At 46.8% G+C, this 72,089-nt stretch overlaps 1 protein-coding gene across 3 annotated transcripts; it reads left to right on the forward strand.

Moving 5' to 3' along the window:
• Positions 1–3,681: 3,681 nt before the first annotated feature.
• Positions 3,682–52,724, forward strand: LOC121836099. 3 transcript variants are annotated; one of them, XM_042290817.1, is made up of 7 exons: positions 3,682–3,981; positions 18,667–18,829; positions 30,709–30,808; positions 42,739–42,824; positions 46,786–46,890; positions 47,746–47,799; positions 52,250–52,724. In XM_042290817.1, coding segments are annotated over exons 1-7 (660 nt in total). In that variant the 5' UTR covers positions 3,682–3,979; the 3' UTR covers positions 52,400–52,724. The 3 variants fall into 3 exon arrangements, with proteins under 3 accessions (XP_042146751.1, XP_042146753.1, XP_042146752.1); XM_042290819.1 differs by having other exon boundaries at positions 46,786–46,866; XM_042290818.1 differs by lacking the exon at positions 18,667–18,829.
• Positions 52,725–72,089: the final 19,365 nt, after the last annotated feature.

Here is a 72,089-nt window from a genome sequence, read left to right on the forward strand (position 1 = left end):
CTCTTTCCGGTCCTTATTTTGCAAAACCTTAAAAAAAAAAAAAAAAAAACTTTTTAGGCATTGTGAAAATAAGCTTCATATCGCGGTGAGCCCCGCCAGAATATAACTCCAGCGGCTGGAGCAAGGCACCAAGTTTTCAGAGCATAACGTATACTCTGATTTATTTTAGGCAATGCTCTGAAACTTTCTCTGGTGAAATGGTGGCCAAAAGAGCCCGCGAATACATGAAGATGAATAGAGTCCGTTAAAAGGAATCGAACCGATTTGTTCATTGAACATTTGAAAAAAAATCGTCCACAATCTTTTAGCCAGAGTACTAATATGAAATTTGGCATTTCTTCCAACCACTAGGGTTAAATTTTAGCAGACTTTCAGCGTGCGCAACGCATATTAATTTTTTTTTCTTCGGCCCTAGGAAGTACTATGTTTTCCCCAAAACAAAAGCTAGTCAGATTTCCGAAAGTGCTCACATTACTACCGTTTTAACGAAAACCCGGGGCGCGTGTAGGTATGCGGAATATCTAAAGACGTCCGTCTCAGCATCATGCAGTGTCAGAATCTGGGTCAACGATACATGAAGTTATACGGGTCAAAATGTTATATCGGTTCAAAATGTCCAAAGAGACGAAATGTCAAACCAGGTCAAGATTCCAAACGAGACGAAATGTTCATCGAGACGAAATGTCCAATATTGGACATTTTGACTCGTTGGACATTCCGTCTCGTTGCACATTTTGACGTGGAGTCCTAGCCCCGCAGAGGAGGTCAACATATCTTCCGGCTGTCCCTCCTTTTTTCTAAACCTCAAAACACCAACCCAAACCTAACTCGACACCTGTTTCGGTGAATGTTTCTCCCCATGAATATATACATATTAAAGAAAGGACGGCAAATTTGATATGAGCAAAGCGGGTGGAAAGCCGCGCTGAGCAGGTTTCTACAGCTCGGGAGGGGGTAGAACATTTTTTTTACTTATAAAGATCCCGGGACTTACACCATCTCAGCCACCGCCATTTCGCTGAAAATAGCGCGAGTCTCGCGGTCCCTGTAGGTCGAAAAATTTTCTACCCGAAAATTTCCTACTACATTTGCAGAATCAGAACGCTTACAACTTTTTTGTTATGTTCAACTGTGAGAACCATGCAGGATTGTGAATAAAAGTCAAGGTGATTTAAATCCTGATTTTAATCAGATCGATTTTACTATGGAGTGATCTAAATCAAACTTTTCTCAAAAAATAATTCCGAAAATAGTTATTATTTAGAGTTTGTCTATCATTTGATGCTTTCTATGTGCATTTGTTTTGTGCTGAAGTCAAAGATACATCAAGGAAGAGATATTGCAATCAGGCTGATGAACACGAGAAAAGGGAAGTGCTCTTTTTGAGCAAATCGGAGCGTAGAGTTTGGTTTTTTCCCCTTCGTTCGTCGGCTACGTAACGTTCTGTTGCAACAAAATAAAAACACGAAAGAGAAAGCAAATAAGTATTTTTAGCTAACTAAAGAAAAAAAAACATCAGGCTGCTTTTGCTTTAGTATGGTGGGGGTTACACCAATTCCAATAAAAAGTTGTTAAATATAGCCGTACTTTAAAATTCAGTGTAATTCTTTCATCCGTATTATTATCAGCGATCAAGCAATCTACCCTGTTTAAAAATTCATGTAATGATGAAGAGTCACTATTTTTAGCTAAAAAATCTGATTTGAATAAAAAATGAGACTGATTTGTTTAAAAAGTTTTCTATTTTACATCATTATATTTTCTTTTCTCTTTTTTTTTTTTATTATTATTCCGGAACCAAGGGTCGTAGCCTGCTCGGCCTTTGCTGTAAACAAACGAATAGAAAAAAAAATGTTGTACGACTTCCGACAAAGGGTCATTCGACGTTCTTCGACGATTATCTCCAATGGGAGAATCCCCAGAGAGCCTTTTTGGTTCTTGCCAAAAACAGATGATCGGGTTAGGGTGGGGGACGGCACAGACGCGAACATCGGTTTGCGATGGTGCTGTGCAGAAGAGAACTTCTCAATCCTTATTCGGTTAATGCGGCACCGTGGGGCAGGTACAATATGGTATTCGATTGCCGAGACTTGCTGAAATGTTGTTAGCGGGAAATGCCCAATCAATTCGGCTATCACGTTTGGCCAAATGTTGTCGACAGTTAAGACCTTGGCAGATTGACACCGCTGAGAGATTGGCGGCGTGAAAACTCTGCTTGATATAAAACAAACATTACAGTTGCATTTTTTCCGTCGCACACGAACTCACCAAAAATAGTTTTGATTTGTTTGGTTTTGTTTCCGAAGATGGTAAAATGCATTCTGAAAGGCCTCAAACAATAATATTCACCATAAAAACAACAACAAAAAAAAATTAAACCGTTTACAATTCCCTGTAACGCCGGATTAGAGCGCAGCTCTTGAGGAGGGGGATGGAAGCGTACTGAGGAATAGGTGACTCCTTGAGGTCACGTGACCTCAGGGGGAGGTCGTGTGACGTCAGGGGGGTCGCGTGACCTCAGCGGGGTCACGTGACCTCAAAGGTGGTGGGGTCACGTGACCTCAAGGGGGGTTACGTGGCCTCGAGGGGTCACGCGACCTCAAGGGGATTCACGTGACCTCAGGGGGGTCACGTGACCTCGCTGTTACGCCGACGGCAACGCCGACACCGACGCCGAAGGCGACGCCGCTCAAGCCGGAAACGGGCCCCTACACTCTAAGAAAAGCCCGTGCGTCTGCCTTCCCGCACAACACTCGGAGAGCCAATCAGCGCAACTTATGGAGGCAGATCAGCGAATCGCGATGCCGAAACATGTTTAGACCAAAAAACGCAGTCTGAGTTATGACATTAACCAATGCCAGCGTGACGTTTTGCATTGCTTAATGTCACAACTCAGACTGCGTTTTTTGGTCTAAACATATGTTTCGGCATCGTCATTCGCTGATCTGCCTCCGTAAGTTGCGGTGATTGGCTCTCTGAGTGTTGTGCGGGAAAGCAGACGCACGGGCATTTTTAAGAGTGTAAGAGCTGCGCTCCAAAAAAAAGGAAAAGAGAAAATTGCAGAAATTTAGTCACCACCCTGACACAGCATACTCATGAGAAAAAACACAACGCAGCCAAGTCGCGGAACACTGACGCACACACTGAAAACCAGGGAGGCGCGCTGTCAATCGCCTTGTTCAAAACTGCCGCTGAAAGGTGTAAAAGCTCCGCCTTCTTCACGCGTTCGTTGCCTTCTTTGGTTGCGCTCGCGTACAACGGAGTATGAAAGGCAGGAAACTCGTGCTGGAGGTGCAGCACGTATTGCTTTCTTAACCTGTCACCGGCTACAGCAGAAACGTATTAGATTTACTCTGGAACCTGCTCTCAAAAGGCACGGGGTGTCATCTAGCGGTTCTTGTCAAAAACAATTTCTATGGTTTGGAACAGCGCACATAGGTGACGCCACTTGCCCCAGCGAAGGCCCATTCCCACATAGCCGAGACGCGCGTTTCGAGCCGCTTTTTTTTTTTTTTTTTTTTTTTGTATGTACTGTACCCTTTCCGAGGGATGCATTTTTCGACGACGCGTGAGACCGATTTTCCCCCTCAACGCGCGTCCTTTAAGCCAATCAGCGAGCGACAGGACATGACGTAGGTCGTTTTCCGGAAGGGAGAACCAGGGAAGAACGCTGAAGGGAGCGGTATCCCTGGTATCCCGCTCGAGCAGACGGCACAACAGTACGCGTCAAAAAATGTCGGAGTCGCAGCCCACTTCGAAGCCCGGTCCTTCTTTTAGCTTGGAGCTTTTGCTCGACGTGGTGGATGGAAAGCCGTCGTGTGCTTGATGATAAAGGCACGAAGACCTCATCGTGCGCGCGTAAAATTCGCCAAACGACAAGCCTGGACGTGCGTCGCACGGTCGCCGAGGGATGGCCTGACCCACCAGCGTCTTCTCCGCTGTTGTCTCTGTTTTTGTTGCACTGTGCAGATCATCAGCGATGTGAGTAGCAGCTTCCCATAATCCTCGCCATTGTAACCGAGCGCAAATCTGACGGCAAACGCGCGCCAACGACGAAGTAGTCAAAAAAGTACAAATATACCAACCACGAGAAGTTCCCGTGCTTTCTCGGCGGACGCGAGATAGTATCAGACGACGCCGACGGCGGCGGGGCCTGTGTCGCCACCCATCGTTTTTCGACGACAACGGCGACGCAGGCCAAAACGTGCTGCTCGGCTCTATGAGTGGCGTGGAAAACTAGGAAGAAACTAGGGAGAACGATGTTTCAAATTCGGCAGCGAACGAAATACATAAAAAAATTAGCTAGAGTGAATCTGGGGAGCGAGGTAGCGTTTCGGAATCAGGAATCCATTCGGCATTGAGATCATGCCTGTGGTATAAATAGCTAAAAAAAAAAAAAAAAATCGGCGGAGTTCCCTTTTTAAGTGGACGTAGGGTAAAGCGCGTCATGGTGAAAATGAAGCGGAGGAACCAGTGATAGTAGCAGCCGAAAAAACAAAGAGGAGGCTGGAGAATTGGCAACGAAAAACGCAGTAAAACATAAAAAAAAAGCTTTGTGTCTATTTTTTTTCTTCTTGTTTTGTTTTATGATGCCTATGTACAAATTAACTTCAGAACCGACTGGTTCAAAGACAGCCAGTGTCATCATCATCATGATAATCGTCGTCGCTGAGAGTCCCTGAAATGTGAGTGCAGCGTGTCACAAAATAAAAAGAAAAAAAATTTACAGGGTTTGTTTTACCGCAAAAATGAACTAGGCATCGCTGAACGCTCATTCTCCGCCCAGAGGTCACGCTAGAGGTCAAAACCTGATGCCAATGTTTCAGCCCGATCCGATACCTTATTCAAAAGTTGTAAGTGATTTTCTGAAACTTTCAATGGGAAAATGGCGGCTGACGGAGTTTTTGAATACATGGGGCTCTATGGGCACCAAAAACCAAAAAACGGTCAAAAATGGGCTCCGATTTCCCATTGAAATGTTCAGAAAATCACTTATAACTTTTGAATAAAGCATCGGATCGGGCTGAAACTTTGGCATCAGGTTGTGACCTCTAGCGCTTCCTTTGGGCGGAGAATGAGCGTTCGGCGATGCCTTGTTAATTTTTGCGGTAAAAGAAACCCCTGTAATTTTTTTTGGGTGACACCCTGTACATGCAATCGGGTAATCGCTCTGCTCGGCTTGTCCAACCCGTCTCCCGATCTCACGTGGTTCATGGACGCCATGTTGTGACAGACATATGTCCTAGTTCCTTGTAGCCCATGATCATTCAAAGCACTTTTGGAGATTTTTACGTAGTTAGAAGCACCTGGAAACACTTCCTAAATATATATATATATTACTGCCCATTTCCGCCACGAACAAAATCACCTTTTTTGTATAAAAATTGTTTTTCTCTGCAAACATGTTCAAGTGGAGCGAAGTGAAATGTTACCGTATTTGCTCGGGTAATAGCCGCACTAATTATGAACAGTGCCCCTGCATCTACTTTCCCTCAAAACATATATACAGTCAATCATCGCGTTGCGGATAAATAGCACAGTGAATAACTAGATTGAAAACACGATTCTCGATACAAGTGCAATCTTCACAGATGTTATCTTCACTGTTGTCCTGTAAACCGCTGAAGCATGCTGTCGAAAGCTGTGATTGGCAATCCCCGTGCTCCGCGGAAAAGCGAACCCTCAGGTGTTCTTGATAAACAGTGCAGCTATTACTCGAGGAAATACTTTACGTTTAGGCTGCTTGATGTTTGTACACAGTTCTGCCGGTTGCTATAAATAGGTAATAACAAAAACACTCGGTGTAAATATTCATGCAAATGTATAACGCACGGCCTATTTTTCCCCCTTGAAACTAAATTGCTTGGCACATTTTATGCCAGAAAGAAAAAAAGTAAATTTATTCATAATTTACGATCGCGTTATTACAAGAGGTCATTTTCTTCTTTCTTACTTATATTTTTTTATTGTTCCGAATGATGTTATCTTTTTAAACTCGCATAATCAAAGTTCCCCCTTTTTTGTTCTATTTTTGTACATGCACCCGAGTTGTACGGGCACCCCCATAGTTTTGATTATTGCGGAAAGGGGGCTATAATATATTTTTTTTTCATGCAAATCGAAATACCTTTTCCTACACGCATGTCCCATTTCAAAGGAAACTACCCAATAAGCAATAAAATATAGAGATAAAAGAGATCAGATACTTAAGAGATAATTTTGGTGAGGTTTTTGCCCAGTTGAAAACGTAACACAAGGTAAGCGATCGAGCAAATACTGGTAAATGGCACTAGTATATTACCTGATGTAGAATATGTCCTAGAGCTTTGAGAACTGTAAAGGAGCTAGGGTAGTTGCGATATGATTTCAGATTGAATTTTAAAATGCTGCAGATACTATATTGTCTTGCACCATTTTGCAAGATACCTGAGGGGTAGTTTCATTTCAACTCGACCGAACGTGTTGTCGGCGTCCACAATAAACAAAACCGCCCCTTTAAAAAAAAAGAAGCTCTTTAGTTTTATCAAAGAAAATTTGAAGTGTCTTACGGTGGCAGAATACGTAAAAAATCAATAAGAATTTTGGGCAATTTTTTTAGAAGCTTAATTTAATTGACACTTGATATTCTATTTCGTAATGACCATTACGTGCCACGTGTAGAAGCAAACTACCTATTTTTAACTTTTACGTGTTTTCTTCTTTCTCTTTTTTCAAAATCGTCATTTTTGTATTAACAGAAATTTTGCATCAGATTCAGATTGCTGTAGAAAGTAAACCGTACAGAAAGCCGCCAATTTTTCGTTTTTGTTTTATTGTCTTTGATTTGGGCTGGAAATCGCCAGTCCACATCAATAACCCTTTCTCAACTAATAGCCAAAATATTTCATTACAGGAAAAAAAAAAAAAAACATTCGGTGAAGTTATTGAATTCTCTAATTACTACGGCCGCGAGAATTCCAGGTGGCGACTGTCTACTGGCAACAATGAAAAATCCCTACTTTTCCCTACCCGCGTACGTCACCGCAGGCGGGCAGGCGGACGGGCGGCCCGGGCAGCCGCGAAGTGCCTTTCCAAGCGCCAGCAAACGAGATTTTTTTTTTTTTTTCTGCAGTTTTACGGTTGAAGGTGTTTTTGAAATGGGTAGCAATATGTTATCCGCAGTACATTGCAGGAACAGTACCGGGGAAGTGCTTCTCCTTCACTCTTGTTTTTGTGGGAGAAAAAAATATATGCACGCCACGTTAAGGTGCTCTTGTGCGAGTTATGTGTCGAGAGAAGCATTCTCACTTATGCTCTGAATACTTTATTCGCAACTCCAGCCAGCCGCTGGCCCTCTCGCGGACGAACGAAGAACCAGAGGAGCGGGGACGGCGGCGGAGACAGTGGCAGGGTCCGCCGGCCTTTCTGCTGCTGTTCTATCAGCGTGTCCGTGTATCACGCAGTTGTCACAAAAAAGCGAGTGCGTTAAAATAGGAATCGTTGTGGCCCGCTTTGCAACAGCGTTGCCAGAAGGGACCGGGATGTCTCATTTCATCGGGTTTTCTTAGAAGATCGCATATGCTGCAGATTTTGGGTCCTGAGCTCTCAGTCACAATTTTCGGTCAACGTGACGGCAAAACCTTCCTCTAGTAGCGCGAAATTCTTGCGTGCCATCTACGAAAAGTCTGTCTTTTTTCAGAAAAAATAGGAGAGGACTGCTCGCTCAACGGTGCATCGAGCGATAGGCATCGGGAATGGGTTCGAATTTTATGCTCTGAAAGGCCTTGGCAAGGAACGTGATAGTTTGCTCCACGCACTTCCAAAAGGCAGGCTCGAGAACCTGTTGTCAGTTGTCAGAAACTGTTGTCAGACAAAGGCGAATAAAGAAATGCTTGCAGCGTTTTTAGTGCCGATCATGAGGGCTGGTTAGAATGGACAGTTTTATGTGATAAGGGTCGGGACGATGCGAATAACACGGTACTCAGGTGTAGATGCATACTGTATATTGAAATATTTCTTTTTATAAAGCAATAATAAATCAAAAATTGCTGATGGCGTTATGGTGCATCTCCTCTGTAGCGTTACCGCATGGCTACCTGAGCACGCCACTCACTTCTAGCGCGCGCTGAAAATCCTGCTTCAAAGGTGCAGCGCGTACTTCTGGTCGCAAAGCCTCACCGGCGGTTACGCTACGCTAAAACTGTTCCTTAGTAACCATGGCGCGAGTTGATCACGTGTTGCAGTGCACTAAAACCGCGACGGCGTGTTGTGAGCTGAGAACCTCTGGCATCAATAGTGTGAACGCTGCCCTGCCGGAACTTGACGTTCACACCCGCGTGGCCCACGTTTTAGAGCACTGGTGACTGGGCACGGTGCAGACACCATTATATTTTCACCAGGAACGTAGCCAGGATTTTGTTTCGGGAAGGGGGGGAGGGGGGGCCGCCGATGACAAAATGCGGTATGAGGGGGAGGGGGAGAGAAGGTCCCAGCAAAATAGAAAATTTCAAAAAAGGCCCGGCCCCCCCGCCCCCCCCCCCCCCCCCCCCCCCCCCCCCTGCGTGCCTGATTTTTTTCACCATTAACAAAAATGCTTTGCCACATACGATGACGTGACCTGCCTCAGCTGTTTTGCATTTGTAGCCCAATAAACTAATTTAAGCACACGGACCATTGTCAGTGAGCAGGCGCATGGAAAGTTTGTCCCCGTCTCTTCCGCCATCTTGGAACTACCGCCCCGCCATCTATAAGGCGTTGTAGTTGCGAATTGCCGCGTGCTGCGAGTTGAGTATTCTTCTGCAGCTGGAACAACTTCAAGCGTGACTATCGCAGACTCAATTCAGCTGTGACCCGAGTTGGAGTTGCGACATCCGTCCAAAGAGGAGCGCTCACAATATCGAGGAAAAATAGTGCACATTCTAGCTCCATAGTCGACATTTGGAGCACATTTCTTTGCAATTGCCTCAGTGATTTCTATTTTTCACAAAACACTATATTTGTTTTGGACACCGAACCCAGCTCGTAGTTCCACTCACGTGGCCGATCTGTTGAAGCGAGAAGTGAAATGTCCAAACAAAGTTCAAGTCTGAGTTTAGACATGAGTTTCGACTCATTGCTATTCGTGTCTGGTATTACGGAGGTCTACGGAGGAGGTGTTGAGCTCCTTTCAAGGGACAGTGACAGGTTATTTATGCTCGCCGAAAAATTAATTGGGGTTGTGTGGATATTTATACAGCGTGTAGTTGGTCAGCCACTTCAAAGTTTCGATGAGTCACTCGCTCTAGATGAGCAATTTAGCCAGTGAGGTACAAACGCTAGCCTGGGTTCTTTAACGTGCACCACACAGAAGTGATACCTGAGCGTACGCCGATACGATGCTCATCCAGATCGAAACGGGCAGGGGTGGGGATTGAACCCAGGATCCCTGGGGACTGCAGCGCGAGCTTTCGCTCCACGTGCTCCGAGCTGGTGTGCACTAGTCCAGTCGGCCACCGATCCCCCTATGCTCGCCGAGGTTTTTAGTTGTACATGACATATGAGAGTCCAACTACCCAGAACAGAATTTACTGCTCGAAGTTCAGTTTCTTCCCGCCCGAAAACCGCCGTTCGACAACTGGCAGGTGTGAGTCGCGCTCACACTCTTTTCCGGGGTCACGGGCCGTTTTCTAAGGATTAGTCACAACTCCAAAATTTGTATCAAAGTCCTGGGTCATTGAAGACACACACTCAATATTAAAAAAAAAAAAAAATGAAACCCAATTTTTTTTTGTGGTTTTTAACAAATTACAATACGTTGATTGAAAAAAAAAAAAAAAGGTTACACGAAGAACCGGGAGCATTTCGTGCGTTCACTGCGTAAGTCTCAACATGGCGTCGTATCGCGTATCGTGGGACTCGTGGGCTGGTCGGCGATGGTGGCGGACGACGGGCGTGGGACCTCTACTTCAGAACTGTTGTTCGCGGTACCGGCGAATCTGTCTTCCTTCAAAAGAGAAATGTCGGACCGAACAAGACAATTAGGATTCATTCCGTACGACATTCCCGACCACCAAGCCGATTTGCACTTAGACGTCGCTGAGTTGTGGGGCCCTTCTCGTGGCCGAAGACATCGCTCGTCTTACGAACACGAATTGGCAAGAGCTTGAAAAACGCGCAAACGTCAATACGAAATGCGTACTTCAATTTGAATATGCATGCGCACGATTTCTTTACTAGGTGCGAATGTGACCAATCCGTGGTGCTGTCCGACTTCAAGCCAGGCGTGTGCTTTTGCTGCAGGGAAATTGGCAGCAAGCTTTCCAACCTACAGTCGACCGGCTGTCTTACTACAAACGAGGAGTTCTCTCTCGACTGCCTGAACATTACAATGTCAAAATTATCGTACTTCGAGCTCCACGATAGAATGCTCCCTCCACCCAAGGACATTCACAAGTCTTTGTTGTTAGGAAGTGGATATTCTGCCGGCAGCCGGCACAACCCGGGAAAAAAAATTGCCGGTAGTTGCCCCCTAATGGGGCTCGTATAAAGCGAATTGTCAAAACGACTATTCAAATTCAAAGCTGTAGAGTAGCTCAGTGGACCAGGTTCAATACAAAGTGTAAGCATACTGTTTTTTTAACATTTTTTAACATTTACACATTTCTTTATCACAATTATTAATGGGAAAAAATTGTGGACGAAAAGTGGCTAAACTAAATGGTACGTGACTCCCTTTTTGACACCTGCCAAGTCAACGTAGCCACTTTGCACAAAATGCAAGGAGCATATAAATCGGATAGCGTCCGCTTTCCGAGGTGCCTCTAACTGTTCTGCAGGAATCGCAGCCAGTCATTGGTCCCGATTCCGTTGATCTTTCGGAAACTTGTGGAGAATCTGCCGCACAATGCCACTTTCGGATGCAGAACCTGTCAGGCCGCTCTTCACGCAACACCTTGGGGACATTCTTTTTAGAGCCGATCTCGGGCATTCACCACGGGCACTCACTACTCATTTCGAAATGTTCAATGCACAAAACAACCTACATTCAAGTGCAGAACAGCGAGCGGAACAAACATAACTGCAAATCAATCGCACGGCAAAAGGTACCCGCAACGCTGTCGGCGATTTCGTCTGCTGCGCAAAAAACACACACACACACAAAAAAAAAAAAAAAAAAAACGGAGAAAAAAATGCAAAGCCACGTGACTTCCGGCACACTGTCCTCCTCTATATTTCTCCGACCTCCATCCGCAGGTTTCGGTTTCGGTTTCAGTTTCAAAACGCCTGCTTTCTTCAACGATATATGAAAATTTTGAAATAAAATAAAACAATGACGGCTTGAGAAGAAAAAACCAACAGGAAGGCGCGCGAGTATCGCGAGTTTTAGAACGACCCTAGACACCGGCAAGTATCATGTTCAACGTCTAGCTGGTCTCTACAAAGGGTACATAATCAGGAGAAAGTGATTTAAACAAAGTACATTTTATCCAAATCGAATAAATATTACTTCATTACTTTTTTTTCTCTTCCAAGATACGACTTTTTTTTTACTCCTCTGTACGTGTTTACTAGACAACGGTCTATAAGTGCCATTACCCTTCACTCGGTCATAAAGTAACGAGCCTACGTCACTCGTTCTCGGACTCGACATTAAACAAAGTCGTTATTTCCTGTTAGCAAAATATAACGATGTCCCACTAACGACGCCACTTGTGACGCGTTACGTGCAGGCCGGCGATGACGTGGGCCATCGAAGTTCTTTTCTTGTGCTCATCCAACCCGGCTGCGTTTGCGCGCACCTTCTTCTAGTTGGTTCAGAAATGAGCTCACTATAGATCCGCGCCGGGGACAGTACACTGAACGCTTACATCGAATCCGGTGTACGTGACGTTGTGTGTGCGTGTGGGAGGAGGAGGGGGAGGGTAAATGCCGAGTTCACGCAATGAAGCCCGGCGTGCCGCCTGTCGTCAGCAGGTACAGAAGTCGCTCTTCCTTCTGCTCTAAAAACGAAGAAAAAAACAGAAAACGAACGATCAACAAATCGATGGCGCATGCGTGCTCTCTCTTCGCTGTTGGAGTTGTTTATCTTGGGACGAAATCGTTATGTTGGAAACGACCCGCGTCGGTTGTCCGCGCGGCCATCCCGTTCGATGGCCGGTGAAAATATGTGAGTACAATTTGGCTCCTTCTGACACCCCCATGCTTTCACCTCGTATGACGAGTGTCTACAATCCGCATGAAAGCGCATAGACGCGCGCGTATTTTTGACGGAACAATCAACAGCCCAGTCTATAGAGACACTCTGCGGTTCCTGTGCAGTATTTAATGGGAAACCGATAGATTTTATCCACGTCCGTATACTAGAGCCTCCGGTTCGGTAGGCTCATTCTCTTGGATTATAGGCCTGGACCCGGTGCCACCGCTGGCAAGCCGGCTATTCATTTTCGCAGATTCGATGGCGAAGCGTCGGTCCCGCCCTCTTCCCATTTTCGATAACGATGAGCATTGTACAGGCGTGCGGTGCTGCATTCACCTCTGGATGATGGACATTAAGTACCGATAGGTGAGCAGTCGCACCGCGCTGTTCAAACTGCCCATCAAATCGGAGATACCAGAGGCTATTTTAAGTGAGATAAATTCCCCGCTGTCTAAATATGCGCATAGAAAGAATGTGAGTTCGTGCGACCTGACCAACTTCTATACTACCTTTAAACAAAGGGTATGGTACATTTAAACAAAGGGTATTGTAGATATCTAAGGTTAATGGCCTTACGGCAAAAAGGGGCAAAACGTCAAATTTGAATTTGAGGTAACTTTTGTGATTCGTCAGGGCACGTTTACTCTCGCAAAAATGGTCGTGCGTGTGTTCATATAGGGTGCCATTGGTGGAATGAAAAGGAGCGAACACAAGCTGCAATCGCACCGCTCGTACATCCTACGGAAGACACGGAATTCGCTGCAGACATGACGAGAAAATTATCTGCAGCACGCCTAAAGTATGATCTAAGCATGTTTTCTCTATACACAAGTGTGCTTCTGTCATTTCTGCAGACAGTTTTTATGTAACCAACCGTCTTACCAGAAAGAAACTCATCTGCAGAGCTGTGCTTTGCACGATGTTTTAGAAGTGACCCTAGCCTACACAAGGTTGCTTTCAAGTGCATTTGACTGTGTTGCGGCTGCGACAAACGAGGACATCCCCGCTTCTTATATCGCGTGACAAGATCCTTGAATTTTAGAGTCTACGCTTCATACGAAGCACGTTGATGTGCCCGTCACTCGCTTCCGTTTCTCGAAGCTGCGCACTGAAACGAAAATGTGTGTATCTGCCTTAATAGCGGCTTAAAGGGGTCATGAAACGATATCGGGTTGGAATGTTCATGACGTTACAGAGGCGTCCTAGTCCCAGTCTGGCCCAGGTGTACTCGCACGGACCACCATTAATTCAAAAGCTTCTTGGTCGCGGTGAAATTGCGAATATAAGCAGGGACTCTTTCAGTCTTTCCTTCGCAAAGCTGGATGACGTAATTGTGGGGTCGAAACCACCCGCCTGACGACGATCGAGCTCGGCTCATGGATTGGACACGAGAACTGCATGGGCACTCGACTGAGGCTCGTAACAGTCAATGCCGCGGCGGACAATCGGATAGTGGCGCGTGTCCAATCACTGCGTTGACGAGAATAGCTGAACACAATGCCTTGAGCTCAGGACTCGTTTTCTACTATGTCCACCCTAGCGCGTGGATATGATTAACATTGGCGGCAAAGGATAGACACTAGGCCACGCGACCGCTTGCTCTGGCTCCGAGTTGAGAAGATGAACGATGCTCATATTTCTATATTTTGTTTGGCGACTGCCATTGCCTAGAAAGAAGAACTAAGGTAAGTTTATTCAGTTACTAACGCTAGGATCGAAGTGATTCTGAGTAGTAGTAAGTAACAGTAGAAAAATCATTTTACAGCCCCTTTAACGGTTACACCCTTTGTAGGCGGCATCACTGTAGATCCAGACAGGATTTTTTTGAGAAATCCTGGAAGTGAAAGAACCTAGAGATTACAAGGAACTGCGAATATTCCTTGGAATGATCACACATCTCTCTAACTTCATACCCCGACTTTTTGAGCGAGCAGCAACACGAAGAGAACTACTGAAGAAGGAGTGCGCGTGAGTGTGGGCGGAAGAACAGCAAAGAGGCTTCGAAGTACTGCGGGCTGTATTGACAAAAGCACCAGTGTTCGCACACTACACCCCAGGAAAGCCCATAACGCTCTCAGTCGACGCACTTCAATACGGCGTGGCATACGCTATCACCCAGGGTAGAAAGCCACTAGCGCATTTGTCGAGATCCCTGACGGCAGCAGAAACGAAGTATGTGCAAATCGAGAATGAGATGCTAGCGATTGTTCACTGATGCACCAAGTTTCACCATTACATACTTGGACAAGCGTGTGTAACCGTAAAATCAGATCACGAACCGTTGCAAGCTATTTTCACGAAACCATGCACTGCATCAATGTCCGATGGGACTGCAACGAATGAAGATGGCTCTCCAGAAGTACTCATTACAAGAGAAGCATATACTTGGAAAAGAACTGCTACTATCAGATGCACTTTCATGTTTTCCCGCAAAGTAAACAATCGAAGAAGACAAGTTCTAAGTAAACGCACTAGACCGCTTATCAGTTACTCAAGGCCGCATTCAAGAAATTCGAGAGGCAACCGCAGGTGACGCACAACTGCAACTGCTGCGTCTGTATGCGCTGACTGCATGCCGGAACAAAAAGACCAAGTGCCGCTACTTGAAAGGCCATCATATCTATACAGCTACCATAAAAAAATTCCTCAACCTGCTGCACACAGCACACACAGGCAAGGAGATGAAAAAAAGAGCTCAAGATATTCTGTTTTGGCCCAGAATCAACGTTGACATCGAGGACGAGGACGACAAGTGCAACACATGTCAAATGTAGATACGAAGAAATGTCAACTTGCCACTCTTGAGTCATGCGGTGCCACCAACACTGCCTCGGCAGCATGTTGGTATCGGGTTTTTTTTTACTCATGAAGGGCGGGACTTCATAGAAATGGTGGACTTTACTCATTTTGCTTCGAGGTTGAAGAAATGAAAACCACCACAGCTTCCCCAGTTAAAAAGTTTTGTATGAAAGTCTTCGTTTGGGAGCCATGAGTTCAAACAGTTCCCGAAAAACTTGAAGATCGAGCAAATAACTTCGAGCCCTTACCATGCCCAAATAATTGGCATGACCGAACGAGCCTTGAGGCAGGCCAAACGATTACTAAGAAAAAGTGAGAACAAGAAAAGGTTTTATTATGCACTTCTTGAATGGCGAAACACTCCATGTTACGAGGTTCTCCAATCACCAGTACAAGGACTGATGAGCCGACATACAAGAACACTGTGGCCCACCAGGTCTGGACGTTACCTAACTGTTATCGTGCCCCCCGAAACCGTCACACAATGCCTCACAAAATTAAGGCAACAATAGAAGGCTAGCTCCGATAAGTCCTCACGAGCACTACCGGATATTGAAACAGGTTCTGAAACCACCATCTACAACCCTGCTGTTCACCTGCTCTAGTAGTGGGCTATTCTACCGTAAGGTCTCACAAAATCCGGACCCCAGAAGGCCAAGTGCTTCGAAGAACACGCGAACATTTAAGACCAATGACACACTCCACCCAAGAGACGACCTCTGTGACTACAGAGCAGCGAGCAATGGCCAAGTTGAGTCTTAAACGCACCCGCTGCTTCGAAGGGGGACAAAGGTTAGAAGGCCACCACAACGATATGAAGATGACCACGACATTTAGACTCAAACACACTTCTAGACTTGCCTTTCCCGAGAAAAGAGATGTGGCAGCTAGCCAACGATGTCCCCAACAGAGGAAGAGAAAGTCACAACGGGGACACGCGCAAATAAAAGGATCAATTGCGAATCACAGTGCTGGTTGATGCGTGTCGCTTCGTACAACAATGTACTCGTCTTTTCGGTCCTCGTGTTGGCTTCCACTCTGAGGTTTCTAGAATGTTTCTATAAAAATTTTAAAACGCCCAAGAAAAAGCACAGGAAAACTTTGAAGCAGTGGAAGCCGACATTTGACAAAAAGATTTCGCGCCTTCGGAAGACCCCGAAGAAGCCGCTTCTGTTACGAGACGTCGGCTGCCACCTTAAAGCTTCCAGGAGATTTGTTTTTAAGTCAGTGCACGCATGCCCAAAACTAGCAAAAAAGTTATATTTGCGCGTTTTGGGTCCCCTAAGGAGTTTGGAGTGTCGCACTGCCTTCTGCGCATGCGCTGTGCGACGCCTCATGCTGCTTGGGTGACCCAAAGCATAGGGTCCCCCTATTCTAAAACTCCCTATTGTTAGGGTTCGTAGATTCCCGTCACGACAACGAGTGCCACTGCACGCATGTTCGGCGAAGCATTGATCGTGATGAGCCCGAAACGAGTGGTCACGCAATGCTAGTGTCCACTTCATGAATCGCTTACGGGCATCGTTAGCAAGGGGTAATCTACATGGCAACATTGCGTTTCCCGCGAACGCGTTATGAAAATATACAAAGGAGGAACCGAAATAAATAAACAGCTTTAAATATTGATATTACATAGCGTCCAGGAGGCTTCTGTGTCAGTTGGTCAGTTGTGCAATACCAGTATACACCTGGATGAGCATTTTCTTGTAAAGGGAGAATTATATTAACCTAACATCGTTAAAAGGACCGCTTTAAAACGGGACTTAGGTACTTCAATTGCGTCATCCCGTAGTTTCAGACCTTGACTGCTGCATTTTGCCAATAAGTTAGATTCTGAGACGCTCGTCTATACGACGTCTTCCTTTGCTACAAGGTAGAGAGGCTTAGAGCGATAAACTGGGATCCCGTTCATCAAGCAAAAGTGACCCCCATCTGGCTGCCGCCATTTGTAAAATTATGACCACTAGAAACGTGACTGTACCAAATCCTGAGGTTTTTACGCAAAACTGAGCCGAGATTTGTATCGCGATCGCTGTAAAAAAACATGATGTACTATTTTTTTAATATTGTAAGACCCGGAGATGAGTGTCTAGATCCAATTAAAACCCAAAATACAGCACCACAGCTGACGGCATCTTGCGGAGGCATTGCGAAGCTGCCCGAGTTTTTATCGTAAAAGCACATTTCGGACTTAAAGGAGCGATGCAACAATTTTTGTACTGTGCACAAATACCGCTTAAATCGGATCCCTAACGTTAATGACCTATGAAACACGCGTTCGTTTTTTACCCCACGCAATAGAAGTCCCAGAAAAAAATTTAAGAAAAACGAGCGGCGTTCACCCCCTCAACTCGCAGCCAGAACAAGCGGCCACGTGATCTGGAGCCGATTATATGCCGCCAGTGTTGATCATAGCCACGCGCAAGGGTTGGCAAAGCGCAGGACACGCGCTGAGTTCCAGACATTGTTATGGCTCGGCTGTTGTCGTCGTTGCAGCGATTGGACACGGGTCACAACCCGAATGCTTCTCGAGCTAGCAATTGTCACGAGCCGAAGTCGAGTGCCCAAGCAATTCTCGGGTCCAATCTGTGAACCGCATTCAAATATCGTCACTTGGGTGTACTGCGATCCCCGAGTTACGTCATCAAATTTTGCAAAGGAGAGATTGAATGAAAATGATCGCTTTTGTCCTTGAAATTACACCACAACAAAGGAGTTTCTTGGCCAATGGTGTTGCGTGTGAGTATCCTTGAGTCCGAGGTGTGCCAGTAGGCTAGTGTAGAGAGAAAAACATTCCAATTGAATATCGTTGCACAGCTCCTTTAAAACAAACGAAACATAACTTATCTCGTTGGTACCGTTATTAAAGATCAATAGGCAATTATTTGTGCCCGGTACTTTGTTAAAATATGGACATGAAACTATAAGGTCACGTGTCTAGTTGTCAAAAATATGCATCATGGCGGCGGCCTATTGGGGGACACTTTCAGCTGCCGGTTTATCGCTCTAGGCCTCTCTACCTCGTTGTCTTACTGCAACAGCCTTCCGGTTCTCCCAAGTCCTGACCACCTCCCGGGCCCTGGCGATCGCGGCGGCCCTCTGGGCCTCCACCACATCCGATACCTAATCCCGGAAGAATAATAAAGTTTCCTCCTCCTCCTCCTCGCTTGAGCCCAGATTTAAGTGAGGAAGCACCTCAAACCATGGATATCGCTTGTAATTTAATGGCGGACACCTGCCTCCTAAATTTGCTGCTCATGCGCGTGCGTTCGTTCATGCACGGCAAGGAGGACTGCGGGTGGAAAATTTTGAGCGAAGTGTCGTTCCACGCTTCCGTCACTTTCTCTCACTTTGCGTCGCCAACGCGGCCCATAAACCACGTGACCACGTCGAGCAGTTGGATGCACTCTTACATCTGGGCGCACTACCCGGCGCCGCTGCTTCAGGTGGCGTCATTATGCTGAATAATTGAGGTTGTGGGGATATTCTGACAGCGTGCATTTGGTCAGCCATTTCAAAGATGCGACGAGTCTGTGTTCCAAATCTTAGCCAAATAGATCCGAGTTACTCCGACGGGTCGTGTGACGAGGTCACACAAAGAGAGCGACGCTGGACGCGGTTAGGTTTTCGAACGCGAAGGTGCATAACCCTTACTCTGGAGTAAGAGCGAGTAAATTTTGGAACGCAGCCCTGGCTTCACAACATGTGTGCAGGTGGAGCGGCCGGTGTGCGGATGAAGGCTCGTACAGCGTCTCGAGCGACTCCTTCCGGCGAGGAGTTGGCGACTCTTCGCCTCGGAAGCCCGTCCTGATGTCTTCGTGCTGCTTCTGCTGCAACACCCGTAACGGTTCCCTCGCTACTGGCATCAGTTCGATCGTAAGCCTTTTTCGTCGCCAAAAAAACGTACTGTACTCTTCGGTTTTCCAAGATTATGTTCATCGATGAGGCAGAGAACACCCGATAGGCATTCGATTTGAAAGTAAAATACTGTATTTTAAACTAAAAATTAAACTGGTATAACTATCATAAAATACTAAGGCTAAATTCATGTGTAAAGGAAGGTAAAAATGCAAATATTTTGCAATTATGATATTCGAAAAAAAGAAAACTCAAACCAAAAGTTTAGAAACAGCAGTTCCCAACGTTTCGGGGTCGACTTGACTCCTTCTTCAGGGGTGACTAAAAATGGAATTGGACAGCGCGAGCTTCGACCTCTCCTTCTTCTTCTACCGAGGTGATGTTTTCTGAACGTGACGCAGGCCATGGACGTAAACAGATGGTAAGGCCCCGAGGGACCTGTTAATGTTCCCCGGTGTATTCTGGATGTGCCACGACTCCAAGAACAGGCGTCTTCGAATATGTGGCTCCGTGTCTATCACGTGTGCTTTTCCGAAGTCGATCCGATGGTCAAACACCTCACAATGTTCCGCGACGGCGCTACGCTCGCGATCGAAATTGCGCACATCGTTCTGGTGCTGGCGCATGCGTTCGGGAAAAGATTTAGTTTCACCGATGTAGGCGGCGGGGCACTTCGCACACGGTATCTTGTAGACCACGCCCTGTGCTTTCTCTTTTGGGAGGCGATCTTTTGGCCTTGGCATGAGCCGTCCTAATGTTGACACTGGCTTGTGCGCCACTTGGATACCTTCTTTTCGGAGCACGCGCGCCAGTGTCTCGCTCGTCCCTTTTACATAGGGGACGCTGATGCGCGCGATGGGGCGGGGCTGTGTGTCACCCGACGATCCATGGTTATTGCGCGTGCAGCACTGTCGACGGGCGACGCGTTGGACAAAACTCCTTGAATAGCCGTTTTTTTGGAGGTCAGCAAGTATGGTCTGATTCTCCTTTCTTCTGTCTCTTTCGGACGAGCAGATGGTCGTTGCTCTAGACAGGAGAGTAGAGACCACCGACGTCTTGTGACTCGTTGGGTGGTTCGAGTCATAATCAAGGTAGCGTCCGGTGTGTGTTGGCTTCCTGTAGACCGTGAACCCCAGCTTGTCTCCTTGCCTTTTCACCAGAGCATCGAGGAACGGCAAGACTCCATCTCTCTCGTATTCTACAGTGAACTGGATGGCCGGTTCTATGGAATTCAGGTGTGCGAGGAAGTGGTTCACCTCTGATTTCTTCACGATGCAAAAGCAATCATCTACATAGCGCATGAACTCTTTTGGCCTGTTGGCGAAAGTGCTAAGCGCTTTCTGTTCAACCACTTCCATTGTGAGGTTTGCCGTCGTGACCGAAATAGAGGCGCCCATTGCCGTTCCGCTGACTTGTTTGAAAAGCTCACCCTTGAAGCTGAAGTACGTACTGCCAAGGCAGAACTCGAGAAGGCGGCATAGCTCATCAACACTGAGGCTGGTTCTTGAGCCCAATGTTTCGTCTTTCTCGAGAACCTCTCTGGCTGCAGCAACTGCTAAGGGAACTGGCACGCTGGTAAAGAGCGACACAACGTCGAAAGACACAATCGTGTCATCATCGCTGAGTCTCACTTGCGAGGCACGTTCCACGAAGTGGCCGGTGTTCAGCACATGTGTCGGCGTATTTCCAACAAGGGGAGCTATAGTCCGGTGTAGGTAATTTGACAGCGCTCGGAGCGGTGAGGTCGTAAAGTCCACGATAGGTCTCAAGGGGACGCTAGGTTTGTGGGTCTTGGGTAGTCCGTAGAAGCTTCGCGCAGAGCCATTCCTGCAGATGAGATGCAAGTAAAGGGCTTTCGACTCTGGATATTGCTTGAAAATGTCAGACAACATCTTGTTCATGTTCCGCTGAATTTGGGACGTTGGATCTTTCTTAAGCTTTTCATAGGCCGGACTTTCCAGAAGATCCCGTGCCTTCTGTTCGTACTCCTCCCGGTCCAGGACGACGGTAGATTTCCCTTTATCTGCCGGCAGTAGCACAATCTCTGTATCTTCGCGGAGCTTCCGAAGCGCAGCAGTTTCATCGCGAGATAGATTGTGGCGTTGCCTCGGCGGAGGTTTTGAAAGGATGCCTATCGCCTTAAGTCGTACACCTTCTCGGACGCTAGGGTCTAGACGCGCAATGCCGTCTTCCACAGCGGCAATCATTTTTGGTAGAGGGGGCCGGGTCGTGGTCATGTTGAAGCCGTGACCTTTTGCCAAGACTTTAATCTCGCAGGGGGAGAGTTGTCTTGAAGACAGGTTCGTGACAAAACTGGTGGTGTCAGCGCCTCCCCTTTCCGGGTCTTTTTTCCTTAGCTTAGAAAGCTTCTCTTCTTGAGATGCCTGTCGTTTTTCTCTGGTAGCGGAGGCGATGCTGGAAGCGAACGACTGCAACGACGGAAGCACACCGGGGATGCGATGTTCGAGCTGCCGACGCGTGAAGTACAGGTCCAGTTCTTTTCTCCTTAGGATGGAGTGGCACTCGTGAATCCTGGCGCTTACCAACCGGTGCTCCGCCTGTGCCAAGATCTTGTTTCCCTCCTGGGTGTGTACGAGGCGCTTGAGACGGAGGCTTTTGGGAATCACGTGCAAGTCCTGGCAGGCCCTCGTGAAGTCAATATGCGTCTTGTAGGTAGCGATGCTGCGGGTGATGTTAACAAACCGCTTCGCTAGCTGGGCTGTCTCCGGTCCAAAGTCAATGGATAATGACTTGAAAGTAAACATCTTCGACAGAAATCTGTCTGGTTTGGGGAACAATTCGAAAAAAAGAAAACTCAAACCAAAAGTTTAGAAACAGCAGTTCCCAACGTTTCGGGGTCGACTTGACTCCTTCTTCAGGGGTGACTAAAAATGGAATTGGACAGCGCGAGCTTCGACCTCTCCTTCTTCTTCTACCGAGGTGATGTTTTCTGAACGTGACGCAGGCCATGGACGTAAACAGATGGTAAGGCCCCGAGGGACCTGTTAATGTTCCCCGGTGTATTCTGGATGTGCCACGACTCCAAGAACAGGCGTCTTCGAATATGTGGCTCCGTGTCTATCACGTGTGCTTTTCCGAAGTCGATCCGATGGTCAAACACCTCACAATGTTCCGCGACGGCGCTACGCTCGCGATCGAAATTGCGCACATCGTTCTGGTGCTGGCGCATGCGAACGCATGCGCCAGCACCAGAACGATGTGCGCAATTTCGATCGCGAGCGTAGCGCCGTCGCGGAACATTGTGAGGTGTTTGACCATCGGATCGACTTCGGAAAAGCACACGTGATAGACACGGAGCCACATATTCGAAGACGCCTGTTCTTGGAGTCGTGGCACATCCAGAATACACCGGGGAACATTAACAGGTCCCTCGGGGCCTTACCATCTGTTTACGTCCATGGCCTGCGTCACGTTCAGAAAACATCACCTCGGTAGAAGAAGAAGGAGAGGTCGAAGCTCGCGCTGTCCAATTCCATTTTTAGTCACCCCTGAAGAAGGAGTCAAGTCGACCCCGAAACTTTGGGAACTGCTGTTTCTAAACTTTTGGTTTGAGTTTTCTTTTTTTCGAATTGTTCCCCAAACCAGACAGATTTCTGTCGAAGATGTTTACTTTCAAGTCATTATCCATTGACTTTGGACCGGAGACAGCCCAGCTAGCGAAGCGGTTTGTTAACATCACCCGCAGCATCGCTACCTACAAGACGCATATTGACTTCACGAGGGCCTGCCAGGACTTGCACGTGATTCCCAAAAGCCTCCGTCTCAAGCGCCTCGTACACACCCAGGAGGGAAACAAGATCTTGGCACAGGCGGAGCACCGGTTGGTAAGCGCCAGGATTCACGAGTGCCACTCCATCCTAAGGAGAAAAGAACTGGACCTGTACTTCACGCGTCGGCAGCTCGAACATCGCATCCCCGGTGTGCTTCCGTCGTTGCAGTCGTTCGCTTCCAGCATCGCCTCCGCTACCAGAGAAAAACGACAGGCATCTCAAGAAGAGAAGCTTTCTAAGCTAAGGAAAAAAGACCCGGAAAGGGGAGGCGCTGACACCACCAGTTTTGTCACGAACCTGTCTTCAAGACAACTCTCCCCCTGCGAGATTAAAGTCTTGGCAAAAGGTCACGGCTTCAACATGACCACGACCCGGCCCCCTCTACCAAAAATGATTGCCGCTGTGGAAGACGGCATTGCGCGTCTAGACCCTAGCGTCCGAGAAGGTGTACGACTTAAGGCGATAGGCATCCTTTCAAAACCTCCGCCGAGGCAACGCCACAATCTATCTCGCGATGAAACTGCTGCGCTTCGGAAGCTCCGCGAAGATACAGAGATTGTGCTACTGCCGGCAGATAAAGGGAAATCTACCGTCGTCCTGGACCGGGAGGAGTACGAACAGAAGGCACGGGATCTTCTGGAAAGTCCGGCCTATGAAAAGCTTAAGAAAGATCCAACGTCCCAAATTCAGCGGAACATGAACAAGATGTTGTCTGACATTTTCAAGCAATATCCAGAGTCGAAAGCCCTTTACTTGCATCTCATCTGCAGGAATGGCTCTGCGCCAAGCTTCTACGGACTACCCAAGACCCACAAACCTAGCGTCCCCTTGAGACCTATCGTGGACTTTACGACCTCACCGCTCCGAGCGCTGTCAAATTACCTACACCGGACTATAGCTCCCCTTGTTGGAAATACGCCGACACATGTGCTGAACACCGGCCACTTCGTGGAACGTGCCTCGCAAGTGAGACTCAGCGATGATGACACGATTGTGTCTTTCGACGTTGTGTCGCTCTTTACCAGCGTGCCAGTTCCCTTAGCAGTTGCTGCAGCCAGAGAGGTTCTCGAGAAAGACGAAACATTGGGCTCAAGAACCAGCCTCAGTGTTGATGAGCTATGCCGCCTTCTCGAGTTCTGCCTTGGCAGTACGTACTTCAGCTTCAAGGGTGAGCTTTTCAAACAAGTCAGCGGAACGGCAATGGGCGCCTCTATTTCGGTCACGACGGCAAACCTCACAATGGAAGTGGTTGAACAGAAAGCGCTTAGCACTTTCGCCAACAGGCCAAAAGAGTTCATGCGCTATGTAGATGATTGCTTTTGCATCGTGAAGAAATCAGAGGTGAACCACTTCCTCGCACACCTGAATTCCATAGAACCGGCCATCCAGTTCACTGTAGAATACGAGAGAGATGGAGTCTTGCCGTTCCTCGATGCTCTGGTGAAAAGGCAAGGAGACAAGCTGGGGTTCACGGTCTACAGGAAGCCAACACACACCGGACGCTACCTTGATTATGACTCGAACCACCCAACGAGTCACAAGACGTCGGTGGTCTCTACTCTCCTGTCTAGAGCAACGACCATCTGCTCGTCCGAAAGAGACAGAAGAAAGGAGAATCAGACCATACTTGCTGACCTCCAAAAAAACGGCTATTCAAGGAGTTTTGTCCAACGCGTCGCCCGTCGACAGTGCTGCACGCGCAATAACCATGGATCGTCGGGTGACACACAGCCCCGCCCCATCGCGCGCATCAGCGTCCCCTATGTAAAAGGGACGAGCGAGACACTGGCGCGCGTGCTCCGAAAAGAAGGTATCCAAGTGGCGCACAAGCCAGTGTCAACATTAGGACGGCTCATGCCAAGGCCAAAAGATCGCCTCCCAAAAGAGAAAGCACAGGGCGTGGTCTACAAGATACCGTGTGCGAAGTGCCCCGCCGCCTACATCGGTGAAACTAAATCTTTTCCCGAACGCATGCGCCAGCACCAGAACGATGTGCGCAATTTCGATCGCGAGCGTAGCGCCGTCGCGGAACATTGTGAGGTGTTTGACCATCGGATCGACTTCGGAAAAGCACACGTGATAGACACGGAGCCACATATTCGAAGACGCCTGTTCTTGGAGTCGTGGCACATCCAGAATACACCGGGGAACATTAACAGGTCCCTCGGGGCCTTACCATCTGTTTACGTCCATGGCCTGCGTCACGTTCAGAAAACATCACCTCGGTAGAAGAAGAAGGAGAGGTCGAAGCTCGCGCTGTCCAATTCCATTTTTAGTCACCCCTGAAGAAGGAGTCAAGTCGACCCCGAAACGTTGGGAACTGCTGTTTCTAAACTTTTGGTTTGAGTTTTCTTTTTTTCGAATTGTTCCCCAAACCAGACAGATTTCTGTCGAAGATGTTTACTTTCAAGTAATTATGATATTAAATTCAATTATATTTGGAGCTCCCCAGACAAACAAAAAATGAAACAAAACGACTAGTTTTTTAATTAAAACATTCATCATCCATATAGTTCAGTGCACAGTTAATGTAGCAAAGATTGCAACCTTCGGTATATACCATGCGCGAAGATATTCACTCTGATAGCAGTTCCGACTGCAAACTTCAGGACGCGCGCTTAAAGGGGGAAAATGTGGTCAGCTCCAGGACGAACTACTTTCCCGACCCGCATAAAGTCTGACACCTCTAAACCGAATTTCGCCCCTAACAAGACATTTATGTACTACGTCTTGACTCTCAAACTGCGATCACACTGCTAATACACTTTTAGTACTAGAGACAGTCTGCAGAGACTGCTTTAGGTGGGTTTCTTCCTTGAATTAACACATTGACACATTGGTTAGTCAAAAACTGTCTACAGGCATGTTCGATTGATGCATTTGAATGACGCAAGCGTGATTTGGAACATGCTTAAGGAGTGTCCGGAGATCATTCTGCATCATCACGTCTGCAGAAAACATCGTGTCTTTTGTATGATGCAGTGTGACTATATGGGAATACGTCAAGGACTAGCGCCCAACAATCGTGAAAATACACCTACGACTCAAAATCCGAAGGCTTGTGGATCGTTTAAGAATTTTAACCCTGTAATTTATGACTTTCGGTCGACTATGATCGGTTGATCAAAGACGGCGGCTGCTTATCCGTATAATGTTTTACATTTGGGGTACAATGTATGATATTATGTAGAACGGAAGGAAACCATACATAAACATTAACTTCTATTGAAGGCTTTTTTTTTTTGCATGGAATACGCACATAAAGTGTCAACAATGGATTTCATGCGTTGTAAAACAAGCCGGAAACATAGACAAGTGCACATTGAAAGCTAAAACTTTCACCGAATGTACACCGAGGTGGTGAATTCTACCTGGTGAAATCTTAAGGCGTAATTCCCTTCCCGCGAAAAATCAGATTCACAACTTACCAGGGTCAACGACAGGCGTGTTCACACACGACCGAGACGGCGAGGTTTGTACCCTGCGGCGCCATCTCCCAATAGGCGTCGCGAGCTGGCCATAGAGCGCGTCACCAGCCAAAGCCTCGTCTATACTAACAAAGCCTGGCAGATCGTCACGTGACACGGCCGCCGAAGGTGGAACGGTAGAGCGGCACACAGGAGTCATGTAACGGGCACCCCGCTGCGGCGAGACGCCGAAACATGCTTGTCTCGAGCGATGGAATGTTCGCTCGTGCTTCTCGCGCTCCTCGGGCTACCGCTTCTTTTCTCGTCGGGTTTGAAAACCATGTTTCGGGTCCTCGCCGCTGCAAAAGCTGTGCGTTGAATACAAAACTCCCCGAGAAATGCCCTGTGCTATTAGATCCTTGTGCTCCAAATCAGCGACCGGGCACCCTATGGCTCCGTCATCGAACTGCCAGGCTTTGTGAGTATAAAGGAGGCTATGCACCAGCTCACTGCGCCGATCGGGGAGGAAGCCTAGATTTAAAAGTGGGAGCAACTGAAACCATGGGGAGCGATTGCAGCTTAATGGCGGACGCCTCCCGGGCGTATTAATTGCTAGTGCGCTTGTGTTGCCTCGTCGCGTTGAGAGGATTAAAGCGGGTGAAAAGGTAGAGACGCTTGTAGACAGTCGACGGTTTCGACCCCTCCTCGCGGCTCGCAATGCAAGCACGGCCCATAAACCACGTGACCCCGCTCGAACAGTTAGAAAAACTCTGACATGTAAGCACTTTAGGAGAGACATTCGAGTATGTAGGTATTGACATCTCACACTGCCACCGAGAGAAAATTTTGCTGGGCCTGCACAAACTGTCTCAGAGCCCCACTCATACTCCTCATATATAAACGAACAACGTAACTTGTTACTTTGCAAAAAAAGGAACGCGTTACCGTTACTGATAAAAAGTTTGCGTTACACTTATCTATGAATTAAAACCTTTTACTATTTTGACGTTACAAGTATATGCATAAGCGCAATATTAAAAAGATGTCCATGCAGAAATTTAGCATAATTACCTTATCTTTTGCGGTTCCACCTGAAGACTCTCGAGGGAAAATGAGGACGTATATTATAGGAAGCTCCTTTCCGACATGTTCGCTCGGAGCTTTTCAGTAGGACCTGCCTTCCGCATTTGCACACACGAGACCAACTGAGGTTTAATTCATTTTATTCTCAACATACTGATGTACTATCGGGTTCGAACGAAACGCGGGCAGTGACGGAACTTCCAGCGCACCAGCGGCGTAGCGTCGAAGCTTGAGGTGTGATGGGCGAGGTTCAAAAAGATCGAGGTACACCTAAGCACTTCTTATGAGTTGTGAATGCGAAAGTATGTACAACAATCTTGCTGTACGCGTGTTGGCACGCTTACTGGCGCTGACGAAAGTTCCTGCATAGCTCTTTACGGGAGCCAGAGTTGCGCGTTCATCCCCGTACCGTTGTCTTTCCTGCACCGCGCGTTGATCCCACTCCTCGCGTTACTGAATTCGGCGAATAGCGGCGCCGCGCGTTCGAGGCGAGCGGCGCGCTTCAAAGCGGGGTACCATACGCCGGTGCGCGCTCAACGTCTGCTTTCCCGCACGGCTTTTGATCTGGCTCCTCACGTGATTGGATCTCGGCGAATAGCGGCGCGCGGCACGTGGAAAACACACGCGCAACTCTGGCCAATACCGCCTAGAGGACAAGGCCTACGCATGACGTTTCGTTAGTAGATCCCCGACCCGCTCCAAGCGGCAAACACCCCGAAGCTTGACGAGAATACGGGCCGCGTCGCATTCACTGGCGGCCACAGCTGTGTGCGCCACTACCAAGCGCGAGCTGATAGCGAGCTTCCAGTTCATTTGCAACGTGCATGCGAACACTCCCTCGGCCAGGAGCGCGAGCTAGCACGCGCTCCTGGCTTTGAGACGTGCATTTCTAGCGCGCGAGCTCGTTCTGCCGAAGAACGCTTCAAAACAGCAACCTCGAGCTCGCGCCTGTAACGTTGGCTGCGTTCAGTGAACGGAGTATAAACAGCGTCCTCAAAAATGGCGTCCAGTGCCAGCGTCCAACGAAGGCCAATTTGCAGCTCTTCGCACAGCAGTAAGGCATTTTCACTCATGCATTTGACGCTCCACCGTGAACGTCTGACTTCATCGTATTTATGGCAAGAGACACTCGGCGTGAGCATCTGTTTCATTATCTGCTACACAAACCACTGAAGCAGGCGATGGAGCAGACGATGGTGCTCATCCGGGCTACCTAGGGGGCGCTGAGCGGATCTACTAGTGATGACGTTTAGAAGAGAAGACGCGCAAGCCTTGTGTTTGAGGTGGTATTGCTCTGGCTCCCGTAGGGAGCCTATACACAAACTCTAGCGCTGACGGACACGCAGCGCTATGAGGTGGCCGGTCGCTTAAACTGATGCAAAGCGTCAGTTTCAACGACCGGCTATTCCGTGGTGCATCCCAGTGTTGCGGAATGGGCACCCCCATTCCATTCCAATTCCATTCCGGGGAATTAGAGTTTCCAATTATTCCATTCTTTTCAACTCCTAGGAATGGGGACACTGGGCCCATTCCCACTCAATGGAATGGCTGAGTCGCTCCATTCCATTCCTCCAATTCCTAAACGTAAAAATTGGCACTTGACAGCTGGATTACGTTGCGGGGTTGGGCAGAAATATTTGAAAATGTATTTGGAAATATAAATACTGGGAGAGATGAAAATAGTTGCTAAGATACTGATACTCAAGTCTCAAATATATATATAAAAATATATCGTGATACGTATTGGAAATACATTTTAAAATGAGGCAAAAAGTATTTGGAAATACAAAAGAATACATTTTAGGGAGGCCAGAAATATAAATACTCATAATACAATACATTTTTCAAATTTCTTTGAGACGCCAACTGAGATGAGGAAGCTTGAAGGGGAAGTTTTTGTTTGTTTGTTTTTTGTCCCGAAATTACTTTTCCGCAGGCTTGGCACTTCGCATTGAAGGTAGTGGTTCCGGACGAAGAGTCCTAAATGGGTTTAAAAAACGTTACATCAAGGATTGACCGCGGTCCCTTCTCTGGCATCCTGTCTGACTGACCAAATATGCGAAAAGACTTCGACCTCTAAAATAAATTCCATCAAAACATCACCACCTCCCTGTCCAATAAGGGCGCGTCTGTCAGCACTGATCACATGACGTCACGGTGGGATGAACTAGTATTCTTGAATCTGTAGGTGTTGCCTTGAACATGAAACTTTACCCACGCTGCTGTATGAAAGAACAATACATACGTTCGTGGTAGCTGACCTCGTTGAACACCATGCAGGCAGTTGCATTTGGAATTTTCGAGAAAAGTGGACCACCTGAAGCATCCTGAAGCAAATGTATTATCTTTTGTTACGGTTGAAAAATCGATACTGTGGCATCCCTGTTGTGACGGTCCTTCCTGCCGACCAGTCTTCAAATTTCGCCTAGCATCATTCAAACAGAGACCTCGTGGATTGCGACCTGAGATGGCCGGCACAGGTGCGAGCTCTTCGAGAAACAGCGCGCTCGAGACGAGTCGAAAGTGTACGAAGTCTGGGTCCGCACAGCGAGGCCACGTCTGGCCTCCTTCCTGGGTATCGGATCACCAGAGCAGCAGGTCACGCTCACGTCGGCTGATGACGTACCAGCCGTGCAGTATTACAGGCGCAGACGCGTTCGGATAAGTGTTGAAGTTCACTGGTGAAAGGCGCCACCGCCGCCCCCCCCCCCCCCCCCTTCCCCTCCCTCCTCTGTTCTTTGCTTTGACGCTTGTTTTTTGTATTGCATCTTTTTCTTTTGCGCAAAAGTCTGCTAGGGCCTTACGCGGGTTCGCAGTTTCCCGCTCATTTTATTTCTGAACAACCGACTGCCTGACTGGCTCGGTATAGCAAAACGTAAAAAAAAAAATATATATATATATATATATATAAAGAACCTGGCCCATTCCATTCCCATTCCATTCCGGGCAAAAGGCATCTAATTCCATTCCCATTCCATTCCCCTCACCGTTGCCGCCATTCCATTCCCATTCCATTCCGGGGTTGCGAAAATGCGGAATGATTCCGGAATCATTCCAACTCCGGAGTGGCAACTCCGGAGTTGGAACTAGCTTGGCACGCGACATTCGTGCCATGGATATCGCGGTGACGGTTATATGCCAGACTGCATTTTGTGCGATTTATGAGCAGTGTGACTCCGGCTTATGAAAACGCAAGTAAACGCGCCTGTGTGAATGGGCCTTTACTTGAGATAAGTGCTCATACGTCACTGTATTGAAAAACGTAACGAGTACGGTACTACGCTACCGAAAAAGGGTTACGCGCTACCGGTAACGCCGTCACCTGTAACGCGTTACCGCGAAAACTGCCATTTATCGTATGCAGAAGACACGGAGTTCTCTGCACACGTGATGACAGCCTCTCCTGCGGACAGGCCTCAAGGTGCACGTTCGAAGTACGTTTGCTTCCTATAGATGTATGCTTAGACGTTAGGCCATCTCTGCAGACAGTTTTTGTGTGACCAATGTGGCAAGACAGGGAAAAAACGCCTCAGCAGACGGTCTCAGCAGACTGTCTTTTGTATGCCATACGAGCAGCGCGAGTGCGACTTAAAACTCCGTGTTTTGTGTCTTTCAGGTGATACGGGGCTTTACGATACTGGGATACGTGCTGATGCTCACCGCTCCGCGGTACGAGGTCACAAAACTTCACAGGCAAGACGAGAAGCCACTCATCAGTAAGTATATAGAACGCGGCACAACCTTGGAGATGCACATGCAACGTGACGTTTCTCCCTGCTGGGACTGTGAAGGCCTGTTAACTCGCACATGCAGCGGAGTGCTCCAAGCATAGCACTGACCTCGCACTAAGCGCGTGCTGACGGGAGCGTTCACCAGCTTTTTATCGCACCGTCAAAGCTATTGCTCATGGCAGACGAAAAGTGACGACACGTGAGCAGCGCTATCAGCGCTTCGCTGCATGTATGAACCGACCTTAAAATTGTTTCAGTTGCCTCAGGCGTTCCGTCAACTGGTGTGCGAATGTACGTTTGAGTCATGTACATGCTACTAAAAAAAAAAGAAGAAAAAAAAAACTAATTACAGTTACGCGTTGCTCGCCCTTGTGTTAACAAAGAGTTCTAACCGAGAAAAAAAAAAACGCGTTAATTTACTTTTGTATTAAGCCGTTATTTTTCTCGTTTCTTTTCCAAGTTAGAGTAAGTGATGGGCCGACATGAAGCTAAAACATACATGTGGCACACACACAAACAAAAGACCTACGAAAATATTGCCGAAACTTCATCGAAACAAACCTCGTTTGCTTTTACCATACCGGATTGCGTGGAGGGCAGTTATTAGGAAGTTGGGCGAAGTTGACGCGGTAGGCGCGGCAGTGCTATGCGCCTCGGTCAATGGCAGTATAACGGCGTGTCCTTTGGGCGTTTCTATATCGTGTCGCACATAGGACACGAGTTGGGTCAAGGACAAGCTATATGCTGTGCACATGTGCTGTTTTGTACCTTTTTCATAGAATGTAACGAAGTACGATTAGTCGTACATCGGTCACAATTACCGAAAATACGTTACTCGTTCCTGTCACTGACAACAAAATAATTATTTACTCTATTATCAAACCATTAACGAGTAAAAAGGCGCACATTATAATCTGAATTACGTTGCGAACAAGTCTTGAATCATTTATTCGAAACTCAAGTATCGACCAGAAATGTTTTAGCAATCGTTTCTGATTCTCGCACTTTTAAAAGTACGCCGGCGAAGCGATAACTATAAATTAACGCAGGTGCACTTATTCTGAGCATGGTTCCCGCCGGACGCTTAGCAGAATGCTACTTTATTTAATGAGGACTCCTTCATGCTTCAGACACTGTATACAGTGTGCCAAAAGTTCGTGTTCTATAAAACATATTTGATTCGGAACTTTACTTTCAAAGTCTTCTATCGCATGAAATGCATTATAGGGAATTGACAAGGGGATCGGTGTGTCACGTGACGTACATTTCCCCGCTAAATTTATCAGGGAAACAAAATCTTTGCATAGTTAATGTGACGTCAGGTCAAGTGACGTCGATCCCCCCCCCCCCTCCCCTTCTCCCCCTAAATTTAGCGGGGAGAGTGGATTGGTGTTCAGGTTACAAGACCTGCATTTTCACCCCTAAATTTAGCGGATAACTGAATTGGCGTACAGACCTTTCCTGTGGCAGTCTCGAAGGAAGCGATTTACAGAACGCGTACCTGGTTTTGAGAGTGTACGTCAGTGTTGCCTGACTGCGCTGGGCTGTGGCAGCCTGCGTAGGTGCACTTCCGGAAGCTGGCGGCGTCTGAACTGTCGCGTTTTATTTTTATTTTGTATTCTGGGGAGAATAGAATTTCCCGAGGTCTTTATGAAAGCACTGTAGTATTTTTGGGAACAAAAACAAACAAATGAAAGGTACTCTTGGTGAGTCCGTGCGCGACCGATCAAATGCAACCGGAATGCGTGTGATCATTTTATGTTTCTTTTTTTACGACACTATACATGCAGCCGTGTTAATTTACAAAGGTCTTAACTGTCGAAAATATTTGCCCACACACAGGATAGACGAAAGGCATGGGTATTCCACGCTCACAGGAAATTCAACGAGTCTTATCAATCGAACATGATATAAACATATATTTTACATACCCCATTGTGTCGCGTTATCCGAACAGGATTTGAGAAAGGTCTCAAATAACACAAGATATCCAATATACAGTGTCGACGACAGTCATTTCACGACGATCGGAAGGAATCCAGCTCGTTTAATTAAAGGCACGTTTTGAAAAGAGCTGCTTTTTTTCTTTCTTCTTTTTTATTTTTTTCCACGGCACCAAAGCTAATGAACGAAGGTTCATTTGCTTGGAGCTATTTTTCGTGACCGGGAACAAACCCTGAAAGCCTTTTCGGAGATTATTTCGATGGAAATAACCCTCGAAGAACGTCGAGCGACCCGCGTCGTGGGCTGCTTGACGTTCGCTCTCTTCGTTTGTTTCCTGCGAGGGCCGAGCAGGCTACGAGCCCTGGTATTCCCTGGTTCTCGAAGTGTAACATCACACACAAAGAGTAAGCATCCTGAACAGGCAGATAAAGTAAAAACATTCAAGAAAAGCCGGCAAACTCCGAATGCACATTGCAGGTGGGGATTCCCGCTGACCTGGTATCCACACCTCAAGCGGGTGGCAGAAATTTTTGGCTGATAGGGGTCGCTCGAGTCGCAAAATGGCGGCGGCCACAGTGCTCTTTTTGCGAAGGTTTATAGGTCACTGAGATGTCAGTTTCCCGGAAAATTTCGCGTGGAGACTGAATTTATGTTTTGGCAACAAGACGTGCATTTTCCCGCTACATTTAGCTACATTTAGCGGGGAAACTGAGTTGACGTATAGGTCACGTGCCGTCAATTTCCTCAAGGTGTGTAAATCATGTGGGGCAGCGAAGAAAAGCTAACCGGAGTAAAGCTTACCGGTAAAAAGCTCACCGCGAAACTGACCAATGCGAAGAAAAGCTCACCGGCCTTTGGACGAATGCGGATTAAAGCTCACCTACGAATCTAAGAATCGGGCGTTCACTCAAATGAAATACGCTCTCTCAAGTGAAACATGCTCACTCAAGTGAAATACGCTCACTGAAGTCAAATACGCTAACTCAACTGAAGTATGTTCAAATGCCTTTTGAGCACGCGGTCATTCTGCCCTTCACCAAAAGAATTTATTTTTTAAAGTATAAAAAGCGTCCTGTACCCTATAATTTCAATAGAGCGCTAATAAAATAAGCGGGGGATACGTAACCCGCGTAGAGTGCGGCAGTGTGAGGTTTTTTTGGATATTTATATATGAAATGACCTTCAATGTAGTATGCCGACACCGGATTGACAAATCTGAACATTTAGTTATTTGTTTAAAAGCAGTGGTTTTAACTCAGACCTCATTCTAACGAGCAAAAAAAAAAAAAAAAGCCTACTTCCTTTATCTCAGTTACATCAGAATTAGATATGGGAACACGAACGCGAAATGGCTTGGAATAAAGTGGAACGAGGGCTACAGCCAGAGTGGAGAATAAAAATCAAGATTATTTAAATCGTAATTTAAATTATGATATAAGTCTGACCAGTTTTGCTAAAAGTATTTTAAATCAAACCTTTTCAGCAAAAATAATCCTAAATATGTTTTGTTTTATTCACCTGTTTGTTTATTGTTTTATGCTTTGTGTGCGCATACCTTCTGTATTTAACTTAAAGAATCGTCCCACAAGCAATATTTATATCGGGCTGAACACAAGCAAAAGGCAGTGGTTCTCAGAGCGAATTGATGCTTGAGCTTCATTTCAACCTTCGACTTTGTTTGTCAGTCACATCAAATCATTTTTGCAATCATATCAGAACGCGAGAGATAGAAACAAAAACTGAAAAACTAAAGTCGCATTGCAAGAAAATGAGATCGCGAAAATAAGAAGCACGTATAGCTTCTCGCTAACTAAAAGACGAAGCTTTTCTTGTTTTATGGTTGGGTTTTCATGAACAGAAATTTCTTAAAATTGCGGTAGTTAGTTCTTCCCCATTGTTTTCACTGATCCAAAGAATTAAAATAAATATACCTAAATTGTAGAATTAAAAAAAAATATTCAGGCTACAGCAGAGCAATTTGATGTTAAGCGTGTACGCTGGCTGTCACTGTCAACCTAAAGAAACGATAAGCGTTTTTTTTCTCTTCTTTTTTTTTTATTTTAGTGGTTGCCATTAAACCGGTGGAAATCGCTGATACGGGGCACAAGCTTATGCAAAAACGTTTGACGCAGGTCAGCACTCTTCACCAAATAAAATCTAAAAAATCGCTTCGCACAAACTGTGAGAAGGCCTAAAACATTGGTAGCACTACTGATATTAAATTATAACGAACACTTTACATTCAAATTAAATTCAAAGTGAGCTTTCCTTTGGGTCCGTTAAAAAACTGGTAAGCTTTTTTCCGGACCCGCCCGAAAATGGGTGATCCTTTCTCCGGTGAACTTTTTCTTGGGAATCCTCACGTGACTCCACATTCCCGCCAAATTTAGCGGGGAAACTGAATCGGTGTATAGGTCACGTAACATAAATTTTTTCGCTAAATTTAGTGGTGAACTGAATTGTTATGTATGTCACGTGACGTGACGTCAGGTCACGTGACATAAATTTTCCCGCTAAATGCAGCTGAGAAGCTGAATTCGTGTATAGACATCGTGATATCGATTTGCTTGCTAAATTTAGCGGTAAATTCAAGGACGGACGGGTGGACGGACAAAATTTTAGGATTGGGGGGGGGGGGGGGGGGGGTAGCGTTAAAAGAATTTCATAGTTTCAAAAAAAAAAAAAAGAATAATAATTTACATTACGTGGGAATGTATTGAGCAGAATATGTTATTATGGCCTTGAGCAAAGCCTTTGTTTTCATGTGCTACGGGGGACAATTTGTTTGAGGCCGGAATTATAGCGCAAGCTCAAACTTACTGCTTTGAAAATATTCGTCGGACAAGCGTGGGGCTATACACTGTTGGAGAGATGAGGATCGTAGCCACAAGATAACGTGCGCCCAAAGTCCTCCAGTTTATTGATGACGTCCACCACGAAAGAGGTGTAAAGTCGTCACCCGCGCCGCCTCGACGTTGTTGCGAGGCGGGACAACTTCTGAACCACTCGTACCTTAGCTTTCGATGAGGTCTTATCGGAGAGCAGACGAGCTTCTCTAATGGCTGTTAGCCCGAAAACGAAAATGTCACCTTACCAATTATTAAATTTTAAATGAAAGTGACAAAATTTAAAAATAATCCGAAATTAAACAATTATTTTTTTGGCACGTTCCATACCAAAAAAATTTCAAAAGCAGCAAAAGAAGAAAACTGAGACTGCTGAACGCCACCAACAAAAAAATTGTCACTGACCAGTACAAACGGTAAACTTTACCTTCATAATTCTACGTGAAAATTTGCTGTCGTGTCTTAAACACGACAGCAAATTTTTCTCCTCGTATTTACGGAATTATGCCAATAAAAAAAACTTATCAATAAGAAAGAGAAAAAAACAACAACAATATCGTCATTTTAGCTGCCAAAGTTTTTCACTAAAATACATGCTTAGACGCCCCCAATATCACATTTCGGCTTGATGAATCTTAGGCTTGGTGGACGTCGGCTAATAGAGAAGTTTTGTTTTTATTTTGTATCTTTTGGTCCAGATAATGTTATGTGCTCAAACTTTCGCATTTTATCACCACCGCCAACGTCACAATCGCAAAGACCTTTAGCCTTCTGCGATGCGCAGTTCTTCTATGCGGGCCAAAAACCGAGTTCAATTTTCTCGATCTAACACCGTACAACTACCCCTCAGTTCATCTAGTTTTTGTTTTCCTCTTTTATTTACTAGAGCGGTGATTTCTCGCAAATTAACGCACTAGTGATGTCAGTGGCAAAAGGGATGGACGGCTTTTTAACACAGAGTATGCTCGAACGTTGCAGGAGTGATTAAAGACAGGTAAATATTTTTTTTTTGTTCCGAGTGCATCACAGGAACGCTTGCGCACGAAGACGTGTTCAGAGCATAGCGGTGCCAGACTTACACCTCTTACATAAGGTGTCTGAAGTCACCAGGCTCGATCTAAAATGGACTGTAAAAATCGACTCCTGCAAGAAGCAATCTAATTTCGTCAAAGGTGTATTTCACAAGTCCGTTTGTTTTTTTGTTTTTTTTGTTTTTTTTTTTTAAATTACAAAGCGTAGCTCCCTGTCTGTAAAAAATAGGGCCAAAAAACTTGTTGGCAGAAACAAGTTGGCAACGGTTGGCGGCGACGTAGACAACTGAGTCGAGCCGGGGGGGGGGGGGGGGGGGGGGGGGGGGCGGCATTTGGCGCACGTACTGGTAGATGGCGCTACCTCCTTATCGAGACTGCTCGCGTCGACCGTGATTTCCTGAAATGAAGATAATATTTCTGTAGTGTACCTTTGGCCTAAAAATAAATGCGGTCAACAAAAGCAAACCGTGAAGTTGAAAAAAAAAATAATGCGGTTGCATAACGACGGTGTTTTTGCTGCCAACGGATTTCGTCGGCGTGACGCCTGCTTTCTTTCGCTGGTCGGCTACACCTTCCGACGCTGCTCCCGACGCCATCTATCAATACGTGCGCCAAGCGTGCCCCGCCGCTCGGCTCAGTTGTCAGCGTCAGCCCGCCCTTGACCCTGGCAAGGTTTTTGGCCCTACTATTTACAAAAAAAATGAGAAAAAAGACTAAGCCTTTGCAATTTCGCACACACACACACACACACACAAAAAAAAAAGCGGACCTGTGAAATACATTTCCGACTAAAAGTTTAGATTGCTTCGTGCAGGCGTCGGCTCTTAAAGGTGATGAAAATAATCCCTGGAGAAGGGGAACAAGAGAGACAAGGACAAACATAAATCTCCAAAGGTCCATTTTAGATCGAGCCTGGTGATTTCAGTCACCCTATATAATGATTGGTTCAACGTTTGTGAAAAACTTTGGTTTCTAGTTTGTTTTTTGTGTTAGTGCTGCATACGGTAGAAACAAATTAACCTCAATGAGGTTCCCTCATTTCTGTTAATTTTTCCAAAATCTGTTTTTGTCGTAAAACGTTTAGTATGCTTTAGCAATTTGCTAAATTTTAATAAATTTTATACGCCTTCATAAGCTGCGAGAGGTATGCATCACCACGATCAACTTGCAGCACTAATATTTAGCCTGCCTTCTCTTCACAATGAAAATAGAAATGTTTTTGGAAACAAATCAAATAAATCAAATTTATTTGATTTAAGTCAGATCTATTTGATTTAAATGAGGTTGATTTGATTTATATCACCGTAATCTAAGAATGATTTTCTACGACTAGATGTTTTTTTAAACATTGCAAATAGATTGATGAATCTGCCATGTTCAAAGCATTATGCTGAAAAATATACTGTAAATGTAAAGTGCAGTCTAATTAACAGCTTTTTTAGTCCTATTATTTCCACCATACAAGATCAACAACAAAAAACCTTTATTTGATTTTTTATTGGAGTTTTGATTTGTTTGCAATAGGACATTACTTTTCTAGTTTTCGTTTTTTTTTACGTTTTGATCTTGTTAAGATAGGACGTGACATCTATATATACATATATTGCCACGGGCGTGGCTGAGTGAGCGCGTACGTGGCCTAATGATTACCGCGTAAGCCAAGATGGCCAAAAAAAAAAAAAAAAAAAAAGCCTAATCGTTACCGTGCTTGGCTGTCGTGCGGAGGATCTGGGTTCTATTCCAGCGAGCGGAATGTTCTTTTATTTATTCTTTTTACTTGGTGTTCTCGCACATTCGAGAGCTTTCTTGTCTGATCGAGTTACGAATGTTCTACGCGCCGAACGTTCTAGGCCAAATGGTCCAGAAAACCCACGCGGCTACAAAAGGTGCTCCGCGTGGCAAGCCGCAGTCAGTTTCGCCCCAGCGTTGTACCCTGCTGTCACGCCGACCTCGACGCCCATGACGCTCTATTGTTATCTTCTTTTTCCCGTTTATTTTGGGCACGAGTTCGCCCCACTAAAGGTTGTGGTTTCTATATATGTATATAACTGATGAACGAAGTGAAAGGTAGAAATCAAGCTCAACGTTCCGATTTGCTTACAAGAGTACTTATTTTTTATCAAGTTCAGCCTTATATATATATATATATCTTTCTTGCTTCCTTGTGATTTTTTATTATTATTTAAAAGCAAATCCAATGCACGTTTAAACATCAAATTTCATTTTATTTAATTTATTGTACCCTTATGTTGCTCTCAGGGGGCTTTACGTTAGGGGGGGGGGGGGGGGGGGAGGGGCTAATATCTATATATATCAAGACTCACAAAGAAAACAAATGAAACAAGGATTAAGTTAGATTGCGTGCTGTGAAGTGCGGCAAGCGGCACGGAGCGAGCTTGGCTCTTCTATTGTTACGACGTTATCGGGTAGTGAGTTGCTCTCAGTCGGTAATAGAGAGTTGCAACTACGAGCGGCGACGTGAAGTATCCGTGTGTTGTCTGTGCGTGACTAGATGTGGCTGGCGCGCGGCTCTGCAATACTTACTTTTTCGCATGGCGATTGACAGTACAACTGATGCACGGCACTCAATCGTGACATCTTCCCACGGTCTGCAAGAAGTGGAAGCTTAAGTTGCTGTTTTAAAGGTGTAATGCTTGCGGGAGTATGTAGTTGCAAAGTATGGAGCAAGTACCTCGGTTTTGTATGGCTTCTAGCTTATCGATTAGATATGACTGATGTGGATTTCATATGACAGATGCGTATTCAAGCTTTGGGTCGAAAGAAATATGAATATGCGATCATTTTTGTGTCCCGTGTTGCAAGGTAGCAGAGTTGTCGCATCGGGAAACAGGGTTTCGTTAGCCTTCGCAATATTGTAATTTATGCGAGGCTCCGATGAAAGGTTGGAGGTGAAGTGGTCCCTAAGATATTTGTACGTAGGAAAATGTTCAATAGACGTTTTGAAAATGGTGTTGTTAAACAGTGTTGATGTACGTTTGGTATTAAAGTTGAGAAATTTGGTTTTGGAAGCATTAATTCTCACCTGCCATTGTTTACCCCATGTTTCGAGACATGTGAGGTCGTTCCGCAAAAGCGCACAGCCATCTAGCCTTTATATTTTCCCATTGATCACGCAGTCGTCGGCATATAACCTAATAGTGGACCGAATCCAAGTTGGCAAGTCATTCACATATATTACCTCGCGCGACGGTGAGCGAGCGCGTGCGTGGCCGAGTAGTTACCGCGCTTGACTTTCGTGCGGGGTCCCAAGGTTCGATTCCCGGGAGTTACGCGTCTTTCATTTATTCTTTCAGTTTAATGTTCTGGTAAATTCGAGAACCCTGCTGCTTGTTCGAGGTCCAAATGTTCTAGTCGCCGAACCTTCTACACCGATTGTTCCAGAAGCCAACGCATCTATATAAGGGACTCCGCGTGGCGAGCGGCAGTCAGTTTTCGCCCCAGCGTTCGATACTGCTGTTTCGCCACCTTCGACGCCTGCGACGCTAGCCTTTTCCTATTTTGTTTTTGGGCAAAAGTTCGCCCCATTAAACGCTTAGTTTGCCTCAGTTTCGTCGCCTCATCAATTGTCATTCATGACATGATAAGGAATAACAACGAACCGAGCACGGTTCCCTGAGGCACACCCAATCTGACATTTTGTTTAGTGAATCTTAATTGATATAATGAACGATATATGTATGGTTAAAATAAAAGTTGGAATCCACTCAATTACTAGATGGTCTATTTCTAGTGAACGGATCTTTAACGTGAGGTGGCGATGAGGCACTTTGTCGAATGCTTTCTGGAAATCTGTAAAGATTCTGTGCGGCGGGATTGCAGGTTTTGATGTATGTCATTAGTATTTATTTATTTTACCCTCAGGGCACACGGCATTACAGAGGGGAGTGCGAACAAAAGTAAACATAATAAACAATTGGAACAACATATACAATACTTAAAGAACAGGGAACACGAAATTGGTAATAGATTTACAAAAAAGTGCTTGGTCATTAATTGATGTGAGCAATACAGGTACGCGATTCCAGTCTTTGAAAGTTCTGGGAATAAAAGAGTCATAAAGCTGCGATTAGCAAGAGTGGGACCTTCGGAAACCGTGCCGGTTTACAGAAAAGCTTTTGCACGTGCATGAGTGCTTCATTATGTGTGAAAATACCATACGTTCCATGAGTTTACTGGGTACACTTGTCAAAGATATTGGTCTATAGTTAAAATATATATTCTACGGACCACTTTTAAAAATTGGAATTACTTAAGCATGCTCCCAGTCGTCGAGTATTTCACCGAAGTCATGCGATTGTTGGAAAATCAGGGAAAGAAGAGATAAACACTGATTTTTACAAAATTTGAGAGCCTTCGATGTTATTTTGTCAGGGCCTGGTGCCCAGTTTGAGGGTAAGTCGTTAATTAGTTCCATATTTCCAAAAGCGTAGATGGTTAATGGGGCCATTTCTTTGTCGAAAAGAAGGTCTAGGTCAAAGTCTGGAAGAGGCAACAGGTCCTCGTAAAACACGTCATTGAAATACCGACCAAAATCTTCACATGACTCAGCAGTTCTCATCTCATTTCCCGACGCATCAGTGAAAGGGAAATATTCTTTACCTTGTTTTGGGTTAACAGCAGTCGAGAACATTTCGGGGGTTGGATTCTCATAATTGTTTGCTAAAATCTTCACAAAACAGTTTCTTTTTTTGCGTTCTCTATTTCAAGTTTCGACGTTTTCTCACATTGGCAGTATCTCTCTTATGTATCTGCAGATGGAGAAAGCTTGGCAGTCCTGTAAAGACGCTGTTTTTTTTTTTTATTATTTAGCCTCTTCAGTTATGCCGAAAACCAAGGTTTTGGAACGCGCGAGGGAATGCTTATTTTGGTAATGTATAAATCAACTAGGTCATGCAATTTATATTTAAGTACGTCCCAATTTTTGTTAACCGATCTACAACAGAAGTCAGCTAAGAACCGGCCCGAAAATGATGTTAAATTCATGCAGAGATCATCAGCATTTGCTTTTGAATAATTCAATATGATTTTAACCTGAGGAATTTGCTTCGGCGTAAGGATAGCCATTTCAACATTTATAAAAACATAATCACGCAATGATTTTATAAAATTGACACGCACTACGTGCCCAGGGTTTGACGTAAAAAAAAAAAAAAAAAAAAAAAACAGGTCCAAAACAGCAGAGTTGCGAGTTGGGTGACTGACTAATCATTCGACCAAGTGAGAATGCACGCGTTACATCCGCAAAAGGTCGGCTTTGTTTAGAATTCGTGAACCAACTCTCGAAGGGCATGCAAGAGGGAAACGTCGGCTAAACTATGTCACGAAAATTAAAGTTTCCGGCCAACACAAACATACCATTAGGGTAAGCTCTAACAAGTAGTTCTATACATTTGTGGAAAAAAGGGACAAATCTAGGAGCCCGGGAGGCTTGTAACAAGCAATCATTGTAACAGGAGCGGTAGGAGTTTCTATTCTGGACCACTCGCCTTCAAACGTTGAAATAATATCAAAATTTTCAACCCGAAAACACTTTTTTTTTTATCGAAATCAAAACTCCACTTCCTCTACGCCTGCTGCGATATTTCCGAACGATGGAATAGGCGTCATTTTAGATTAATTCACAGTTTGGAATGATAGACAAACGGTACATAAAATATTTAGGGATGATTTTTGCGGAAAAGCTTTATATAAATAATCCACAATATAAATCACGATTTAAATTAATTTGATTTTTAGTCTTCACCCTGCTTCAATTACTTTGGGAAATAAGCAGGAACAATTGGTATCACGATTTAATGAGCATGCTGTTTGAGTGGCAAAAAGAGTGAACTCCTTTTGAGGTCTGAGAGTTCGTGACCACTGGAGCACAAGACCAGTCGCCAATTATAGGTTTCAACTGATCGAGGGATGATCATGGTGATCGGTGCTCCAAATGCATTGCGATTTCACACGAACTTGGACACTTGGAAAACGATAAATTATAGTTTGATGGTATCTCTGATTTATTAGTATCATTGCATATTCAACAAAGACTGTCTAAGTCATCCTAAATATATTTTTGCTCTACTTACAGATCCTCATTACGTGGCGGTTGCAATAATCGTCGAGAGTTGCATCGAGATTTTATTTTCGGTCGTTCTAATCGTGGGAGTGATAAAGGTGAGATCACCTGCATGTTCCCAAGTGTAAACAGCCTACACTTTACAGTGAACATGTTGCAATTGCCTAGCTGCCGCGTGTTCTTTTATTAACTTTGGAACTCGTCATCTATATTGAGTGGTAAGATATGTCTCATATGCATTATTTCATTTGCTCTGAATCTGTCGATTTCCTTCGCATAAATTCTGGGTTTTTGTGAGAAACCTGAACCCGGCTTTTTGCACCGCAACAATAAACTAAATGTCCCCTTCTTTGTTCCTGGGTCTCGGGTTTTATTACCATGAATCATCACCAGCTCGCTTGTTTCTTAAGTATTATTTCGGAGAGCTCAAACTCCGTCCGAACGTGTAGCCCCAACCGTTGGAGCGAGATGGCAAAGTTTCAGCACCAACCGTTATCTTATTCAAAAGTTATAAACGATTTTCTGAAAATTTCAATAGAAAAATGGAAGCCGACGGAGCTCTCAGATACATGGAGCTCTATGGCGCCGCAAGCCGAAAACTGGCAAAAAAAGTGGGCCCCATTTTTTCTTTGAAAACTTCGAAAAATTCCTTATGACTATTGAATAAGATAACGGTTGGTGCTGTAACATTGTCATCTTGCTCAAGCGGCTTGGGAATACGTTCTGACGGAGTTTGAGTTCTCCGTGACGTTTAGTTTTATTTTTGTGGTGCGAAAAGCCAGGTTCGGATTTCTCACTGGCACCCTATACATTCGCGCGAACATTCTCTTTCATCTAATGTCACGTCCACTGAAGTGCAAATGCCTAACTTAGATCGTCTAGAGTTGCCACCCAAGTTGTAGGTTCAAAAGTTCCCCCGGCCATGGCCGTGCCCCGACCCTTGAGCCAGGCGAACTTGGGTCAAGTCTCCTGATTCATATGTAGCGATTATTGCCCTCGCCTCTGCGATATCTGCCGTTCTGCGGATAAAGTAACAATCGCACGCCGAGCTACTTAAAAAAAAAAAAAAAAAAGAAATCTTACGGGAAACGTTCAGATCTTTCAGCAAAACGGGTGAAAACACTTTTAAGCGTCCAGAATCTTTGTATTCCACAATTAAGTTACATATCACGCACACTCAACTTTCAAACGTACAAACAAAGAAACAAATCTTCCTAATTTGGTAGCTAATGTCCCGCAAAGAAGCATCGCTTTTTTTTTTTGCTTTTTTTTTTTTTGGGGGGGGGGGGGGGGGCAGGGAACGTTGTCACAGCAAAACGTTGTCCTATCACTATCAGTATTCCAGGAAAAACCTTTCTTAAACTATGGTGAGTGCAACAAGTCTCCGACTGGTGTGTTTACCGCGGCCAAAAAAAAGTGGTCCCTCGATTTCCGCCTGATGACGTTATAGAAGTGTCATGCTGTCGCCGGTCGCGATCCTGGCGGCGTCCCAACAGTTGTGGTGTACGTGGCAGACGCCTGTTCTGCTGCAGGTCGTTCTCCAATGTGGCAGCCCACGGAAGCTTCAACAGCTGGAAGTTGGGACGCCTGGGACGCCATGACCACAGCGACACTCCTGTTCGCTCGTGCTTTTTGCCAGCATTTCTGCGGCCAACCGCCAGGATCGCGACAGGCAACAGCATGATACTCCGGCTTCTGTGACGTCATTTGTTGCCACTTCGGGACTACTTTTGATCTATGGGCGGGATAGGACGCTAAACACACCAGTCGGAGACGCGACCCAGGCACCATACTTAAACACTCCGTCAGACTGCTGATACGTCACACAAAACAGAGTTTGCCGACACTTCGTGAGGCGTGCATGACTCATCAGAGGGCGGCAGTATGATGGTCTTCTCCTGTTGGTCGTACGGCCTGCAGACATGTTCTAAGCACGTATGAAGCAAACATGTTTCCAACTGGCACGAGACGGGTCCGCAGACAAGTTTGTCATCATGTCTGCAGCAAACACCATGTATTTTGTACGAGGGAAGTTCCATCATGATTTACATTTCTTCTTTGGTTTCTGTTGCTGCAGTACCGGTCACTTAGAGGTTTGTACTTATGTCCACCATTTTTACAGCCACCACCTGTAGCCGGACGCCCATGCACCACTTCTGTGGCAGCTTCTCCATGGCCTGCTAGAACCACTTTTTGGGAATGCCTCACCCCCACGCCTGGACAGCTTCCAGCTTATTAGCGACCACCAATGAACGTCCCCGCGTTTTTTTTTTTGTTTTTTTTTTGTTTTGTTTTTGTTTTATGCCACGTAACAGGGGATAATCGCTGGGAGCCCGGTCAGGTCGTACCATACGTGACCAAACGTTTGACTGGTCATACCACGTGTTGCAAAGACGCCGCCGAACCCGATCAGCCGCCGGTCAATCACCGCGTCGTGTGCACTCACGTGTGACAGGGTTTGACCAGCGTCTGATCAGGTTCAGGCCGTCTTTTCGGCACTTGCTAAGGCCAGTCAGTCAGTGGTTATCACCTGTTGTATGCAATGAAAAAGCTCCTGGGAGGACGCCATTTCGAGATCACTATTAAGCTGACAGCAGCTGTCCAGCCGTGGGGGGGAAGGGGGGGGGGGGGGGGGGTACTTCCAAAAAAGCGGTTCTAGCAGGGCACCTAGAGGCTGTCGCACAAGTGATGCGAAATAATTCGGCTACAAGGGGAGTCTGTCGAGAATGTAGACATATGCAAAGTCCTGTAAATGACCAGGTTCACCCCACGTATAATATACGAGGAGCGTGACTGTGGCTTTAAGCTCCATTTACATGCAAGGTGTGCGGCAGTAAAAGCCAGTGTATTTGGCACCCCTGGCACAAAAACACATTTTAGAGGTACCAGCACAGAATTAGGCATGGGAACGTCGTTTCGCGTCAAGATTTTTAACTATATTCTTAAGGGTCGAATTAAGGGGTGAACAGGTATAAACGTTTTTGTAAAACGAAGTTCGCGTGACCAATTTACGGCATATACGTTTGGAATTTGTACCTTGCAAAACGTGCCAAACATGTTTATTTTTATGACCTCACCTCGTATATTACTCTTTGGAGCCTTTAGAAAAAACGTAACTGAACAAAATCTTAAGCGGATCTTGTTTCTCGGCTATCAGTCTGGATACTGTATGCATCTTTGAAATAGCCGCTAACACCAGCTATGTTTACCCTTGCTACAATGCCATGAACGCATTTTCGACTGGTGTGTTTAGCGTTCTATACTGCCCATAAACACCCCCCCCCCCCCCCCCCCCAAAAAAAAAAGAAAAAAGAATGCTTTCGAAGTTGGAACAAATGACGCCACAGAAGCCGGTATGTCATGCTGTCGGATGTTGTGATCCTGGCGGTTGTGCTACAAGTCACAGCAAAAAGTACGAGCCAACGTTACTAGAGCAACTCAGTTGGGACACTGCCATACAGGCTGCTTTTAAAAAGAAACTTCGATCCCTACTCGAGAACCGAACTAAAGACGATCGCAAAGCCGCCATTTCTCCCGCAGCGGCCACTCCGGAAACAGCACGGCTACACATACGGGTTCAGGTCAAGTAGCGCAAGGGCCAGTGGCGCCATCTCGCAGGAGCTATCTAAATCAATTTTTACGTTTTGACTCGTCGCTAAAGGTATCATATCGAGTTTGAGGCTTTAATCTAGTTTGGTCTCGGAGGACACGAGCAATTCGGGTTTCAAGGGTGGGCTTCCCAACTGAGTGTTTTAGTAGCGTTGGTACGAGCGAACCCGAGTGTCGCTGTCGTCGCGGCGTCCCAACACCTGGCTGCAGAAACTTTGGTGGACTGTCAAGCCGGAGGGCGACCTGCAGCGCAAGGTGTCTGCCATTTACACCACCGATGCTGTGGCACCGCCAGGATCGCTACCGGCGACAACGTGACACTTCTGTGACATTATCCGAAGGAAATCAGATAAACACTTTTTTTTACGCAATAAACGAACCAGTCGGGGACCCGTTTCGGCCACCGCCTTAGCTCCACGGAAAGAAATGTCGCCTCTCCGCACTTTGCAGGCCGAGCACCGGCTGCTTCTACCGTGGATGATTTGGTGCCTCTTCAACATCCTGTATCTCTTTGTCATCGCCGTGATGCAGGTCCTGGCTGCAGTGTTTGCGTCGGTACGATTCTACGATGCACGACGCGCAGGATCACGCTATATAAGAGAGAAGACAGTTGCTGGGGTGCATCGCCTTTAATGATTAACGTTTCGTCATTCAAAGCAAACCTTTAAATACTCAAGTAAATGTAGCATGTTTTCGTTCTAGAATTGCATTGATATTTTCGGGACAGCTGCATTTTTAACAACTTGTTTCGAATCACTGTATTTTACTGTGATCTTCAGTAATAAGGATGCTTACAAAGTGTATTTCTGTTTCTTTTTTAAGGTTCTGAAGGTACGTGTTTTGTTTTCCCAGCTGTTTTGTAGTTCTGTTTGTACTCTTGTTTTAATGCAAAAATATTCTAAAAACCGGAAATCATGATGATCAAAGAAACTGCGTCAACTTTACATAACACGATAAACAATTTAATCAAACGTTTCGTTTCCCATGCGGGAAACATCATCAGTGAAACCTTGAGGCAGGAATGTGGTTTCCCGCATGGGAAACGAAACGTTTGATTAAATTGTTTATCTTGTTATGTAAAGTCGACCCAGTTTCTTCGATCTTGTTTTAAATCGATTCTTCCTTGTTTTTATTTAAGGTAGAAGTATTTAAATATTTGCATCTGGGTTCATTGAAACAAAATAAAATCTCACCTTTCTGAATTCATATGTTTTGGTATTCATAATTCGTGCGACTTGGAATATCACCACTATATTGATACTTCGTAATGCTTTCCTGTTTATGCAGTCGTAATGGTGTAGGGACAATGTTTGTCAGGACTGCGGATCATTATTGAGTAATAAAAATCGTTAATGTTTTTTTTTTTTTGTTTTTTTTTTTATGATCATTTATCTCATTCCCTTTTTCCAGTCCACTCATGCACTGGGAAGCGCGATGGGATCCTGGATTGGATTCTTTGTCTCGGTGAGTTGTAGGAAAGTGCAGGTGCCAGAATCAGCGTGCATGACATTTACAAGTGCTGTAACTTTAACGTCCATCTGCCACCATGTTATTTTATGTGTTGCCGAGAAACTTCGGTATTCTTCCACGTATAAAACAAAACACACGCAGCATAAAGTTGAGTGAATAAAGACATCGCTGCAGGAACTAGCAGGTGTCTATCTGTAGGAGTTGTCGGAATGTTGTTTTTCCTCTTACATTTATTTTATTCAACGCTAACAATACCTGGACGTCTCCGGCCTAAGACAGGCGAATATCCGCTTAGTTGAGACACAGGGCGTTCGCTCAACTATTTGACAATATTTTATTTATAAACTGTGTATACTACTGTCCATGTGTAGAGAAGCTTCATTTTAAAATGTTTTAATACGCTCAGAGTAACAAATATAATACTCTTATTGCTTAAAACTTCGGCTAATACATATCCATTCTGGATGGTTTACTGCCGCAAGAAGCCGTGATATATGTTTATCATTCGTTCTATTTCCCGGTTTTTAATCTCTTTTTTTTTTTCTCTCCTACTCTTAAATGTATTTTTTGATATATATATTTTTAAACGAAGTTGTTTTTAATTGCGAAGGTATGTCGTCCGTCAAGATCGCAATGCGTTCTCGCGGTTTCTAAGAGCGTAATTAACTGTACCTTATGTGTTGATGTATTCAAGTAATTCAAATACAAACAGGCAATTTCGGTCGTGCTAGTTATTTTATATCCAGTAAATAATTTGCTGCTTTATAAATGCTTCATGGCTATGATATTGCGACTGAACAATAGACCTTATTCAGATTCGCCTGCCATCTGTCAGACGTGGCGCCAACCTTCCTTTCGACGCCATCTTTGAGGCGGCTGGCAAGGCGCTGTGGTCGTTTCCGGCGTGTGGAAGCGGCGTGCAGCGACCGCACGACTGCTCTCTTTGCTACATATTCAACGAAAAAATAAAATTAAAAAAAAACGATGTAAAGATTGGGATCCTATTGTTTTTCTTTTCAAGTTAAAGGTATTATAGTCAACGTTTGAATAGCCGTAGCGCCTTCATGTACATTTCATGCTCCTAAAAAGAGTACCCGCGTCTTAGTGTGGTGTGGTGTTGTGTGCTTTTACAGGGCTCCTAAACGTTTGCTTAATATATGAAACTTTCCACAATGGCATGAAGGGCTCATGATAGTTGTATGTAACGTCAACGAGCATCTATTTTTTATTTTTTTTTTTTTATTTTCTGGGTGCTTGATGCTGGCTAGCATCGTAGCTTCGCTCGCGCATGAGCAACGGCGAGGCCCAGTCAATATCACTAAAATACACTGTTTTGCGCTTTTTTTTCTCGATCAAGTAGTTTTTTGTTGTTTTTTTTACACCCGATTGAAGGCTGATGCAAATTGCAGAAGTACTAGGCGACGTAACAACTTGGTTTCGCAGATGAATGATAAAGGCAACGGGTGTTAAAAAGCAAAGGTGAACGCCGGCTTACTTTACGCTGCATCATTATTATCACGCGACTCTCACATTTGGTGAAACATTTTCGAGATGTAGTCGAGAGCATAAATGCGGGCTCTTGCCTGCTAACCTGGACCTGTTGGCGAGTTTAACAGTATATCCTTTGCACGCTTCTCAACAGATCAGGTTCGCGCCGCGTGAGCTCTTTTACTTGTAGGCAATACTGCAAGCAACCTCTTTAATGAGCATTGGTCGTATTCCACGGCGAGTAAGCATGAAATTTATAAGCGCGCTGAGCTATATGACCGTGCTACAAGGAGGAGCACATTAAAATGTCACTGACATTTATTCACGCATTTTTTCTAAAGGGGCCGAAGAGTATATATGAGCGAGTACTTAATTTATTTGTTAATGTTATTATTATGATTATAAAAGGAAAATGTTTCACCTTTCCGTAGTATAGTGATGTTTTTTTTTAATACGTTATATTGCGCGTACTTGCGCCGCGGCAACACGCCGGCCATTTCCTTTTACGCTTGTGTGCCTCGCATACACTTGTGTGAGTATGCTATTTATATCTACACCATAGTTTTAATTTTTTACCTGCAATAAAAAAATACTACTATCGTAAATTCGTGCTGTATCACACGCACTCCTTATAATGATATTTTTAGCTACAAATGGGTGATCTCCCCAAGGAACTGAATACAAATGTGAATAATAAATATAATTTCCGGGTTTCTTTTTCTTTGTTTTGTGTGTGTGAAAGCATATTTGCAATATTCCTTATGTTAAGACAACGGGGAACCAAGAGTAAACGTTCAGCAACCCATCGTAGAACTCTGCGATTCGGGTCTGCACACGCTGGGTCAAGGCGCACTGGGTGGAGAACCGCTCCTATTCTTTAGATTCGCAGCCTCGAATGCCATATAAAAACCAAGTGTCACACAGGGGCTGACGCTCCTGCTAAATATATCATACAAATCGTCCTTGTGCGAACAGGCATAATCAGATGGTCAGGCAATTTAACGCACGATTTTAAAACAAGTGCGTGAGTCGGCCTGCTCCTGTGCTGGAATGAACCTCTTTCTTATATATATATATTTTTTTTTTATTTATTTATTTATTTATACTACTGGTCCTTGTTCAGGACCATTGTAGGAATGGTTACATTCATGAGGTTACAAAATCGCCATCAAACAAACAAACAAACAAACACAAGAACCATATGACGCTAATATGTCACGAAAGGAAAAACATGCAAGCAAATACAAATAGAAACAAAATCTTCACTCAACATTGAAATGTTTTCTAACAGAATCAAGAAATGAAATTAGGGAACTAGAGCTCGTTATTTCAGCGGGTAAGTTATTCCAATCTTTGCAAGTGCGAGGAAAAAAGGAGTATTGGAAAACATTATTTCGCGGTAACGGCTCAGTGATATAATACGGATGCTGGCTACGTGTATTGGAGCGTGCAGAAAATGATATATACTTGTCCCGATTGATGTTGATCATGCCATGAATTATCTGGAAGAGCAGTTTCAATCTGTTAATAGTATTTCTCGTGCTAAGTGTTGATAATTGTGCTTTATTAAGTAACTCACTAACTGAAGCATGCCTGTTATATACCCCGTAGATGAATCGAACCGCTTTTCTTTGTACCATTTCCAGCCTATTGATGTCTTTTTTTGTGTAAGGGTCCCATATTACACTCGCGTATTCCAAGATAGGAAGAACAAAAGTTTTGTACGCCAATAGTTTTGTATCCGGAGCTGCCTGCCGTAATTTGCGTCTCATAACCCGTAGTTTTCTAGATGCTTTATCTATAACCGCGCTGATATGTTTATCCCATTTTAAATTGTGTGTTATATGTAGTCCTAAGTAAGTATATTCATTAACCCGGATCAGTACTTGGTTATCTATGTGGTATGAAAAAAGAGAGGGGTGCTTTTTATGGGTGATAGACATAAATACAGTTTTCTTTTTGTTTAGTACCATTTGCCAATCTTTGCACCATTTTGATATTTCCTGAAGGCTATTATTTAGGATGAGATGATCATCGGGACTTTTGATTTCATGATATAGGATGCAATCATCAGCATACAATTCTATGTTTATTCTGATATTAGTAGCTATATCATATAAAAAAAATAAAAAAATTCTTAGTGAAACCACTGAAAACAGACTTGCGCTTAATATTCGTAACTTATTCTCGATGGGCTAACACCACCGATATACAAACAAAACAAAAAATGCACGAACGCTACGCGGGGAGAGGGGTTCGTATACTGCTGTACTACCGCGGGCGGCGGAACGGTGGAGAAGCCTCAAAGATGGCGCCGAGCCTCTGATAGTACCCGTGGCCGCCGAGAAATGGCGCTAATAATGAATAAGGTATATTTTGAATAATAGATTCGGCTATATTTGCTCGAATAACGCTAACAAGTAATCTTGTGATTATGAGCCAACAAGACTTTCTCGGGTCGTCTTTCATCTTGAACTCAGCGCTACTCTCCATGAAGCGAAAGGTGTCTGGGCAGCAAGGGACACACTTTTTTCTGCGGCATGATCGTTCGCGCGCACGGCAACAACAGCCGCTATTCTAAGAACGCCACGCGGAAAGGAAACACCGCTATGCGAAGTTCACCGCTTGTTCTCAGCTCATCCATTCTGTGGAACCTAGTATTCTTTTCTAACTTCGGGCGTCAGAGTTGGAGGGTTTTTAAGGGCTCAGCAGAGGCTTTGGGATCGCCGAGTGTTTCGCTAGAGTTCAAAAACGCAATTCATATATATGTATAAAAAAGCATTTCGTTAACATTAAATATGCTGAAACACGACGCGAAATAAAAAAAAAAAAGGAAACACACAGATGATCATAGCTTAGAGATAAGACATGCGAAAAAAAAAAATATGCCTGAGAAACTTGAGAACGAGTTATGTGCAACTTCAACGTTTAATGCCATGAAACCTTTTTTTTACAGGTGTATTTTCTGAAATGCGTGCTTTCCTACTACCAGCTGTTACGCATCAGCAGCGACGCCAAACTGAAGCACGAAGACGAGTCGATGGAAATTCCCCTTTCTGCGGATGCGACTGCCAGAGAAGGCCCTGGGAGGTCCAACTCAGCGTGAACGGACAATCGCTTAATTACACACGCAAGAAAATGTCATTGGGGCTGCTACGCTGCCCGGAACGTAGGTCCAACTGACGCCTTCTGCGCCTTGTCATGCCCATGCATCGAAGTGTCTTCGAAACGGCAACAAAATACGTCGCAGCAGCGGCCTGTCAACGATGCCTCTTTTCGCTATCCAGGTGGTTGTTTGTTGGAGTATACCGCCGAAGAAGATGCGCGAAGGCAGGCTTCGCTGACGTTGGCGTGCCCAACGCGTAGATGCGAAAGTTTTCGCCGATTGGCCTCTTGCAATGGGTGGCTTATAAGATCAGACATCTGTCGTAACCACTTGCGATACAATGCCTTTGCCAGAGCCGCGAAGATTAAGAACTCACAGTTGTGACGTCGCCGAACAAAAACCGATCTATAAAGAAAAAAAAAAGTGATAATCACACTAGCTCTAGACGCGTTTCAGGCATCGTAATCAATTATGCATCAGGAACCGTACGTGTATATATATATCGCTTCATTTCCACAAGCCACCATCTGCCATATCTTTGACTATCACGCGACTTCCAGTCGGTTCTATTTTTTGGACGCGTCAATCCACAGTTTTTCCTACCCAAAACCGAAATTGTGTATATTGTTGCGCGCTTACAACGCGATTGTAAATATAATATGAAGGCGTAGGAAGCATGGAACAAACAGTCCAAAAAGCAGCACAGAAACATCAGATCTGAACAATAATAATTGGGTTGTGGGGATGTTTATACAGCGTGTAGTTGGTCGGCCATTAAAGTTGCGACGAGTCACGCGCTGTAGATGAGCAATTTAGCCAGTGCAGTACAACCGCTAGCCTGGGGTCTTTAACGTGCACCACGCTGTAGTGATACACGACCGCACGCCGGTACGATGCTCATCCAGATCGAAACGGGCAGGGGTGGGGCTCGAACCCAGGATCCCTGGGTTCTGCATCGCGAGCTTTCGCCCCACGTGCGTCGAGCTGGGTGTGCGCTTTAGCCCACTCGGCCACCGATCCTCCCCTCAGATCTGAACATTTGCTATATACGCTGCAAACGTTACTTTTCGAAAGTTATTATCTTGCAGTTGCAAATACTAGAGCTGAAATTAATAAAAGATGCGGTTGGATCCATTCAAACGCACCTGGTAATAGTTTGTGTACTTCCGCGTCCTAAAGCAGTCTATGGCCCCCAGTTTCGTTCTCATGCACAAACAGAGGTGTATTTATTTTTCGTTTCGTTGCTGAGTATTGCGTGGTTAACCAACTTTGCACGTCAAGCGCGTTTAACGATTACTTGTTCCGCACATTTACTGAAGCGTTCCAGTGTTTGCGCAATGACCTTCGCCCATAGACTCGTGGAATTTGTTCAGGCACAACGACTCGTGTCCGGAGGCTATACGGGTAGGAATGGAGAGAGAGGAGGCACCGAGAGCGCGCGGGGGCGTCAGAACACCGAGCCCTGGTTGGAAGTGAGCAGACGTAAAGCTAGCAGCCTTTGTCTCTACTCAGTGTTTGAAAGCGAACGCCGGCGTTCAGCGTTCGAACGCGTTTGAATCGCAAGAACTGTGAAACGAGGGGGGGAGGGGCTTTAATACGAAAAGCTGCCAGCAGTTCTGCGCCAAGCGAGACGACAATCAACATAGCGGAGAACGTAAGGGCTGGGCGGGAGCTCCAAGGATTCGGGCGGTTGTGATAACCTTTGTAACCCCATAAGCCGTTGACAAGACTCTGGAATGAGATCGTAGGGCTGGAATAATCACCGTACGCTAAAGCTCCCTTTCCGCGCTCTAGACTTCTATAAGGGAATTGCGGATCACACCGCCTTCTGCAAAGCACAGCATCGGTGAGGCCAGGCAAATAGTGAAAGGGTGTCTTCGCCGAAGTCTGTCTCCGGGCACCACGTCTCGGCATATGACGACCACTTGGCGATGAGGAAGCTTTCTCTGCCAACAGGGACCGGGCAGAGTCCTCTACAAGGGGCTACGTAACCTAGAGGCACAGGATCTGCACAAGCTTCTACAGTCGACACAACATTTGCTTGTGGAAATAAAGAAAGCCTTTCTACCAAACCGTGAAGCGTGAGGGTCCCACCATTTCAAGGCCAACTCCGTGTCTTTTTTTTTTTTTTTTTTTTGGAGGCTGGTTTACACATATGCGTTTGATCGGCCAATGATTAAAGCATTTAAATCAGGGGTCTCAAAACCACTCGAGGGGGGGGGGGGGGGGGGGGGCGAATGGACGAGGGCCAACGGAGGGAGGGCGGTGGGACAATATGTTGCGATTTTGAAGCAAAAAATACAAAACATACACGGCAGTGGTGTTTCACGTTGCAAAGGAGCCCACTGTCCCAGCGACACCCCAGAGATTTTCTAGGCATGGATTATTCTGCTGTCTGCTTTTTGCAAGCTCCAAGTTTGCCATCTTAAGCTTTAATTTGCATATATAACTACTTTGGGCCCACAACTGCTGTTACAGAAAAATTAAAAACATCTACACACCACAGTACTGGCAGTTTAGAACAGAACAAGAGCAAGCAAACCATCCTTCCCCCGTCACACAATTCCCTAGGCTCAACCAGGCATATATAAAACTTTCTCTTTAAACGGCAGTTCCTTCTTTCCTGGCGCTTTTTATAGTAGCGTTATAAGAACTTTTTTTTCATTTTAAAGGTATTGTTGACAGCTAGAAGCCCGAGCTCATAGCTTTATTTTTGGTAGTTGCTCCTGCAGGGCTAGAGTGTGCAGCCGAGGTGTCTGTTTGGGCAAAGAACTCGCGCTTGTAGCCTAGTAGTAGTGGTACTGCCATTCCGGTTGATTTACATGGGAAGATTATGAGAAGGCAATATTTAGACAAAGCAATTCTTCGTCCAAGCGATAAGCGGAATAGTGCAAAATGCGTGAACACGTTATATGAGCAGAGTTCCCGTTTGAGCGGAAATAATTGACGATATAAAACTATACGGCGCCTGTGGCGCTCGAGGCATGGGAACGGGGACTCCCAGCCGCGGAATGCTTGCGGGCCGCGTGTTTGAGACCCCGTATTTAAATGAATCGAGTCACATCTTTATTGTTATGTTGTAGAAAGAAAAAGAAAGGTGAAAAATACAATCTTGTCAAGTAGAGGTAAATATGCGGTAAATATTCTCCACCTAAAATTAAAGTCAATTTAAAAAAAAAGAATTGCTTAGAGGCTTTAAAGGGATGCTGAACCGAAATTCGGATTTCCCAAAATAAGCTTGCAGAAATGTTCAGCAGGGCACCATAAACCACGAAACATTACTCATATAACCGTATCTCCAGCGGATGGCCGTATTTCTGGAAAATAAAGAAGCGAATGAGAAGGAATGTTGACGTCATCTTATCGCACAAGAGTTGAGAAGGAGGAGAAATGGTGTCGGTTCCCCTTTCCCCTCCGCGCCCTCACGCAGTCAAAGCGAAAAGAGGAGGAAATGAGACTCGCGAGGTCATGCGTCTTTTCGGCCTTGTGCGAGCGCGCTGTTCTTCTAAAAAAATACGACGATCCGTTGGAGATACCGCTTTATGAGTGACGTCTTGGGATTTGTAGCGTCCTGCCTATCGATTCAGCGTTCTTTTCTGAAATTCGATTTTCGGTTCAGCATCCCTTTAAGGTTAGGGCCGCACGGCGGCCATCTTGAAGAAGATTAAAATTTGACCCCTAGATGGCGACACCGATCCGTGTGTCCGAGAAACTGGCAACGCTCAGGGCACCGATGTTCTGGCAAGTTCCCTGTGCACGTTACACGTTCACCGCGTGATTTCGCCCGCGTCACGCTGTGCCAGCACTGCTGTCGGTCACTACATCTATTTGCCTTATAAAGTTTGATACCCAAGCACACATGCGATTCCTGCTACTCAGGGATCATCGCATTCTATATGAAAAAAACAAAAACAAAACATAGCTACTCTGTTGTTCGGCAGCGTTTCTAAACAACCGTTAGAAAGTTCTCACTGGGTGCTGGAAGAACCATCAGCACCATTTCGTCGCGATTGACCGTTTTATCGTAAGTAGCGCAATTTTGAATACCGGAGCGCCATCTAGCGAGCGTCAGGTTCCACGGCCATAGATGCTGAGTGGTTAGAAACGTTGGTGAAAGTGCTCTTCGGGGCGCCGCTCCCGCTTTGGGTCTGCTGGTTGGGCACTTTTGAGTGCGGGGAATCCGACTGAGGGCGCGTCTCGTGTTCTTGTGTGCCGCGGATGATGGTTTTAGAGCGCAGCTCTTAGGCGCCCGTTTCCGGCTTGAGCGGCGTCGGCGTCGGCGTAACCGCGAGCCCCCCCAAGGACCTCGGGAGAACCTCGGGTTCCTTCGAAAGGACCTCGGGGAAGGGGGTCACGGGACCCCCCCCCCCCGAAGGTCACGTGACCACCCCCTTCCTGAGGTCACGTGACTACCCCCTCTCTGAGGTCACGTGACCCTCCCTCCCCGAGGTCACGTGACCCCCCCCCCCCCCCCCTCAGTACCCTTTACTGCTCCTCCTCAAGAGCTGCGCTCTAATTTGACGTTACAGGGAGTTGTAAACGGCTTTCACTTTTTTTAATCTTATTGGGAAAGTTTCTTGCCCCGCATTATGGCATCCGCCATTGTGGCGACGCCGATAAAAGCTGCACTGAAAGCGCCACCGATAGGAATCGGAGGTGCAGGACTCAAAATACTCTATCCGTTTGCAGCGATTGATTTACCCTTCAGGTTTTTTTGTTCTTTAAAATGCACTACACCGATAAGATTTTTGGCGTTTCGCGTCGTCGGCAACAATGAGATACAATGTGAACAAGGATGCGCGAGATGATATCATTGTAGGGAAAGATCGAAGGGAACTGCTCCGACTTGCAGATGTTTATAAAATGTTTAATTGAGGATTCCTTATAGACGAGTGTGTCCTTTGTCTAGAACTGAAAACAGTAAAGTCGAGAGGGGCCAATTGCCGGAGTGAATCGATCAACGATTCAACATCGATGCATGAGCATGTTTCAGCAATACAAACTTGAAGTTTTCTTTCCAGCTACGTTATGTGCTAATTTGCAAAATGAGTAGAACCCAGTCCCCTTGTGACAGTCAACGTAAGTTCACGGCTCTCTGGTATCGCGCAGGAAATCGCGATTCAGGAAAACCGATAAAATTAAATTTCGGCAATTTCCAGCCATGCCCGGCGGCGGAAATGAGCGTCTAACTAAGCGTCGTAGATGATAGAATCGAATCAGTATCACCAATGCAAGATATAAGCATTAAAATGAATTAAGTTACGAAAAGTTACAAGCTAAAACAGCGATTATCACGAGAACACTTGCACCCATCTTGCGAGTGTAGCATATGTTCATCGACGGTACACCAGTAAGTTCGGTTCGCGCTCTATTCACGAAATGTTGCAAGCACACTCGATAGGATGGCGTTGGGGAAGAGTATTTTTTGTTTGTTGACTCAACCCACTACCGCTGGAGGTTTTGGTCATTCGGAAAGTGATGGAGTTTGAAGACATTGCAGCCGCAGTTGCCTTGTCGGATCCCGTGCGCGATATACAGACGTTCTGGGATAATATTCTGCGCTTGCGTTTGTTATTCGCGCAGCCCATTACCGAACAATGATGTCCCGATGATCAGGGGATTGTCGTCACTGATGCCGCTAACTCTAATTTCATCTGTAAGTAAAATAAAATAAAGGAAACCGCGAAGAAAACAACCGAGCTTGGAAAAGACACAGGCGTCCAAGGCGTTCATCCGGGTCTTTCGCTCGCTTCTAACCACTCAGTAAGGAGGAAAGCGCGGCAGTCCTTTCCCCTTTTCTCTCTTGCCCTCTTTCAGTAAAACGGTCTATAGTTTGTGCGGACACAAAAAGACTCTATACGAAACGTCAGTGTAAGACCTCTGACATTTCTTTTTTCAATCTCTGTTGTTTGAAAATGGTCTTTCTCGACACATTTCAGGCGAAATAAACACCAGGTTTTGCTTTAAAGGGCAACTCCGCTCAATTCCGAAACATTTAGGCTTCCATGTGATTCACATTCACAAAGCACTACTAAACAACTCTACGTCTTCAGATTCGCGAAATATGGAATATTATTTGTGTAATCCTAATTTAAACATCAGCAGATACCGAAACCGAAACTTCGGTTGCGTCAGGCAACATCGGTCTCGGGTCGTCAGAGTCATGGCCACGCCCCGTCGAACCACGTGGTCTTGTGACGTTCGGGAGGAAGCAAGAAACCGAGCGAGGTCTTTTTTTTTTTTGGACGCGGGCAGGTCGCTTTGCATGGCGTGGACAGTGATGGCCCGGGGGCGAGGGGGAAGAAGAGAAGACGAAATAGGAGGAAAGGAGCGGAGAAACAGACCGATAAGCGCGCAGGGCAGCGCATCCCAGGCGCACCCGTGTTACGGTGATCACGTGAACGCCCGGTCAGCCAACACCGGGAGGAGAAACTCATGACGTCATCGTTCAATTTCGCTCTGAGAAGTAAAAACAAACAAAACGTGAGGATGACGTACACATGCCTCTGACGTAGTGGCTCAATGTCGGCTGCTCCAACTCCGTGGCATTGACTGCGCTGGTGATTGCGCCTCGCGCCGCACGCTAGAGTTGGCAGATTTCGGCGACTTGGCTCGCTTGAAGGTTTGCTGGCCAGTTTATTAAATATATAAACGGAATTAGATCGTAATATTTGACATGGGGTCTTCCTATATGATACTGAAAAGGGCTCATAGTTTTCTAAATATCAAAAATGAAGCGGAGTTGCCCTTTAAGCCAGCTCTGCATGATGGTCAATTTGCATCGTTTCTTTGTACTGGCTGCTGCCGGTCAGGAACATCGGTGGCTTTGGAAGAACCGAGTGGGATTGGCATGCACTTCAGAATTCTAACCTATGAATTAATACTCTTAAGGCGAAACGTACTGAATACATGTAGCCATTGTAGAAGTGTGGCAGATTTAGAAATAGAGAATTTTCATTATAAGCTCAGCCACTAATTCCAACCAAGTATTCTTAATCCGAAATTCAGATTGAACGGAAATGTATTACCAGATGCGCCACTCGCTGACGGTAACTCTGTCAAATGGCCACGACATTGGAAGTTCCTTCCTCGGGGTCATTCTTGAGAAAAACTAATATTTTTACTGTTCCGATTAATATCGGTTAATATCTGTTACTGACAAATCATTTACAGTTGCGGTTAAGGTTACGGTTTTCATAAATTTCACATACCGGTTTCGTTCCGGTTCTGGTTGCTAAAAAAAGATTTTCGTTCCCAAACGGTTTCCGGTTTGGCTTACGATTAGAGTTTGAATCCCCGTTTGTCTGGTTTTTATTATTATTATTTTTTTATTTTTTTTTTTTTTTTTAGAGGTTGCGACCGTTTTCACAGAAACAGGTTCAGAGAGAACCGGCACATATATGGCGGCAGTTTCGAAAGATGTCTGGAATTGGAAGGTAGTTTCTCTTGGTTCGTCGGAAGGTCGGTTTTTCGACATCATTTTTCTGAAATTGTCCCACTAGAGCGGAAAAAGAAATTAAAAAAGCAACATCTGCGAAGCACGTTACGTACAGCCACGTTCCAGCCTCCATCTGGCCACAGAGAAACATGACTGTGGGAACAACAGGACAAGACCGTTCGAGCTTCTGGCAAAAGGTCCTCCTTTTGTTTGCCTACAAAAAAAGATCGGTGCTTGTCCTGCACAAGGCGCATGCGATCGGGGCGCGCATTTACAATACACCACCCTGGAGTGCATCATTTGGAAAATTCTGGCGTCCTGATTAGCTTAAATGAACGTCCTTTTTTTTTTTTATGCGCTTTAAAAAGCGGCGTTGCTAGACACTTGTGCGTGACGGCGGCTCCGATAGGTTGTAAAGCTGCCGTCACAATGCTGATACATCACACAAAAGGCAATCTGGAAACACTGTCTCGGAAGTGTATTTTTTTTATTTTTTTTTTGTATGTCGGACTTTTTATGTTGCCAGCGAACACCGTGTTTTTTGTACGATATATAAGCAGCGTGATGGCGGATTTATGCGAACCTCCGAGCCGCGAAAGGCGTAGCCGCGTAAACCTGAAGTGCACATAGATCTAAACTTTACTTTCTTTTTTCCGCCTGTAGACAATGGAGCTCTGGACTCGCCAAACACAAAGATGGAGTCGAAAGTTCGCGGAGCTCGCCAATTCAACTGCGGTGACAAAAGCGGGGCGTCATCATTGCGAGAGTCAAACCGGCGGGCGCGCTTGGACTCCAACTTAAGGTTTGACGAGTTTTGGGGTCACGGGGTGGCGGGGATGTGCACAAAAGATCTAGGACAGGTAAATTGCGGGCTGATTTTCAATGCCGAAGAGCGCGGATCGGGCACTCTGAACCTTTGCATAAACTCAATGCGCGCCTTTCTTTTCTTCTTCTTCTTTTTCTTTTTTTTTTTACAGTATAAAACAGGTGCAAGTATGAAAAAAGCAATATAAAAAAAAGAAAAGAAAAGCTACGTTTTTCTGGAGAGGGGTTGAAGAAACGGAACTTTATAGTCGGTGACAGGTTAAGAACTCAGGGTAGGCTCCTCCCACCTCTTTCGACTTTAACAGAGCTAACACTGGAGAGGAGGTCGCCTCCTCTGCAGCGTTTGTTCTACCAAAGTGGAAAGAGGTGGGAGGAGCTTCCCCATGGACTCTTAACCCGTCACCATGTATAGAAAATAAAGCTTCTCCAAGGAGATCGAAGCGCTCCTGAGCAAAATTCCGTTTATTGAGCTTTCTAGAAGAGGGACGACGAGTGCCCCCACGCGGACGACGATTGCTCCGACGGTGTGGGCGACGACGAGGAGGGTCTGTCCTGAGCATCTTTGTAAGGCGGCTCCAGCATGAGCTCGACCGACGTGGCGTTCCTGGAAAGATCAAAAAGCACGGACGTCAAGCGAGTAGGCCGAGTTCCAACGGAGCCATCCGCCAGTGACCGAGTCCAACGCCAACTGTACATGGCGCTGGCAGGACACGGCGACACAGCCTTATCTCCGAGAAGTCTCGTCGTTGCCGTAGAAGCGTATGCACTTGGGCTAGTTGGTGATCCATGTATGTGAGGTTAAAGGCGCTAAAAACAACGGACAAGTGAAAGAAACGTACAACACAGAGCGCTACTTGCAACTAAAGTTTATTATTAGGAAACACACATATATATACACCGTGAAACCGCGACAGGTACTTCAGAAATGTGACATCACCCCATGAGCGTTCGTCTGTCCGCTATCTACTTTACAAAAGATTTTAAAAAAGCCACCTCAGAGCCAAACAGGGTTATAGATGGAGCGCTGATACTATACTCTATTTCAGCTTATGATGTATCGCAGGAAAGGGTACAAGCGCGAGCTCCTTGCTCTAGGGCACGGTGTAAGATACAGTCTTTAGGTGAGGACACGGCGGAGCTAAACGCGCGGCGCGAGGAATCAGATAGTGTTCGTTCGACGGGCATCCGAAAGGCTGCATTATTCCGCGGCCACCGTGCCCGCGGCTGACAGTGCCGCCGGCGACCAAACGGCGAAACTGTGTGAGAGCGAAAAAAATTATCTCGTTTCCATGACACCCCGGTACACCGTGGTCTTTCTGCACGAACGACAACCACGCTGGAGCTCTGCGCATGTGGAGCATGAGGCGGCACGAGCAGTCTTCGCCGTGCCCACGGGTCGACGAGTCATCTGCCGGCACCGCTTGAAACCAGAGTGAGAGAGAGAGTGAAGAGCGAACTTTATCTTCACTGCGCGAGAAGCGCGCTTTCCACACCTGAAGAGTATTTATCTTACACCGTGCTCTAGGGCACATCTGGCGGCACAAGCTCTCGTGCATTAAGGGCAGCTGCAAACGCTATGAGCTCGCGCTTCTAACATTCGCTGCGGTACAGCATAAGGTGAAACGGAGTATACCCAAAACAAGTTCTAACGAGTCCTTGTCCGCATCGTCCCCAAGGCAATGCAATAGCCCTGTATCGCGTCCCGCCAGCAGCACTCCGTTTATTGGCAACGCTTTTTACATTACAGGGTGTTCTGCCTGTACAACGCGGGAAAGCGGCTCGTTTAGGCGGCATCCCTCGCTCGAACTGCCACGATGAAGTGCAGTAGACCGATCTCACCAAGCGTTCAACGGATGCGTGAGGCCGCCATAACTTTAGTTCACAGATAGGCAGGCGGCAGTGCACGAGACGGCTCGTGCCGTTTCATGCTCTGCACGCGCACATCTCCAGCGTGGTTGCTGCACGTGTAAAAAGACTAAAGTTCCCTCGATGCATTGCGGTAGCGGTGACGTAGCCGAAATGGCTGGTGAGATTTGTTTGCTGAAGAGGGACTTTTTCGAAGCCTCGCAGTGGCGGCCGAGGTTTCACAAAGTGCTTTTTGGGACCTGAAGGAGTAGCCAGGTCTCTTGGTAAAACCTGGGTGGTCGCGGCGAGACTTCAGTTTTCTTTTTATACTTTTTTCTTACCACTTTTTACAATACTTTGCTTCACCTAAAGTCCAGACGCAGCCGCCGCTACGAGCTGATGGAAATAATTATACTGCGTCAAAAGCGCGCCAACATGGTGTTCGCGTGTTTCTGAACGTGTTCTATTATCACCGAGCCAGTCATGTGCAGGGAAGTGTGACTTGCACATTTGGCACTAATTAGTCCCATCAGCTTGTAGGGTCGACTGCGTCTGGACTTAAAGTGGAAGGAAATATTGCTGCCTATTTTGGTTGAGGATGTTGTCAGCGCTATCAAAGGCACAGAGACGCCTTTTTGTTCTGACTGCCCAGCCTTACCGGATGTACCAAACAAAAGCTTTTCTCGTAATGCATCGTAAAGAGTGAAACTAACTCTGCTTTATTTTGCTTCATTGGCTTTTATTTTATTCAGTTTGGACCAACCCATTAAAAAGTTTATTGTTATATATATATATATATATATATGTATATATTGTAATGACTAGTTACGGAGGAGCTTTGCCTGCAGTTGTTACGCCTTTGTTGAAAAAATATTTTAGAATAATGCCCTCAACATTTTTGGACTTTGATATGAGGCGCAATTTACGTTGTTTAAGGAAGTATCCACTATACAAATGCAGCGCAGCCTCGGAAGTACATGTGAGTATACTGCTTTACAACGCTCTCAGAACACAGGACAACAGTGATTTTTTTATTCTAAGAACCAAAATGAGAAGTGCGATCGGTATCGTGTTCCAACATCTAGCCTGGGCCTCGGCCACCCGATGAAGCAACGCCACCGCCTGTCTGAAGTCACGTGACTAACCGCTGACCGACGTGCGAACGGCTCACCCGTGACACCACTTGCTGCACTTGATGGCCAGGTCGAGGGCGACCCATAAGACACCGATGAGCGCGAAGCCCAGCCACATGTCCACGTGGCCGCCGATATAGATGGCCAGGTCTTCGAGCTGCATGCGTTAAATAAGGCGGTGCTGATGTCGCTCATTTATGTCAGACGAATCCGGGACAAAAGCTCACCCATTTTTTCACAGACCCGGACAAAAGCTCACCAGGAGAAAATTTCATGCTGGTCTTAACACGTGTGCGGACAACTTAGGTGCATGCCTACGACACTAAAATACAACGATAAATTAAATTAAAGAAAACCCATGGATTCGTAATGAAGAGACATTGTGCCTACTCTTTATGTGCGCGTTTAGCGTGACATAAGCGCAATGAAAAAGCGAGGTCAAGAAAGGGTGACTTCGTTTCTTCGGTCTCTCTTCGGGTTCAAAAACTTCGGTTCACGAAGTTTCTTGGGCGTGGCACACGGGTGCTCCGACATACCTTGAGTCAAGCAAGCTTGATCTTATCAGCTCCATTCAGTTTCAGTGACCTAAATGTTGGTCCCAAATCGTTGCTTCTCTGCCTGTAATGGCTTATCTGTCGACACCTTTGCATGGGATGGGATGCCAGTTCTCATAAAAATGGTGGAATGTCCATCGCGTCCGTACTTTATCCCAGCCCGTGTTTCACTCGGGGTAGCAAAAAAAAAGAGGTGAGCTTTTGTCCGGGTCAGTGAAAAAACGGGTGAGCTTTTGTCCGGTGAGCTTCTGTCCGATGAGCTTTTGTCCGGTGAGCTTTTTTCCGGCTACCATGTCAGACAGCCTATAGATTTAAAAAAGGGACCGACTCAAACTATGAAGAGATTTTGCAATTTAATGGTGGAAACATACTGCGCATATCGGTTGCTCCTGCGTATGCGTGCGTTTCCGCCTGTTGAAGAGGATAGCAAACGGAGAGGCTGGGCCATGCTTGGAGGCTTTTGGAGACATATGTATTTTACCCCGAAAAAAGACAATGGCCTTGGTGTGGACACGCTCTGCACAGTTGGAACGGCTGGGCGCGAGGCAGCCTCGGTGGTTTTCCCTTTACACTTGAAGGGGATTGGGAGGCGACTGGCGCTCTAGCGTCCACGTTGTCGACACTCAAGCGCCAGTCAAAACAGTCTTCTTTGCTATTTTAGTGAACCCGGTATACCGCGGTACGCCAGTGGCAGCCCTCTCCCTCGGTGCTGCACGACTGTGCGACATCATGGACAGCGCGATGCGCACGCGTTCTCTCGGAAACGAAGAGCCCTCACTACAAGGGGAACATTTGGTGTTGCATGTGCGCTGTCTAATGAAAATGAGCGGAATGGAATGTATTCCCCCTAGGAAAGTATTCGTACAGACGACCGACACCTTCGACGCCGTGCACCTTGTATTGCAAACTGGGCCCATAAGCTAGGTGGCCCCAATAAAACAGTTGGACACCCTTCCAGATATGGGTACACCGATTTATCCTCGTTCCCAAAGTTGCAGACGCATCTTCCGTCCGAAGTCAAGAAACGTATGGCGACAATCAAGCATTGACCAAAACTACGGATGCCGTGTACTGCGCAACCTACCACCGCGTGGGACGAACAAAACATACTCACGTGTACCTTATCGAAAGTAGTACATTATATGCGTGGCTAATACGGCCGGGGGTTCCGGAAGAAATGTCCCCGGAAAAAACGTCCCCGGAAAAAATGTCCCCGGAAAAAATGTCCCCGGAAAAAATGTCCCCGGAAAAAAAGGCTCCAGGTGGAAAGTAGGAAAAAATGTCCCCAAAGGGACATTTTTTCCACTTCAAGTACAATCCGTTTTTGACTTTTGTGTATGAATCGAGAGTTTGTCATTTCATTCCTGATTTTGCAACATTGCATCTCAACTGTTTGTGTTTGTTTTTCATTGTGAATAAAACATTCATAACACTTCTAGCTAAAACCAAATTATTGTGTCTGGGGAAATTTGAGAGGTACTTGCGTACCCTTTTCCAAATAGGTAAAAAGCGCCACACTTAACACGAACAAGCGATCGCTAGATGTTTTTTGTTTTTTTTTAAAGGGCGAAGCTTTTTAGGGTCTAGCCTTGTCTGTCCGGCATCCGTGCTCACATCGATTGCCATCCCATCTGTCTTCTTAAAAAAAGAAAAAACATGTTTGCGCAGTCGACAGGATTCAAACCTGTGCGGGAGACCCCAATGAATTTCTAGTCCATCGCCTTAACTGCGGGTCGAGTAGGGGGCTCTGAGATGTGGTAGTAACTCAAGTGCTGGGGATGTCATGGATGAAACGTTGCATGTAGCCGCTCAACGTCATACAACAGAGGGCGCTGCGGTCAAATGCGTATGTAATCGCGTTAAACTTTGCATGCATTGGCTCAACGTTTATAGACGAGAGGGCGGAGGGCGCTGCGGTCAGATGCTCAAATGCGTATATAACCACGTTCTATACCACACATTCTCTTTCTGACATGGACGTGGAGATGCTTTCCCGCGGCATCCAGCGGATCCAAGCTGATCCGCTAGAAGAACCACTGGCTCTGCATTTCACCGACCATTAAGCAGTAATAATGAAGTCGAAACGCAACCCGGAAATCAGCAATACCTATGAGCAATAAAAAAAAAATCAGCACCATCAGCACTACCTATGAACAATAAAATCAGTATCATCAGCACCACCAGAGCTTCGCCCCAATCAACATAATTCACCACGTGGAGATGCGCCCATTTTTTTATAGAAACGAGAGGTTAATTGTCATCAAAGTTATTATAGGTATTGAAGGTGCTTATTTGGGGATATTGTCACAGGGGGTGATTCGTGACCAATAAACAAGAAATAAACAGAAATAAATAAACGTTTAATGTGGCGAACTTGTGCCAAAAATAAAGAAGGAAACAGAAGAAAGCAGAGCGTCGCGGGCGTCGAAGTCGGCGTGTCAGCAGAATCGAGCGCTGGGGCGAGACTGACTCGACAAGGTCGCGGGCGGCCTCTTATCTAGAGTGCGTCGCTATCTCGAAGATTCGGCGAAAGCGGTTCGAGCGTCGCGTGATCGGGGCGAGAATGAACACGTACTTTCTAGAAAACAAAAGCAGGATAAATGATAGAAGTTACGGGCGGTACATGAATAAACGGGAGCTTTCTGGAGGACCGCGACCGAGCGTTGCTTTCTCAGCCTTGCGCGCGGCATTACTCCCCCCTTTAAAAGTGCATCGCCCCGATGCAGTGTAAAACAAATAAAAAAAAAAAAAAAAAAGAACGATAAACTAAAGAGTCTTTTGGAGCACAAAAGGTCCACAGTCCTATCGAGCGTAGTACGGCTTCAGGCGCACGACGTGGACGACCTCAGGTCGTGGTGGGCGGCGTGACGATGTTCGTGTTCCGTCGGGCATCACCTCGTAGTTCAGATCCCCGAGTCGACGAAGCACTTTGTAGGGTCCAAAGTAACGTTTCAGGAGCTTCTCGCTGAGACCGCGGCGGCGAATCGGTGTCCACACCCACACCCTGTCTCCGGGCTGGAAGTGGACGTCCCGACGACGAAGGTTGTAGCGGCCAGTGTCGACACGTTGTTGAGCCTGAATCCGAAGTCTGGCGAGCTGACGGACTTCTTCTGCCCTTTGGGCAACCACCTGGGCGTCGTCGCTTGCGTCGACAGCCACTTCGTGGGGTAACATAGCGTCCAGCATTGTCGTTACCTTGCGCCCATGCACCAGCTGAAAGGGTGTCATTCCGGTGGTCTCTTGTACGGCCGTGTTGTAGGCAAATGTGACGTACGGCAGCACCTCGTCCCATGTCTTGTGCTCCACGTCGACGTACATGGAGATCATGTCGGCGATGGTCTTGTTGAGTCTCTCCGTTAGCCCGTTGGTCTGCGGGTGGTACGCCGTGGTGCGGCGATGGCTGGTGTGGCTGAGACGAAGGACTTCTTGCGTCAGCTGGGCCATGAATGATGATCCACGGTCTGAAATCAGGACTTCGGGAGCGCCGTGCCGGAGGACGATGGATTCAATGAAAAACTTGGCAACTTCCACAGCAGTTCCGGAAGGAAGGGCTTTCGTTTCGGCATACCGCGTGAGATAATCTGTGGCGACGATGATCCAGCGATTTCCCGACGTCGACGGCGGAAAAGGGCCAAGTAGATCCATTCCGATCTGCTGGAAGGGTGCTGTTGGCGGAGGAATTGACTGCAAGAGTCCGGCCGGCCTCGTCGGAGGTTTCTTCCGTCGCTGGCATTCATGACATGATCGCGTGTACAGGTGGACGGTTTTGGGGAGCTTGGGCCAGTAATACTTTTCACGAATACGTGCCAGGGTCCGGCTGTAACCAAGGTGTCCGGACGTCGGGTCGTCGTGGCAGGCTTGAAAGATCTCCTCCCGAAGGTCGGTCGGGATTACCAGCAGCCATGGCGAGTTGTTGTTCCCGAAGTTCTCTTTGTAGAGTACACCTTGTCTAATGGCGAAGGTCGGCAGCGCTCGTGAAAAAACACGTGGCACGGTACTCCCGCGCCCTTCCAGGTGCTCTATTAGTGCGCGCAGCTCAGGATCGTCTCGTTGACGCCGGGCCATGTCGTCGATGTTCACTGCGCCCAGAAAAAACACGTCGTCATCGTCGTCGCTGCTGCCGGAAGGTGTTGCGACGGGAGCTCTGGACAGGCAGTCGGCGTCGCTGTGCTTGCGGCCTGACTTGTAGACGACGGTCATGTTGAACTCTTGTAGTCGGAGACTCCACCGCGCGAGGCGTCCTGACGGGTCCTTGAGGTTCGCAAGCCAGCAGAGCGAGTGGTGGTCCGTGACTACCCGGAACGGGCTCCCGTATAAGTACGGACGAAACTTCGTGATTGCCCAGACGACCGCAAGGCATTCTTTTTCAGTCGTGGAGTAATTTCTTTCCGCCTTGGTCAATGTCCGACTTGCGTAGGCGATGACTCGCTCGGTGCCTTCTTGTACTTGAACCAAAACCGCGCCAAGCCCTGCGTTACTTGCGTCCGTGTGAATCTCGGTTTCCGCATCCTGGTCGAAATGTCCAAGAACAGGAGGAGTCTGCAGTCGTCGCTTCAGCTCGTCAAATGCCTGTTGCTGTTCATCGGCCCATTCGAACTTCTCGGCGTCCTTCGTGAGGTGTGTGAGCGGTGCGGAAATTCTTGCGAAATCTCGAACGAAGCGCCGATAGTAGGCACATAGCCCAAGGAACCTTCGGACGGCCTTCTTGTCTCTTGGCGCTGGAAATGCTGCGACGGCACGAGTCTTCTCGGGGTCTGGGCGGACACCTTCGTTACTAACCACGTGGCCGAGGAACTTCAGTTCGTCATAAGCGAACCGACACTTTGACGGCTTCAGGGTGAGTCCGGCGGTCCGTATGGCTTGGAGAACTGCTCGGAGTCGTCGCAAGTGCTCGTCGAAGTCGCTGGAAAACACGACGACGTCGTCGAGGTAGACGAGACAGCTCTGCCACTTCAGTCCTGCCAGTACGGTGTCCATGACACGTTGGAAAGTTGCTGGCGCCGTGCACAGTCCGAAGGGCATCACTTTGAACTCGTACAGTCCATCCGGCGTGACGAAGGCTGTCTTTTCTCGGTCCCTTTCGTCGACTTCGATCTGCCAGTAGCCGCTCTTTAGGTCCATCGATGAGAAATATCGAGAGTGGCGCAGCCGGTCTAGAGTGTCGTCGATGCGGGGGAGTGGGTAGACGTCTTTCTTCGTCACCGTGTTCAGCTGCCGGTAGTCTACACAGAACCTAAGCGTCCCGTCTTTCTTCTTAACCAGTACGACTGGAGAGGCCCAAGGACTGCTTGAAGGTTGAATTATGTCGTCGTTCAGCATTTCTTGAACTTGCTCCTGGATCGCCTGCCTTTCCTTAACGGAGACTCTGTATGGCGATCGATGCACAGGGCGCGCGTCGTCCTCGGTAACGATGCGGTGCTTCGCAACGGTGGTTTGGCGCACCTTCGACGACGTGGCAAAGGAGTCGCGGTATTCGGCGAGAAGGTTAATCAACTGTCGTCGTTTCGGGCCCGGGAGTTTAGGGTCAATGTCGAGCTGCGCTGGCGACGCACTGTCTTGCTGAGGTGGCGAGAATTCGTCAGTAATGGCGGCGACAGCGGCGGAGTTTTGGAGTTCCTCAACCTGGCCCACGGCTGCACCTTTTGTGAGGTGTTGCGCTTCGTTTCGGAAGTTCGTGACGAGGACCACAGTGCGGCCATCCTGAAGTTCAGCAACTCCTCTTGCGACGCCTATTCCTCTTCCCAGAAGCAACTGGAGGCTTCCTTCGAGCAGAACTTCGCCGCAGAAATCTTCGGTGATCCCGACGGGTACGAAAACACTCGACCGCGGCGGTAAGTTAACGTGGCTGGCGAGGACTCGGACCGCAGATGACGTCGCTTTGGGTTCCTCCGGTGGTGAAACAGGCTTTCGCAGCGTCAACCGGTTTGCTCCGAGGTCGATGACGGCGCCATACTCGCAGAGGAAGTCCATTCCGAGGATAACGTCCCTCGAACAGTCTTGCAGAACGACGAACTTTACAGGGCACGTCTCACCGTGGATCTCGACGCGAGCGGTGCATCGCCCGATTGGTGTGATGAGGTGCCCACCGGCGGTTCGTATTTGAGGTCCATCCCACGGCGTCGTGACTTTTCGAAGGCGGCGGGAGAGCCTCCCACTCAAAACTGAGTAGTCTGCTCCGGTGTCCACGAGTGCCGATGCGTCGTGGCCGTCGATGATGACGTTTAGGTTGTTGGACACCGTTTCAGGAGCGTCGTTTCGGTCTCCGGTAGCGTTCGAGTGGGGGCCCTCCGACGTTCGTGGAGGATCTTGGCGTCGGTCGTCTTCGGCAACTCCACCTCCAGGGGTTGCCGCGCCTAGTTTCCCCGGCGTGGAGCAAGGGGCGACAGGCTTTCACGTCGGGGTCGGTGCATCGGCGAAGCTGGACGTCGTGGTGAAGGCGATCGAAACTCTCGGCGGGACGCAGGCTCGGGGGACTGGGGTCGTCGCAAGTACTCGTCGATCTCCCGAGGGCGTTCGCCATACCTGGGACGCGGGTCGCTTGGGTGGAATCCGCGCAGCCCGAGTCGTCGGTATGGGCATCGGCGGTACACATGGTCAGCTTCCCCGCAGTGGTAACACAGCGGGCGTCGGTCGGCCGTCCTCCAGACGTCTGTCTTCCTCGGCGCAGGTCGGTCTGGGTGAACGTGCGCTTGATCTTCCTGTCGTCGGGGGTAATGCGGCGTTGGGGCGTCTCTTCGGGGTGGCGACGTGGCTTGGCGGGGGGCTTGCGGCGGTCGTCGGGCCATTGCGGCGTAGCTCAACATCGGTTCCTGCGGTGCCACCGTGGTGACGGGAACCTCTGGTTGGAGCGCCCGATGCACTTCTTCGCGCACAGCCTCGGCAATGGAGAGTGTCGCTGGACGACTTGCGGCTGGCAGCAACTGGCGGAGTTCCTCCCGGACGACCTCCCGGATAATTTCGCGGATGTCCGTACCAGGAGCGTTCTCGCCGCCAAGCAGCGCGGTTGCAGCGACACTTGGACTTGGATGTCGCTGGTAGTGGGAAGCGCGCGCTTGGAGGGCGCGCTCGATGTTTGTCGCCTCGGTGACGAAGGCTTCGACGGTGCCCGGCGGGTTGCGCACGAGGCCTCCAAAGATGTCGTCTCTCACCCCGCGCATGAGGACCCGCAGCTTCTTGTCGTCTGTGGCTCGTGGGTCGGCACGGGCGCTCAGGCGGAGGACATCTTCTACGAAGCTTGTGACGCTTTCGTCGGGGCCCTGCGTTCGAATTCGGAGGAGATCTTCTGCCTTCTCCCGTCGGTGTAGGGTGGCGAACGTCCGCTGCAACTCGGCCACACAGATGTCCCACGACGTAAGCGAAGCCTCGTGATTCTCGAACCAATGCCTCGCAGTACCCTCCAGCGAAAAGTAGAGGTTCTGGAGGCACTGCTCCGCAGTCCATCCGTTGTGGCGCGCCACACGCTCGTAGTGCTTGATCCAGTCTTCGACATCCTCGTGGATCTCGCCGTGGAAGGGTGTCGGCATACGGGGAGCGGCGGGCAGGTAGACGATGGCAGGAGCGGCGGGCGTCGGCGACTGGTTGGCCATCGTCGGCTTTGTTGACTGCTTGGTCCTGGGCGGCAGAAGTTCGTGTTCCGGGGGTAGACCTCGGATGCGGCGACTTGACCGGGTCTCGATCTGGTCTTCGTCGGGTCCTCGGGAGGCTGGGTCCGGACTTGTACTGCGGGACCTCGGAGGGGTACGCGGCAGGGGCATGCGTTACCCCGCACCTCCACCAGAATGTCACAGGGGGTGATTCGTGACCAATAAACAAGAAATAAACAGAAATAAATAAACGTTTAATGTGGCGAACTTGTGCCAAAAATAAAGAAGGAAACAGAAGAAAGCAGAGCGTCG

This window comes from Ixodes scapularis, unplaced genomic scaffold, assembly GCF_016920785.2.
Source record: "Ixodes scapularis isolate PalLabHiFi unplaced genomic scaffold, ASM1692078v2 PGA_scaffold1__304_contigs__length_218370807, whole genome shotgun sequence".
In the NCBI taxonomy this organism is placed as follows: Eukaryota; Metazoa; Arthropoda; class Arachnida; order Ixodida; family Ixodidae; genus Ixodes; species Ixodes scapularis.

Bases quoted from the DNA above. Each gene is read 5' to 3' on its own strand.
- LOC121836099 (XM_042290817.1), top strand. The intron at 18,830-30,708 runs GTAAGCCTTTTT...TGTGTCTTTCAG, and splicing joins CTACTGGCATCAGTTCGATC to GTGATACGGGGCTTTACGAT. The intron at 30,809-42,738 runs GTAAGTATATAG...CTCTACTTACAG, and splicing joins AGACGAGAAGCCACTCATCA to ATCCTCATTACGTGGCGGTT.